The sequence below is a fragment of the Diceros bicornis genome, chromosome 23 (assembly GCF_020826845.1).
Source record: "Diceros bicornis minor isolate mBicDic1 chromosome 23, mDicBic1.mat.cur, whole genome shotgun sequence".
In the NCBI taxonomy this organism is placed as follows: domain Eukaryota; kingdom Metazoa; phylum Chordata; class Mammalia; order Perissodactyla; family Rhinocerotidae; genus Diceros; species Diceros bicornis.
In genome coordinates, this window is record NC_080762.1 from 39306685 (window position 1) to 39378773 (window position 72089).

The window sequence follows — 72089 nt, forward strand, 5'->3', positions numbered from 1 at the left end:
AGTTATTTAGAGGTGGGTTGTTTGTGTCTATGTATTTGTAAATTTCCCCAAATTTCTTGTTATTGATTCACAATTTTATCCCATTTTAGTTGGAAAATACACTTCATATTATTTCAATTATGTTAAGTATATGGAGGCCTTTTTAATGGCCTAAAATATGGTCTATCATAGAGCATGTGTCCTGTGCTTTTGAGAAGAATGTGTATTCTGCTATTGATGACTAGAGTGTTCTATAGATGCCTGTTACTTCTAGTTGTTTCAAATCTTCTATTTTCTCATTGATATTCTTCCCGGTTGATCTATCCATTGTTGAAAGTGGGCTATTTGTGTCTCCAAATAATATTGTTGAATTGTCTCTCTCTTCCTTAAATTGTGTCAGTTTTTGCTTCATGTATTTTGAAACTCTAGTATTAGGGTATGTTTTTATTTTTCTATATTCTTGATGGATCAACACTTTTACCATGAAAAATGTCCTCTTTGTCCTAGTAATATTTTTTTGTTTTATAGACTTTTTTTCCTGATATTAGCGCAGCCACTTCTCCTCTCTGTTTTCTGTTTGCATGGTATATATTTTTCCCATCATTTTACTTTCAAGCTTTTGGTGTCTTTGAAATTAAATGTATGTTTTGTGGACAGAATATTGTTGCATCAATTTTGATTTTTTAAAAATCTATCCTCTCAATCTCCACCTTTTATTTGGAGTGTTTAATTTATTTACATTTAAAGTAGTTATGGATAAGTTAGGATTTATGTCTTTCATTTTGCAATTTGTTTTCTAAAAAACAAATTTATAATTTTTGTTCCTCTATTCCTCCGTTATTGCCTTCCTTGTATTAAATAGATATTTATTAGTGTAGCAATGAATCTCAATGTCATTAATTTTTACTAACTTTTTTCTTAGTTTTTTTTCCTTATTGGTTTCTCTATGGATTACAGTTATCTTAATTTATAAAAATTTACTTAAAATTAATACCAAATTAATTTTGATGGTATGTAGAAAATTGATCCAGTGTAGCTCCATTGCCTTCTCCTCCTTTGGGCTGTTATTTTCATACATATTACTTCTCATGGGTTACACATTGTTTATACATCAACGGAGATTTATAATGATTGCTTTATGCAATTGTCATTCAAATCAGGTAGAAGAGAAAAAGAAATTACAAAGACTATATTTATACCATTGTTTATATTTCCCTAGTGAGCTACCTCTTACCAGTGTTGTTTACTTCTTTATGTGGTTTCCAGTTACTGTCTAATGTCCTTTCATTTTAATAAAGACTCTAGTATTTCTCATAGGGAAGAATTGCTACTGATACATTCTTTCAGTTTTATTTCTCTGAGAATTTCTTATTTTTTCCTTTATTTTTGATGTATAGTGTTACTGGGTATAGAATTCTTAGTCGATGTTCCTCTTTTAAGCACTTTGAATAGGTCATCCCGCTGCCTTCTGGCCTCCATGGTTTATTATGACAAACTGTCTGTAATCTTATTGATGATCCCTTGTACATGATGAACCGTTTTGATCTTGTTGCTTCCCAAACTCTCTCTTTGGCTTTGGTTCTCAGCATTTGGACTATGTTGTATCTTGTTGTGGGTCATTTTGAGTTCATTCTACATTCAGTTTGCTGAGCTACTTGAATGTGCAGATTCATTAAATTTGAGGAAATTTTCAACCATTTTTCTTCAAATATTCTTTCTGGCACTTTTGCTTTCTCCTCTACTTCTGGGACTTTTTTTAAACATATATTGGTAGGCTTAAATGGTATCCCTAAATGGTATCCCCGAGGCTCTGTTCATTTTTCTTCGTTCTTTTTTCTTTCTGTCCTTCAAACTGGATAATCTCAATAAACCTATCTTTGAGTTTGCTGATTCTTTTTCTGCCTGTCCATATCTGCTGTTGAACCCCTTAACGAATCTTTCATTTCATTTATTGTACTTTTTAACTCCAGAATTTCTACTTGCTTCATTTTTATAATTTCTATCTCTTTTTCGCTCTTCTCACAATATGTGAGACACGTTTTCATGCTTTCTTTTAGTTCTTTAGACGTAGTTTCCTTTAGTTCTTTGAACATATTTATAATATGGTTTAGGGTCTTTTTCTAGTAAATCCAACATTTGGGCTTCTTTAAGGGCAGTTTACATAAACTGTTTTCTTCCTGCATATGGTTCATAATTTCTTATTTGTTTCCTGTCTCTTAATTTTTGTTGAAAACTGTTATTGTTGATAATATAATTTGGCGACTCTAGAAATCAGATTCTCCCACCTCCCCAAGATATGTTGTTGTGGTGATGGTGGCAGTGATGGTGGTGGTGGCAGTGGGGTTTTTTTGGGTGACACTTTAAAACTAATTCTGCAAATTTCGTGTTCTTTGTTACGTTGGGCCATTGAAGTCTCTGCTTCCTTAGCTTAGTTGCCAGCTAATGATTGGAAAGATAAATCTTTAAATGTCTCAAATCAATGTTTGCTTTTTTAAAACAATGACTCTGTGTTTTGAGGGGCATGCCCTCAGCAGTCATCCAGACAGTTTAAAACTCTGCCTTATCTTTTGCTTCCTGTTTATACAGATCCTCAAGATTAGGCTGAGGTGAGAGCTTAGGGCTTTATTAGTCCTTTCTTGAGCATGCATACATCTCTGAGTATGCACACAGCCCTACACATGAGTGTGGCCTTCTAAATCCCTGGAAATATGTCCAAACTTTTAATGCTTCCTATGGGCATCTCATGTCTCAGCTTTTCCTTTTATGCTTTTGGTTAGCTTATTGTTTGCCCCAAATGTTAACCACTGCCTTAGGCCATTGGGATGTTAAACAATTGTCATTGATTGTTTTTGACAAGCATTCCAGGAGAAAAGGCTGTCTACATTAAACAAACTCCGAATCAGGTCATATAAAAACATCCTTGTGAGTAGGATTTTCCAGGAAACAACTAATCAGGTCAAATAGTGGCTATACTCTGAGTCTTTGAAGGAGCTCCAACCCTGTTCTGACCCTTCCAGTAGCTGACAGGCTGCTGGTTTCATACCTGATTGAGGCCATTGGTTTTAAGTCTACTGCAGAGATGGGAATAAAGCAAGTTAAATCACCACCAAACTTGCTGTTCTTAGTGAGTTGAAGCTGTTTTTCTTGAATGAGTGCTCCTGATATTTATTCAAGCCTTCCATTAATTTCCAGTCTCCTGAAAAAGTTGATTCTGATAATTTTTGCCACTGTTGTCATTACTTTTATCAAGCAGAATATGTTTGGAGAACTTTATTCAGTCATTTTTGCATAGATATATTTTAGGCTCTTGCCTGCTAACCTACCTGACCCAACTATCTACTTTTTCAACTTGAGCAGCTAGCTGCACATTAGTTTCATAAATTGAATTTTGACTCCTAAACTGCTTAACTGGCTCCTTCTTGTCATTGAGATTTTGGTTTAAATATTGCACACTCAGAGATTTCTTTCCTCAAAAAGTAATATAAAGTAACTCTCTCCCTTGCCACCAATATCCTTATACAAACACACATATTTTCTATCAGCTCACTTATTTTCTTAAAATTAGTGATATCTGAAATGATCTTTTTCATTTATGTGTCTATTTTTTACTGTCTGTATCCAATATTTAGATTGTAATCTTCATGACAGAAAAAAAAAAATCTGTCTTTTTACCACTATATCACCAAAGCCAGACACAGATTAAGCCCTTAACAGGAATGAATGTTGAAATAATAAATATTGGACTTTAAGTTTAACCACTCACTGAAGAAAAGTCTTCTAGAGTTTCTAAATCTTATACGGCTCTAAATGAGTTCAACCTCTTGTTTTTAGATGTAGAATCTGAGAACTTCCCCAAGCTATATGCTAGAACTCTAACTAAAGTCTTCATAATAATTGATTATTTTTCTTCCCCTCCTCAAATAATGTTTCCTTATTTTTTTCTATGAATAAGTGTTTTAATTATTTGCTCTTTTAAATTTTTTTAGTCTTATATTGGTTTAAGAAAAATGTGGAACGCATTGTAAGCAATAGCTGAAATAGGTTTTATTTCCATTAAAATGATTGGATTCAGTCTTCTTTGGCAAAAACCGTAGTGCTACAGTTACATTGTTTCTTCCCTCCTCTTAAAATCTATGAATTTCATAATAATACAAACTAGGCCCATACGTTTGAAGAGATCTACAATGGGTAATCAACCAGGAAATGAGTAAATACTTGATGGTTAGCCTCTATTCTTTCTTTCTACTTACATATCTTGAAATGGTCTCTCCAGGAAACTGTAAGATTTATTCACAGGTAATGTTAATATTCTATCCATTACAATTTATTTTCATTGATGTACCAGTGTACAGTATATAAATACTTCATATTTAGCAGAGAAATATCTGAACTGACCCTAATCACTTGAGCTTATGTTTTCTTATGAGATCTGCAGAGTAGCTACAAAAAATAAAACAAAAAATTTCCTCTTTCACTAGTTTTTTTCTTGCACTATTTAGTATTATAAATAGAACAAATTAACCACATTGACAAGATTTTTTTCCAAAAGCACTTTATGTCTTTATGAAGGTATTTCATTGGAATATGTTATCACATGTTCAGTGAATCTATATTCAAGTCTAGATCTATATAATTGAATGTACTGAAAAAATGCACATGGGGAAAATCTTCTGTTTTTAAATAGCTATTATCTTTTTAACTAAAATGCCTAAAATGTTTTCCAGCTAAAAGGATAAAATATCTCATCATCTCAAACCAAAATTCCGTATTGCAAAACCGTGTATATGTACAAATAGGGAAATACTATTATTGACACATTAAATTAAATTACATATGCCCATGCAATTATCCATATACATGGAGTTTATTCTTTATTAAAAAATATACTTAAATATGTAAAAATCAAATTCCTATTTTAACATTCCAAATAAGACTCTGCTATAACAGACTATGGGGCTGAATCTTAAAATAGGTGGAAATATAGATCACTGAAAAATAGCTTTGTACTAGTTTGAATGACAGTAAACTATGGTAAAAGTAACTAGCATTTATAAATATATTAGAGTATACAGGCATTTAAAAAATGCTTTTTCTGCCTTTATTTCAGCTTCACAACTAACCCATGAGATATTCTTACTGTCTTTATATTATAATTGGGAAAGCTTATGTAAGTTCAGTAACACATTTGAAAATCCCACTTAAAATGTGATAAGAATGACATAAACTTGAATCCTTTGACTCAAAAACATGTGCACCTTCCATCATACCAGGCTACCGCTCACACAATTGTAACATGAAAATATTATTAACTGTTAATATATGAGACACACTTCCTATAGTCATCAAAAAAATATCTGTGTGTGGATAACTATCAAGTAAGTCTCTTGTGTCTTGTAGCTTGTTATGGCTATAAAAATTGTACATATTGGTTGCTGGTACTTTGTGATTTCTAATGTAATATTTACTAAATTACCACAGCAATATGCTGAATATTTTTGTTTGTTCCCATGAAAATTGTTTTATTCCACCGCTTGGTCTCCAAAGAATCTGTACTCCTAAGTCAGATGTTCTCCTGGTGTGTAAAGGGTCAACAAATGAACGTGTCTTCTATCAACTACCAGTTTTCTATCGTACCTACTAAAATCACAAAGTTCCAACTGTTTCTTTCATTTTTTGGATGTTTTCCTGATTAAACAAAGTCCTCAAGTTAATTTCTGACCTTGAACAGAAAAATTATTGGCTAAAAAGAAGTTTGATTAACATGATCATGTTCTCTATCACAAACTCCTCCAAAGTGCATGAAAATTGAGTAGAGTCATGGCCTCTCTTCCTTCAGATTGCCATCAGTCTTTCTTAGAGTCAGAGGAGGGAAAAAGTATCCTCTTTCTATCTCCATGTTAGCTGTGTGAGCTGGGATAAGTGATTCCACATCTATACACACCCATTTCATCCTCTGTAAACTTCCTTTGACTCTGTTGGTCTTCCTTTTAAAATACATTCAACTTTGAAATTCTTTAATATTCTGAATATATGAATATATTGGTCACACTCAGACTGAGACACGAAATGTTTTTCTGGCCAAAAAACGATGTTATTCCTTTTATCGATCATGGTGAATGAGTATAGAGCAATGGCAACTAATACTCTCTTTATTGTTTTGATTTATTTACTAATTCTATAACTTTTATAAGACAATAAATAAAATAATCTAAGTCCCTTTTAGATTTTAAAAATTATTCAACTACTTATGGTTTATATTTACCAACATTTTATAAAAACATATATTTACCCCTGAAAGCATATTAGACACCTCAGCATTAAGTTAAATATAATAGACTGTCAGTGGTTCTTTGTTAGAGTGTCTCTAGGGAAAACAACTAGTAGTACTGTATTTAGTACATCGGTTTAATAAAACTAATAGCATTATATTAAGCCAAGTGTTGGAAGATATATTTTGGTGCTCTTGAGGGTGATGTGAGAGCATCAATATGTGACAAAATGTCACAACACCAAATGACCAGACAGCACATTTGGAAAATATCTGGGCATTTAACAGGCAGATGACAGAAATCACAATGTGTCCAATAAATATACCTCGTTTGGCTTAAATGATGAATCAAAATGAAAGAGTCCTAGAAAACAGGAATGAAAGCAATATGTGGCAAATTGGGCCCATTTTATTAGCGTTCCCTTTAATAAACCAAAACTCTGTTTGTTATAATTAATGCATCTCAATTGTATAGACATGAAGGTAATTACTTTGAATCAAATGATTTGACAGAAAAAAAAAAAAAATCCCTGCCCATCAGAATGTTATTTCACTGTATTTTCTCAAAATTGGCATGCTATTTTTTTTTTTTGCTACTTGTTTATTTAATTCATGGACTTCACAATAAACAACATTTTCCAGAAACAAATATAATCTCTCCATTTTTACAAACAATATAAAGAGCATAGATATCTGAATAAATACAGTCAATTTAGTGTTTCTAAGAACTAAGAATTCAACTACAAAATCAATGTATTTTTCTGACAGGCAAATGGTAAAATCTGAAAAATTTTCTCCCTTAGTCAAAACAACATAACTCCTTTCCGATATAGTAAGTTTCAAATGTTAACATTCTTCAGTGGGAGAGTTGCCAAATTGAAACGGGGGATTAAGCTTAAATAGAATTCCTTCTCTTTCCAATCCATATTGTATATGGCTCCTGTAAGCGGTTTAAATGGTTTAAATTTTATGTCCCTTCTTTCAGGCAAATATGAAATTGCAAAGACTCCATGAAGCTGCTGTCATCTCCCTTATGGGAAGTCAGCAGCAGTCACTACCCGAGCAGTAGGGAAAACAAACTTTACTTCCCTATTTGCCCCATCCCCTTCAATCAAGTCTATCCCGGGAGAAGAAGCAATGATGTTGTTTGTCAAGCCAAACAGCAGGTTGAAAGAAATGTCACTTTTAACTTAGAGACATAGAAGGAGAAAAGAATAGGCCCAGAAATGAAAAAAAAAAATTGACTATATATTCAGAATCAAACTGTGTAAATAACACCCTACCATATTACCAGGTGTGGAAATTGCATGTTATTTCCACGCTATGGAAAGTAATTGGATTATTATAGCATAGCATCATACATATCCACTCTTATGTTTTCTCTTCTCTCATTGATAATTCAACTCCATTTTAAGAAATCTACTGTCATGAAAATATTTAAAAATAATCTCTTAATTATTGCACTGCTGTAATCGATCTTTAATTTCACCACAAATGCAGAGAAAATAAAAGTTATCTTTTAATGGATAAACTAAATATTATTTTGACAGTTATTTTCTTTTCATGTTTACAGTTTACTAATTGCTTTCATTTGAAATCTGTGATAATACCACATATTGCACTACACAGACTATCTTTTAGCACAATCATTTGTTTTCATACTTGGAAATATATATACAATGAGATAGCACAATCATTAGAGGCAACGGAATGAGTCTACCAGATCTTTCAAGTTGCCTAATAACATCTGTTGTAAAACTATAAACGTTTTGAAAAATAATCAGAAACCTTTCTTTGTTCATCCTAGTGGAATGCTCTTTCTATGTTTATATTAAAATGAACTGTGGCATATTATTCAAATTTAAAATAGATTAAATCTAGTTTTGAACAATTTTACTGATTATAATGAAATGCTATTTTTTCAAGGATTTCTGAACTTCTGGCTTCAAGAGTTCCATTTTATTCTTTTTTTCTTTCCCCCGGTACTTGATTGTTTTCCCTCACTTCAATTTTGAAACAAAGAATTGCTAGATACTGGGGAAATACTCTTTATATACAAAGAGCCCATTTAATCACTTGGAAGAGATAATATCCGTGCACAAAGAACTCTAGATAACAGTGAAAGCTTATAGAGAAAAGGAAGCTCCTAGTAATAATCAGAAAAATGACCATGTTGCAAAAGACAATCCAAGCTACTTCTAATCAGTGTAGCTTTAGTTTTTTATTTAACTAAATGGAGCAATGAAGTAGAGTTGTTTACACCTGTAACAGTTCCTTTCCCGGTGTGCGCTAATGTCACATAAATCAAATGGGCTACCAGAAAATAAAATTAAATAACAAGCTTGAATTTTAAAGTACAGTCTCTTCGTTTCAGACACCTAGTCTCAGTCATATAGCTAACCTATCAGCAGAGTTGTAATTTATGCATTTATCCTGTCATTTTGAAAACATTTGTCTCAATGTGATTGTTTTGGTTTGCTGCCTAGCAATATTCTGGAAAAATAAAAATTATACTAAAATTGCAAAAACAAACCTGAAAGCATTACCTTGTTGAACAATATTTCACCATATCAGTAACACAAGTATGACAATGTTTTCATCTTTTTGACCCATATAACCTATGTGTTCACGGAGTAATGAAAGTACTCAATGACTGTGCATAAAAACTTAAAATATGCCTTGCTTGAAACATGTTTCAGTCTTTCAGTAGGAAAATAATAGTTCAGCTCCCTTAACAAGTTGTTTGAGGATGAATAAAAAAGGCTTTTTAAAATTAATAGTAACTAACATTTATTGATAGCTTACCATACGCCTGGCAGCATTATTACTGCTTTTTGTGGATTAACTCTTAAACCACGCAACACTCTTACAGAGCCATTATTATCCCCATTTTTCAGAGGAAACTAGGACACAAAATGTTGAAATAATTTCCCCAAGATCATATAGCTTATAATTGGAATTTCTGGGATTCCATCCAAGGCAGTCTGATTTTAGTATTCTTGCTTTTATCCAGTACACTCTAGTAGTTCTTTTCAATACAATGAAGCTTGGTATTGACTGACAGAAATATTTAGGTTAGTATACTAAATGTCTATGAATAATATAAAAAGGTATATAAATTTAATTTGTGAAATCTGATGATAGGATTCAGAAAGCATATCTGAAAGTAACTGTGTCAAATAACTATTTTTAACTATATCATAAGTTGGTTACAGGGGTCACATTTTGGGGGAAGAAGGGTGGGGCATCTTTTACTGCTTGAAGCTGAATTGGATGTGAAAATCAAATGAAGTTAGATTATATTTAAGAGCAATCAAAGTCAATATTCTTGAATTCTCTTTCCTTAAATTTTACTTTATGTTGCACTTGTTTTTAGACCGAAATACAAAAACGAAATAATAATTTATAATTTAAGTTGGCTTAATTTACAGAAAAAATACAAATTAAAACAGGTAGCAAAGGCATTTTGTTTAATTTCACATACACCTGCTGATGGCGTTTTTAGATGGACAAAAAGATAACGGACAGTTTTATTTTTTGAGTTTTACCTTAATACGTATTTTTCTCCCTTAAATTTTATTGGAATTAAGACTTCTAAGTGGGTATAATAAAGAAGTTAGGTAGATGGGGCCAGCCCTGTGGCTTAGCAGTTGAGTGCGTGCACTCTGCTGCTGGCGGCCTGGGGTTCGGATCCTGGGCGCCCACCAACGCACCGCCTCTCCAGCCATGCTGAGGCCACATCCCACATACAGCAACTAGAAGGGTGTGCAACTATGACGTACAACTATCTACTGGGGCTTTGGGGAAAAAAAGGAGGAGGATTGGCAATAGATGTTAGCTCAGAGCCTGTCTTCCTCAGCAAAAAGAGGAGGATTAGCATGGATGTTAGCTCAGGGCTGATCTTCCTCCCAAAAAAAAAAAAAAAGTTAGGTAGAGACACATGACTGCCCTGCTATTTAAATACAGTATAATATGAATCAATGAAGCCTGGGAAAGATCCAGATATAGGCTCTATCAGATTTAGCATCTTTAATTGAGGGTCCTGAGCATAGAAACTGTAGCTATGATTCAAACAAATGCTTTAAGATACCAAACTGGGAAATAGTGCCCTAATTGCTTTAACCTCAAGAGCAAGTTTCTAAAATTTATCCAAACTAAAAATTTTGGCACTCTAAAGCCATACATTTTACATATGTGAATGCCGTCTGCTAAATCTTCTGAATTTTTGCTACCTAATAACTCTGTCTAGACTTGAAGTTCATTTGGCTGGCTTCCCTAGAACCAAACATAAAGCAAAGAATGTTCATTTTATTTATTTGCCCTGTTAATTAATCAGGAAATAATTTTCAGATATTTATCAGAAAATATGGATTTTGCAGACTTTATTTTCCTCAATATACCGAAACATTCCCGAAATATTTGGAAACATAAGGGTCAACAAAAAAGCAATGTCAACAAAAAAGCAATGTAAAATGGTAAGGGCCAAGCAAATTAAAGCACCATGAACTTGCTATAGTATTTGTTAAAGCACAACAAACAACATTCTCAGTCATTCTTATAATGATAGATTTTTTTCCCATAATAACATTTTATTTATAAATTATGATTAGGGCCAGATTGAATCTCTCTCTGCAACTATGCAACTATAAATATCAAACCTAGAAATGCAAACTTCAATTTGTTGCTTTATTAATGTGCTTTAATTCTGAATCTAAAGGTCTACATTGTAATGCTTTGTCTTTCTGCCATGATTTTCAGTGGTAGTTGTTGCTAATGGAATTATCTCATGCAAGGCAAATAATTTAAATTACAACTATCTCCATCTTTCTATTGCCTAATAGATATTGCTTAAATGGTGAACATTTTGTTCACACCTGTGGGATCTTTGGTGTGATTTGTAAAATTTAACTCTGATTTGTAAAATTTAAGGCCTTCTATCTTATTACTAATTTATTCTGAACCTTCCACACAAGTATTTTTTGCATTTGCACACAATCCACTTCCCTCACTCTCACATTTTCCTTGTCTGGTTTTAAACTCCATAGTATAATGTGTTTGAACTTTATAATGTTTGAACTTGACTAATCTTTGATATAGTCAACTTCCTCTTGTTTTAATATCTAAAGCTGTGGCTGGATGCATTATTGATAAGTGCACTGGGAACTTCTGCTGAAGCTTGTGAAATAGTTATTTGGTGTCTGAGTCATGAAAAAAAGATCCCTATGGAAACTTCATTATGCCTTTTCTTACACATGGCATGTGTTTGATTACTTCTGCCACCTTCTTAATGTTGATTGTCACTTTATTTTCTTTCCCCTTGAAATTGCTAGGTATCATTTAATGCAGAGAATATACCCATCTGTAGTGTAAATTATGCATGTTTTTATTTTAGCTCACTTGCTCTCAAATCCAAATTCTTTTTCTGAACAGCAAGAAGTTAATTTTATATTTACGCATCTTTCCATGTGCTTTGTGCTTAGTTAGATAAAGTTTGAAAAGCAGTATTCACTTTTTTTACTTGTCTTTTTTATTTAAAAAAGAAAAAGAGCTGAAATATTTTCTGCATTTTTTTCCAAAGGAAAAGTAAGTTGCTACATCATCACCTTGGACCAAATGCACAATTGAACTGCTTAAAACAGCCAATATTAACTTATCTCATATTCAAAATGAACAATAGTTTAATGAATGCAGCTTTTATCTCATTTCATTTGCTTTTATCAGAATGATGCCCTTTAAGCTTGTAAGATTTCTTCCAGCCATTTCTGTGGACTGACACAGAAGTATATCCCACTGCTCTGCCTGACAGAGAGGGACTCTCAGTGGTCAGCTTGTTGCTTTGCTGAAGGGACTTATTCTAGCTAAAAAAACTATATTATTCAAAGAGCAGAAGCTAGGAGACATTTCAACTGAATGAGTTTATAGAACATCTGAAATCTAAACCGATACTGACTTTCCACGACATTATAGAACTTCTTAAAGAAACTGAAACCTCAGACATCTTCTGCACCATGAATATACCATGTTCCTATCAGAAAAAAATTCAGTGAGATAAACACAGGCCCTACTCAACTCCACACAACTGTTTTTAACTCCCAAACAGATTTGATACCATTTATTCTACATTTAAAGAAATCTCAGATTGCTTCCCTATGTGATATTTTGTTTCCTATTTGTATAATGTTACTAAATGCACACGACAAAAAAAAAGGTAGTTCAAGTATTTTCCACTTATTTATCTTCATTATGTTTCTACCATAGTCTAATATTATATGTCCCCTTAGCGGTCAAGTTGTTTTCTCTCTTTTATAAAAATTTTATTGAGGTCATAATAGTTTATAACATTGTTAAATTTCAGTTGTACATTGTTATTTGTCAGTCACCATACATATGTGCCCCTTTACCCCTTATGCCCACCCCTCAACCGCCTTCCCTTCTGGTAACCACTAATCTGTTCTCTTTGTCCATGTGTTTGTATATCTTCCACATATGAGTGAAATCATACGGTGTTTGTCTTTCTCTGTCTGGATTATTTCTCTTGACATAATACCCTCAAGGCCCATCTACATTGTTGCAAATAGGATGGTTTTGTCTTTTTTGTGGCTGAGTAGTATCCATGGTATATATGCATACCACATCTTCCTTATCCACTCATCCATTTTTGGGCACTTGGGTTACTTCCACCTCTTGGCTATTGTGAATAATGCTGCAACGAACATAGGGGTGCATAAGTATCTGTGAATTGTTGATTTCGTGTTCTTGGATAAATACCCAGTGGTGGGATAGCTGGGTTGTATGGTATTTCTATTTTTAATTTTTGAGAAATCTCCATGCTGTTTTCCATAGTGGCTGGACCAGTTTGCATTCCCACCAGCAGTGTATGAGGGTTCCTTTTCTCCACATCCTCTCCAACATTTGTTGTTTTTTGTCTTAGTAATCATACCCATTCTAACAGATGTAAGGTGATATCTCATTGTAGTTTTGATTTGCATTTCCCTAATGATTAGTGATACTGAACATCTTTTCATGTGCTCCTTGGCCATCTGTATATCTTTTTTGGAAAAATGTCTGTTCATATCCTCTGCCCATTTTTTTGATCAAGTTGTTTGTTTTTCTGTTGTTGAATTGTATGAGTTCTTTACATATTTTGGAGCTTAACCCCTTGTCAGATATATGATTGATAAATATTTTCTCCAAGTTGATGGGTTGTCTGTTTGTTTTGTTCCTGGTTTCCTTTGCCTTGCAGAAGCTCTTTAGTCTGATGAAGTCCCATTTGTTTATTTTTAATTTTGTTTCCCTTGCCTGAGTAGACATGGTATTCAAAAACATCCTTCTAAGACTTATGTCAAAGACTGTACTGCCTATGTTTTCTTCTAGCAGTTTTATGGTTTCACATCATATCTTCAAGTCTTTAATCCATTTTGAGTTAATTTTTGTGTATGGCGAAAGATATTGGTCTACTTTCATTCTTTTGCATGTGGCTGTCCAGTTTTCCCAACACCATTTATTGAAGAGACTTTGCTTTCTCCATTGTATGTTCTTAGCTCCTTTGTCAAAGACTAGCTGTCTGTAGATGTGTGGTTTTATTTCTGGGCTTTCAATTCTGTTTCATTGATCTGCATGTCTGTTTTTGTACCAGTACCATGCTGTTTTGATTACTGTCGCTTTGTAGTATATTTTGAAATCAGGGCTTGTGATGCCTCCCCCTTCATTCTTTTTTGTCAGGATTACTTTAGCTGTTACAGGTCTTTTTTTTGCCCCATAATGAATTTCAGGATTCTTTGTTCTATTTCCTGGAAGAATGTCATTGGGATTCTGATTGGGATTGCATTGAATATATAGATTGCTTTAAGTTGTATGGACACTTTAACTATGTTTATTCTTCCAATCCATGTACATGGAATATCTTTCCATTTCTTTATGTCATCATAGATTTCTTTCAATAATGTCTTATAATTTTCATTGTATATGTCTTTAACCTCCTTGGTTAAATTTATTCCTGGATATTTTATTCTTTTTGTTGCGATTGTAAATCGGATTGTATTCTTGAGTTCTCTTTCTATTAATTCATTATTAAAGTATAGAAAGGCAACTGATTTTTGTAAGTTGATTTTGTATTCTGCAACTTTGCTGTAGCTGATTATTTCTATTATTTTTCTGATGGATTCTTTAGGGTTTTCTATATATACAATCATATTGTCTGCAAAGAGGGAGAGTCTCACATCTTCATTGCCAATTTGGATACCTTTTACTTCTTTTGCTTGCCTAATTGCTCTGGCCGAAACCTCCAGTACTATGTTGAATAAGAGTGGTGAGAGTGGGCAGCCTTGTCTTGTTTCTGTTCTCAGATGGATGGCTTTCAGTTTTTCCCCATTGAGTATGATGTTGGCTGTGGGTTTTTCATATATAGCCTTTATTACGTTAAGGTACTTTCCTTCCATAACCATCTTTTTGAGAGTTTTTATCCTAAATGGATGTTAGATCTTGTCAAATGATTTCTCTGTGTCTATTGAGATGATCATGTGGTTTTTATTCCTCATTTTGTTAATGTGGTGTATCATATGGATTGGTTTGTGGATGTTGAAACATCCCTGCATCCCTGGTATAAATCCCACTTGATCATGGTATAGGATCCTTTTAATGTATTGCTATATTTGGTTTGCCAATATTTTGTTGAGGATTTTCATCAGTGATATTGGCCTGTAATTTTCCTTCTTTGTATTGCCCTTCTCTGGTTTGGCAATCAGGGCAATGTTGACCTTGTAGAATGTGTTAGAAAGTGTTCCGTCTTCTTCAATTTTTGGAATAGTTTGAGAAGGGTAGGTATTAAATCTTCTTTGAATGTTTGGTAGAATTCTCCAGAGAAACCATCTGGTCCCGGACTTTTATTTTTGGGAGGTTTTTGGTTACTGTTTCAATCTCTTTACTTGTGATTGGTCTATTATAATTCTCTGTTTCTTCTTGACTCAGTTTTGGAAGGTTGTATGAGTCTAAGAATTTATCCATTTCTTCTAGTTGGCAATTTGTTGGAATATGATTTTTAATAGTATTCCAATTTGTTGGCGTGTGATTTTTAATAGTATTCTCTTATAATCCTTTGTATTTCTGTGGTATCCATTGTAGTTTCTCCTCTTTCATTTCTAACTTTATTTATTTGAAACTTCTCACTTTTTTTCTTAGCGAGTCTGGCTAAGGGTTTATCAATTTTGTTTATCTTCTCAAAGAATCAGCTCTTAGTTTCATTGATCCTTTCTTCCGTTTTTTTTTTTTTTTTTGGTTCCAATTTCATTTATTTCTGTCTAATTTTTATTATTTCCCACCTTTTACTGACTTGGTCTTTGTTTGTTCTTGTTTTTCTAGTTCTGTTAGGTGTAGTTTAAGATTGCTTATTTGAGATCTTTTTGTTTGTTAAGGTGGGCCTGTATTGTTATGAATTTCCCTCTTAGGACCATTTTTGCTGCATCCCGCATGAGTTGTTATGGTGTATTTTCATTTTCATTTGTCTCCAGATATTTTTTGATGTCTCCATTAATTTCTTCAATGATCCATTTGTTCTTCAGTAGCATATTGTTTAGTCTCCACGTATTTGTCACTTTCCTAGCTTTTTCTTGTAGTGGATTTCTAGTTCTATAGTGTTATGGTCAGAAAAGATGATTGATATGATTTAAATCTTCTTAAATTTATGGAGACTTGCCTTGTTACCCAACATATGGTCTATCTTTGAGAATGTTCCATGTGCACATGAGAAGAATGTGTATTCTTCTGTTTTAGGATGGAGTGTTCTATATATATCTATTAAATACATCTGGTCTAGTTTTTCATTTAATTCCACTATTTCCTTGTTGACTTTCTTTCTGGTTGATCTATCCATTGATGTAAGTGGGGTGTCAAGGTCCCCTACTATTATGTTGTTGTTGTTAATTTCTCCTTTTAGGTCCGTTAATAGTTGCTTTATGTACTTTGGTACTCCTGTGTTAGGTGCATATATATTTATAAGTGTTATGTCTTCTTGGTGGAATGTCTCTTTTTTCATTATATACTGCCTACCTTTGTCTGTCATTGCCTTTTTTATCTTGAAATCTACTTTGTCTGATATAAGTATGGTAACACCTGCTTTCTTTTGTTTGCCATTAGCTTAGAGTATCATCTCCCATCCCTTCACTCTGAACCTGTGTTTGTCTTTAGAGCTGAGATGTGTTTCCTGGAGGCAGCATATTGTTAGGTCTTGTTTTTTAATCCATCCAGCCACTATCTGTCTTTGGTGAATTCAATCCATTTACATTTAGAGTGATTAGTGATATATGAGGGCTTAATACTGCCATTTTATCACTTGTTTTCTGGTTGTTCTGTATTTCCCTTGTTTCTTGTCCTGTGTATTTCCAACTGCCAATTCAGTTTGGTGGTTCTCTATGATGGTTTTCTCAGTTTTCTCTTTGTTTATGACTCGTGTTTCTGCTCTGATTTTTTGTTTAGTGGTTACTGTGAGGTTTGTATAAAAGATCTTATAGATGAGATGGTCCATTTTCTGATAGTCTCTTATTTCCTTAGTCTAAGCAGGTTCCACCCCTTTTCTCTTCCCCATCTGTCATTGTTGTTACAACTTATTCCATTTTGTGTTGTGAGTTTGTGATTAAAAGAAAGTGATTATAGTTATTTTTAATGTTTTCCTTCCCTTTATCTTTAATGTTATAAGTAAGTGTTTGCTAACCTGTTCTGATAGAAAGCTGCAATTTTCTGATTTTGTCTGTCTATCTCCTTCCTCAAGGCTTTTTACATCCCTTTTTTTTTTTTCAGTTATGAGGGCCTTCTTGATCACATCTTGTACAGGGGGTCTTGTGGCAATGAACTCCCTCAGCTTCTGTTTATCTGGGAGTGTTTTTATTTCTCCATCATATCTGAAGGCTATTTTCACTGGAAAGTGTATTCTTGGCTGAAAGTTTTTGTCTTTCAGAATTTTGAACACACCATTCCACTCTCTCCTAGCCTGTGAGCTTTCAGCTGAGAAATTCACTGAAAGTCTGATGGGGTTCCTTTCTAGGTTGTTTTCTTCTACCTTGCTGCCCTTAATATTGTTTCTTTGTCATTGACTTTTGCCAGTTTTACTAATACACATCTTGGAGATCTTTTTTTGTTTTTTTGTGTGAGGAAGATTAACCCTGAGCTAACATCCACTGCCAATCCTCCTCTTTATGCTGAGGAAGATTGGGCCTGGGCTAACATCTGTGCCCCTCTACCTCTACTTTATATCTGGGATGCCTGCCACAGCATTTCTTGATAAGTGGTGTGTAGGTCCACGCCCAGGACCTGCAAATGCCAGGCCACCAAAGCAGAGCACACGAACTTAACCACTATGCCATTGGGCCAGCCCTGAAAAGATCTTTTTATATTGATATAATTAGGAGTTCTATTAGCTTCATTTGCTTGTAATTCCAGCTCCTTCCCCAGGTTTGGGAAGTTCTCAGCTATTATTTCTTTGAACAAGCTGTCTGCTCCCTTCTCCTTCTCTTCCCCCTCTGGAATACCTATGATCCTTATGTTGCATTTCCTAATTGAGTCAGATATTTCTCAGAGAATATCTTCATTTCTTTTTAGTCTTAGTTCTCTCCTCCTCCATCTGAAGCGTTCCTATACTTCTGTCCTCTAAATTTCTAATTCTGTCCTCCAGATTAGCTGTATTATTTAAGGACTCCAAATTTTTCTTTTCTCATTCATTAACATCTCCAACATTTCAGATTTTTTTTATAGTTTCAATCTCTTTTGTGAAGAATTCCCTCTGCTCATTAATTTTATTCCTGATTTCACTGAACTGTCTTTCTGAGTTTTCTCATAAATCATTGAGTTTTTTTATGATAGCTCTTTTGAATTCTCTGTCATTTAGATTGTAAATTTCTGTGACTTCAGGATTGATTTCTGGGTACTTGTCATTGTCCTTCTGGTCTGTAGTGTTAATATACGTCTTCATACTATTTGATGGGATGGATTTGTGCCATCGCATAGTAGAGGTATCTGGTCGTAGATTCTACCTGCCGCCACTGGAGGGGGACGGGAGCTGTGTATTCTGAGCCTGCCATGATCCCCGGCAGCTGTGCCAGTCCTTTGGAAGCTGTGCTGACAGGGCCTGTCTGCATTCGCCTGTTGGTCACCACTGCTTTAGCCACATAGGTGCACAAGCGCTCTGGCGGGGGTCCCTTGCTCTGGCTGACTGGTCTAGCTGGTGAACCAGGTGGGGGAATGGGCATTGTCTTTTGTGTGCATGATCCTGGGGGTGTTCTTACTCTACACTTGCTATCTGCTCTTCTAGGCTTCTCAGCTTGGTGAAGACACCCCCATGATTGCTCAGCCTCTTCAGTGTAGGGTGTTCCCATGGGCTGGGAGGCAACTCCAAGAGTGAAAGCATTCCTGTGGAGGGCTACCCTTTCCCCCTTCTCCTCTCAGAACCACACTCAGTCCCATGGGCTAGATCACTGCTGTTCGGGGAAGGAGAAGAGATCCCCTTACCTCCTTCCACTGCCTCTTGGGGGTCCAGCACCTCCACCTTCAGACGTATGGCTGCATGGATCTCTCAGATGTCTATCGTGTTGTGTAAATGTCCTTTGTTGGTTTATGAGTGTCCTTTTCATTGTATCTTAGGGGGAAGTGTGTAAGGGAAGAGCTCACTCCACCATGATGCTGACATCACTTCCCTTAACAGTCAATTTTTGCCTTGTTGATATTTGCTGCTATCAGATGATTCTTTAAATCAGGTTCATAATTCTTCATATTCCCATATATTTTAACAATAATCATACCTGGCAATCACATACACATACAAACACACACTCTCACATACCCTAGCTATACCTTCCTGAAATGAATATTTTAAGGATTCAAAATAGATAAGAAACTTTGATGAAAATTAAGTATGATGTCTTTTTTTCCATGAGAAGTCAAAGAATAGTAAACCTGCATCTTCATTAAGCATATCTAGGGCCCTAAAGAATTGATAGCAGTTAAAGGAAATCTCATATCATACTAGTTACCAGTTTTAGTCTTTTAACTCTAAGGGTCTCTTCTCCTATTTCTTGCATCATAAAATTATGGTTCATATTATTGCCTTCAGACATTCATCATCATAACAATACTTTGGAACTATTGAGCAGAAATTATTCTTAACAATTCAAAGCATTTAAAACTGTTATTCTTTCTCAAAAATGTTCCTCTGAGGTATAAAAAGTCAAATATTATTCTGCATCTTTTACTTAATGGAAAAAGTGATTTCATAGGTGGTTTTACAGACATGGTACTCAACCTTATTTTAACAAAGGAAGTGAGAATAGCCTACTTTTATTAAATAGGTAGTGGGAAGAAAGGGTTAACATGCCACCAAGAAAGGGTCATTATAACCATTTCACACTAAAGTCAAGCAAATGAATTAGATGTAAATAAAACTTGACTTTGTGTTCTATTGCCATTTAAATAAAAACCATCAATCTCATTAACTATGCACTTATAGGATAAGGTAGACTTCTAGGTTGCTCATCGAAAGCCAAACTATTATACTGCACACTTATACAGTGATGTATGTCAATTATATCTCAGTAAAACTCACATAAGTTCAATGGAACTTTGAGGAACAGATCAATTGTTTTCTAGTCTCTTGGTGAATAACATATTAATTTGATTAGCCATGTGATTTTTTTTCATCTTAACAAATGACTACTACTAAACAACCCCAAAGGACACTTAGAAAAATTTACCAATATTTCATGAGCTAATGGAACATGGATAATTTCTTTTGCAACCCTATTGGTCTTGGTGAACATAGAAATTGTGATTAAGGACAAAAGCAAACTAGGCACTAAATTTTGTTTGTGCTATGTATACTTTTTTAAATTACTTTATTGAGGTCATATTGGTTTACAACATTGTGCAATTTCAGGTATATATTATTATATATTAGTTTCTCTATAGACTGCATCTTGCTCATCCCCAATAGTCTAGTTTTTATCCTTCACCACATATATGTGCCCCTTTACCCCTTTTGCACTCCCCACTACCCCCTTGTGCTATATACTTTTACGGACAAATTCAATGTTATAAATAAGGCTTTCTTTTAAATATATGCCATGCTATTTTGCAAATAACTGTAACTATATATATAAGTGTATATGTGTTGAACAATTCATTAAACTCTATTTTTTCTTAATGAATGTCTCACATATTTATAAAGCATCTAATAGTCAAACTCACCTTGCTAAAAACTCACATCCTTGAAAATATAAACAGACAAAAATGAAAGTATCTTTTTAAACTCCTTAATTATTCAAATAGACTACTCACTTTGACTCAGAACTTCTAAGATCATCTATCTATCTATCTATCTATCTATTGAGGTAACATCGATTTATAACATTATGTAAATTTCAGGTGTACATCATTATATTTCAACTTCTGTGTAGACTACATTGTGTTCCCCACCAAGAGCCTAGTTGCCATCTGTCACCACACAAATGTGCCCATTTACCCCTTTTGCCCTCCCCCCACCCCCTTCCCATCTGGTAACCACCAATCTGTTCTCTGTATCTGTGTGTTTGTTTATCTTCCACATGAGTGAAATCATAAGGTATTTGTCTTCCATCTGACTTATTTCACTTAGCATAGTACCCTCAAGATCCATCCATGTTGTCACAAATTGCAAGATTTCATCTTTTTTTATGACTGAGTAGTATTCCGCTCTGTATATATATACACCACATCTTCTTTATCCTTTCATCTGTCAATGGGCACTTAGGTTGTTTCCAAGTATTGGCTATTGTGAATAATGCTGCAATGAACATAGGGGTGCATATATCTTTTCTAATAAGTTTTTGTGTTCTTTGGATAAATACCCAGAAGTAGAATAGCTGGATCATATGGTAGTTCTATTTTAAATTTTTTTTTTTTGTGGAAGATTGGCCCTGAGCTAACATCTGTTGCCAATCTTCCTCTTTTTCTTTTTTCTCCCCAAAGCCCCAGTACATAGTTGTATATCCTAGTTGTAAGTCCTTCTAGTTCTTCTATGTGGGTTGCCGCCTCAGCATGGTTTGATGAGCAGTGAGTAGGTCTGTGCCCAGGATCTGAACCGGCAAATTGTGGGCTGCCAAAGCAGAATCAGCAAACTTAACCACTATGCCACCAGGCTGGCCCCTATTTTTAATTTTTTGAGGAATAGCCATACTGCTTTCTAGTGGCTGCACTAGTTTACATTCCCACCAGCAGTATATGAATGTTCCCTTTTCTCCACATCCTCTCCAACACTTGTTATTTCTTGTCTTCTTGATAATAGCCATTCTGATGGGCATGAGATGATATCTTACTATAGTTTTGATTTGCATTTCCTTAATAATTAGTGATGTTGCACATCTTTTCATGTCTCTGTTGGCTATCTGTGTATCTTCTTTGGAAAAATGTCTGCCTAGATCCTCTGCCCATTTTTTAATTGGATTGTTTGTTTTTTTGTTGTTGAGTTATATGAGTTCTTTATATATTTTGGATATTAACCCCTTATTGGATATATGATTTGCAAATATCTTCTACCAATTGGTAGGTTGTCTTTTCATTTTGTTGATGTTTCTTTTGCTGTGCAGAAGTCTTTTAGTTTGATGTTATCCCATTTGTTTATTTTTTTTTCTTTTGTTTCTCTTATCTGAGAAGATATATTCCAAAGATACTGCTAAGAGCAATGTCAAAGAGCCGACTGTCTATGTTTTCTTCTAGGAGTTTTGTAGTTTCAGGTCTTACATTAAAGTCTTTAATCCATTTTGATTTAATTGTTGTGTATGGTGTAAGGTGGTGGTCTACGTTCATTCTTTTGCATGTAGCTGTCCAGTTTTCTCAACACCATTTATTGAAAAGACTTTCCTTTCTCCAGTGTATGTTTTTGTCTCCTTTGTCTAAAATTAGCTTCCCATAAATGTGTGATTTTTTTCTTCTCACTCACCTGTCTCATGCAATACGATACCAAATTCTCCTGTTTTGTCTACCTTGAAGTCTACTATATTCTATCATTTTATTGCTTTTTGCTCCCTTGGTAGTTCAGGCTATTTTGATTTGCTACCTATATCATTTCTTTATTTTCTAAATGTTCATTGCTGCCTCTACACTGTAATTCACTTTCAAGTACAGCTGTCAGATTTAAAGCATGCTTTGATTACTCTCCCTTACTACTAAGTACTTTTTAAATGCTCACTGAAAATAAAGGTCAGTTTCTGTCTATGTAATAAATTTATAATTTGACTTCACCTCATTTTCTTATTTATCTCTCTTAATACACTTTACTTTCCACAATCTTTCATTCAGCCAAATTATACTGTTCACCCTTTCCTAAACACGGCTAGAATTTTCCTTTTATTTCTCCCACCTGAATTCAGTCCAGAGGCATTTATTGGGCCTTGAACTGTGACAGACACTCACAAGACAATTTCTGTGCCAGAAAACAAAACAGATTAGTATTCATCTTCTGCTTTGTGAAGAGTTCTCAAAGCCTAATCGGAGAAAAGACACATAAAAATTATTTCAATAAAATATGAAAAAATAACAGAAATAAGTTAGAAATAGCAAAGAAGTAATCTGCCCACCACCCACACCCCCTTTCATCTAAGAATTTCTTCTCCAAATGTCAAGATTCAGGACAAGTGGTACTACTTCAGTGAAGCATTGTATAGTTTACCAGATCACTCATAGTGCCATCTCCTGCTCAGAATTCCATTACCCATTAACTTCACCTTCCCCGGCCTTTATCACACGCTGCCTTGCATTACAGTGGTTTGAGAGCAGATGGAATGTCCCCTGTTATATTGTAAACATCTTGAGTAGAAGACCTTGCCCACTAGAATGTAAACTCCAAATACATGTCTGCTTGTAGCGGGCATTCAATAAAAATTTTTGTGAATGAATGAAAAGGTCATACAGCATACCTTTGCAATTTTCACAGGACCTAGCAAGTATATGATGTAAAATTAGGCTAAGCTAATATTCATTGAAGAAATTAAGGGTAGAGTGGTGTCTTAGTTAAGTTTATATCCTTTGTAGTGATGTGCTGGTAAGTGCTTAACAGCTAGTAGCAACCCCCTCCCCCCGCCATGAAACACACACAGATTGATTTGTAGCATTTGCCAATTTCTTTGGTGTAAGGATTCCCATTATCACAGATTTCAAACTAATGATGTGATGTCACTAAATTCAGAATTGGGAAGAGAGGAGCACAACAGGCTTTCAAAGCTTGTGCAAGCCAACTGTAGCTAAGATAATGTCTATCACACACAATAAACTCTCAATCATTATTTAACAGCTAAACTAATAAAAGTTCCAAACATATGGCTGAGCTTGACAGGAAACTACTTACTGCATAAATAAAAAGGTAAAACATCATTTTCAAAATTGAAGTAAAAGTTCAGAAGATTCAGATAATTAAACTATAAAATGCAAGCCTCACATCACAAATAAATTTAATGGAACTACATATTAGAAATTTTATACATATATATGACTTGATATTTGCATTTGGAATTAATTTTATGTTATTTTTTTCTTGGTGAATGGCCTGATCAGTCATTTGTCTTTTCAAATCTTGAAATAAGTCATTGTTCCAAAAGCAAACACCAAACAAATGATGTTTCATTGATTATTCCAGGGAAATTCTTCTGATTTCAGATTTGGAAGATCTTGGTAAACAACAGAGCATAGAAAGCTTACTAGAGGGTAATATTGGCTTTGACCTTGACCTTGCAGAGTTTGGTGCTCCCCAATGGACAACAGCTGTAGAAGACTTGATCACACGTATTATGATCACCAACATCCCGAAGGACATATCTTCATGGTAATAAGGATACTTGTACCTTACTTCTCTTACCATATACTGGATTTGATCTGAAAAGTGTGCAGTGCAGTAGTTGGGATTATGTTTGGCAACAGATGAAAAAGCCCAATTATCCAGCTTAAACAAATTGTTTTTTCACATAACACAAACGTCTAGAACTATGCCATTCAAGACAGTTCCATGTTGCAAAAAGGAACTAACTGAGCCTCCTTCCCTCCTCCCACTCTCAAGCTGCTGCCTCACAACAGAGTTCAAGCTGCAGAAAGAAATGAGGAGGTCATCACGCTCATGCCAGCTGAGTTTGTCCCTTTATTTCAAGAGAAAATAACTTTCATGACCCCCTCACTCCAATTCAATTTCTGATTACATCTCATTGGCTGGAACTTTGTCACATGACAACCCTTAGAGGCAAAGGAACCAAGGAAACTGAACACTTTTCTAGCTCTAAATAATTTAGGATTATATTAATAAGGCTAGAGGACACCAGGTCTATTGGACAAGAAACTGTAGTGACATAAGTCAGACTTAACATCATTGCTATAGTATGAATAAAGAAATTATAATCTCATTGACCAAAATATATCCATCATAAAGTAGCTTAACTGAATTCTATTACCTGCTGGGTGATTTATTGAGCAGGACTGACTATCTCTGACATGTAGGCCACACACTGTTTCATCGACTATTAGTAATTCAGCTCATTCTCTATTCATAATACTAGAATAGTTGCTATTGAGAATGCTGGGAATTATAACACTGGTCCTTGCACTGGGCTGGTACTATCAAACTTAATAACTATCTCACACATTCTGGAGTACAAAGCTAAAGATCATAGTCCTTAAACTATGACATGGTCATGTTCACAAGATACTAATTTCTATGTGTCTTTATCACACAAACTTTTACAATTTTTCATGGGTAAGATACACTAGAAATGTCAAAATAATAAATTTTATGGCAGACATTTCGGATCTCCATTTGGTAGTCAAAAACTTCTATGGACCTGAGAGAGAAAGCAAGCAGGCATGCAGAAGGTATTGCGTTGACTCTGAACTAGGATTGAGAACAAACGGGTAGGAGACAAATCTGTTCATCTTGTATCATAATGAACAGATTGGTCCTGAGCTAAAGGAAGAGCTAAAGAGGAAGATTGGTCCTGAGCTAAAATCTGTTGCCAATCTTCCTCTTTTTGCTTGAGGAAGATTGTCCTTGAGCTAACATCTGTGCCTATCTTCCTCTACTTTGTATGTGGGACACCGTCACAGCACAGCTTGACAAGTGGTGTCTAGGTCTGCGCCCAGGATCCTGGCTTGCACACCCCGGGCCGCTGAAGCAGAGCGCATGAACTTAACCACTACACCACCAGGCTTGTCCCATATTGCAGGATGTTTTAGTTCATATTACAGTGTCTGACATTTCATGAATGTGTTGAAGAAGGCTGGGGATAATTCCTAATTGAATATATATTAAAATATAAATTTATTTTAAATTGAGCTACTCTGAATATAAATCCATAGTCTGGAACTTTTCAGAGTGTTTTCCTGTTGTTTATAGGAGGGTAAAGCAAGACGAAAGCAAGGCATTAGACATGAACATGAATTCATCAAATAGAAAATAAAGTACCTGAATCCATTGCATGTACTGACATGGCTGCCCAAATGTAGCATCTAAAATACAGGGCAATTCTAAGAAGTCACAAAGAGTTATGAAATATCTAGGAAATCTCTCTGGGCAAAAAGGCTTTGGAAACCAGAGGTATCCATTCTGCAGTCAATTATATTTCCTGTCATTCTTCCATAGGAAATTGGGCACAATGTAGATTGGTGATCAACATCAAAACGTTTGGATGAAATAGATCCTTGTTTGCCTATTCCATGAGTACTTTTGTATTTTGAGTTCTTATTACTAGACCCAAAGAAAGCTGTGTCAATTTACATACTGTCTTTTTTTAAATAGTAAACCATTCTTCTAGGACTGCTGATGGTAGGCAACTTGTATTGCAGGACCACCAATTATTGCATCAGTAGGTCATCTTGATACAGCCATCACTTTCTCCTTTCACATGCTAACCCCACATCTCACTTAATGAACTGCTTTCCATCCAGTCCACAATCCTCATTCTTGTCTTTTTTTTTTCAGTTTTATTGAGGTATAATTGACAAATAAAATTATGAGATATTTAAGGTATATGTATACATTGTGAAAGGGTTTCTCCCACTGAGGTAATTGACACATCTAAACATATCCATCATCTCACATATTTATCTTTTTTATTTTTTGGTGAGAATATTTAAGTTCTACTCTCTTAGCAAATTTATATTATATAATACAGTATTATCAACTACAGCCACCGTGTTTTACATTAGATCCTCAGACCTTATTCATCTTATAGCTGAAAGTTTGTATCCTTTTACCAAGCTCTCCCTATTTCCACCTACTCCCCAGCCACTACTCTGCTTCTGTGAGTTTGGCTTTTTATCTCCATTCCCCATATAAGTATTCCCGTTATACAGCATTCCCCATATACAGTACCTATCTTTCTCTATCTGGCTTATTTCACTTAGCATAATGCCCTCAATTTGCATCCACATTGTCACAAATGGCAGGATTTCCTTCTTTCTTATGGCCAAGTAATATTCCATTGTATATGTATACTACATCTTCTTTATCCATTCATTTGTTGATGGACGTTTAGGTTGTTTCCACATCTGGGCTACTGTGAATGATGCTGCAATGTACAGAGGAGTGCAGATATCTCTTTGATATCCTTATTCATTGGCCTTTACATTTAACTCTTTCTGCCAGAAAAAATCTGAATCCAGCTATTCAGTTGTTGGTCCTTCTGGTGGCACACCAATAAAAAACGATAACACTGAGATTAAAAAAATCCACAATAGGACACATGAGAAGAGTAAAAGTTTCATTTCATTTCTGACTACTCTTTTCCTTCTATTGCTACAAAATTTGGGCAAAAAAGTAACTCCCTTCAAAAGGGTAGTTCCTCTTACTGATGACTGTATTAAAACTATGTGTTCTAGAAATCGAATTAAGGAGGATTTTAGTACCAACCAATATTTACTCATTGCCTACTTTCTCTTTTAGATCCTGACTTTCTTGTGTGAACACAGAAACATAGGACTGAAAAATGTGCAGGTATGCTAAACTTAGTTCCTTTCGTTTTTTTTCCCCCTTCACTGAGATTTTGCTTACCTCTCAAGCAAGTTTCTCCTTTTTATATGATCCAATTTAATTTATTTAGATTTCATGGCCTATCTGACCTATAATAAACAGACCTTGAGTTTTATGAAGCAAAATGAATAATGAAGAGCTCAACTGCTTTCAATAAATTAGGAGCAAATTGAATTTTTATAATCACTATTATTCTATATTATAGTTTTTTCTAATCATGGCATCCATACAATGATTGTAGCACTTGTTATATGTTTTATGCTATTTTTATAACTATTATACAATATAAAAATAATGTAATTAAAGTATATTTAATTTTAAACTTTTAAAAGATGAATAATTATACTGTGGAAAATATACACGGAAATGTTCTCCTACCACTTTAAAATATAAAGTTAAAACCTCATAAATGATGACCTAAAATCTGCAAATCAGAAAATGAATTAAGTATATTTTTGCATTAAATTTGTTCACTTAGCGAATAAATTTTGTACCAGTTTTTAAAAGAAACTGTATTAGTCATTGAAGTGAGATTGAGAGCCACATTTTTGTAGTAAATATTTTTCTTTTTAGATCTGCCAGTAAAATCTGGAGAAATTCACGTTATTTATTTCATAACTTTTAGAAAGTGCATATGATTTTTTTTTAGTTATTTGAGGCTTTTAGGTCAAAGATGTTATGTTCTGCGGCTTATTATTCAATATCGTGACTTTTTTAGTATTAAAATAATCATGAGATCAGAGGACTGTTAAAATGGAAAGGATTCCAGATAAATATTCTAATTACCTCATACAGCAGATTAGAAAAATGGAAGCCAGAGAGGGTAAATTATTTTTTTAAAAACTCAGAGACATGTATGACAGATTCCATTAAACATGCTTTCTAAAGCACACATAGACATACACATCCAGTACAGACATAAAAACAATACACAGAGTCAAAGTGTTGAAAAGATAATTAGTGGAATTTGGAGAGCAAGTTCTCACAGGGAGCTAAGAGGAAATGGGCCAAGCTGAACTGTAACTAAAAGTTACAAAGAATTTGTAAATAAGATTATCCTTTGAGAATTAAACAGGAAGATCAAGACATAATCATCCTGGACAGGGATAGACAACCTATCTTAGAAAGACAAAGATTCTCTAGGAAGAGCAAGCCTTGAATGAATCGTGGTTGCATGACTTTACATGCCAATGAAATATCGATATCAATGAGTAGGAGGGTAGGTTAAGCACTAAAAATAAAATAAACAGAGTTCAGTTTCAAATCTTTGCTGTCCATCCAAGGACAGCCCAAGGACGTGGGTGCTATAGACTTTTCCTGTCCAGTTGTAACATTGTAGCTTTGTCTAATCCCATCGACTATTCAAATCTTATACCTAATTCTCTGTTTTTCGTGATTCCATATTTACCAAGCCATCTTCTGACCAATCTGTGTTTTCCCATTGAAGTATCTGTAACACAGAATATCCAGCCCAAGGACTTAAGTAGTGTATATATTAACCTGGCCTGTTATATTTCTAGTGTAAATGCATAGCCACCTGATTGGAATTTGACTATCTCTGTAAATTACCCAAGGGGTAAATGTGTTGGCCACTGGACTCCAATGTCCGATACCTCAGCAATGAAAATTTATGCCACAAAACAACATACGTTTAACTGTTTAGCATTGTAGGCTTGATTAATATGAATTGACACCTGTCAATTGCTGACCAATCAAGTTTGGAACCTGCAGAAAACACGACAGATTCTGGATCCCCTCATAAATTCATCATATAAGGAGTCTGTAGTGAAACTGAGCTAGCCACAGTTTCCCGAGTATCAGCCCATCTATGGTAGGGATATCTGTGCTGTCTAAAATATCAGTAAAGTACTTTAACTGGAATTATTCAGTAAAGCAGTTATTGTGATATCCATTTTATATATGAGAAAACTGAGGTGCAGTGAAGTTATGTAACTCTTTTTCAAGCCGACACGATACACAGAGCTGGAATTTGAACCAGGTTTTTCCAGGCAGGAGTTGTAAACTCAATTATCTGCAAAGGTAATACTTGGGTAAAAAAGGTGTAATGAGGGTTGCTCTTATAGCAACATAGGTTGCCAGTTTCCCATGAAAAGGCAAATATCCTGATTTTAAGTGAAATCTCTTGATTTTGAAATGTTGTTATCTAATTCAAAAATAAGTTTGGGCCACTGTGGGCTGAATGGAACACTTGAATAAACACATATTGAGCCCCTTCGGGTTATGGGATACCAATTTGAGGCCTCTGAGCCTAAGTGCTTCTGCCATTGGTAGTCAAATCACGCTTTTCTAAATTCTCAGGAAAAATAATTGCTGGTCTGAAGCAATATTCTCTGATAAGGACCTGGAGTGCTAATGGTCTGTGCTACTCGATGCTGGGCTATGCATGATTCAGAAGCCAGCAGAACAAGTGTGATTGGCTTTTTGTACATTTCTAAGAGGATATCCTACCTCTTTTGAACAAGAGATTTCATTCAGATGTATCTGAAGGCAAAGCTAGAATTTTCCTAAAGAAATTATTACCTGTTATTTCACCACAAAAACAAGTGGTTGAAAATTTTCTGTGAAATTATATAAAATAAACCAAGACTGTGATGATTTGGAATTGAGTAACTTTTAGCACAGAAATTGCCAACAAGCCAGAATCATACATTAGAACAGGGAATTTGTAGCATGGATGATTATATGTAAGTAGACTGCTTTGAAAACTATAAATCATTCTCATTCCTTAGTGGGTGCTCAATAGTCTCAGCATGCCTTTGGTTTGCCTTTCCTAATTCAAAGATAAAGAACCTCTGGATTTGGAGAATCCAACTGAAAACTTCAATTAAATCCAGTAAACAGCATGCTATGGACAATGACATCTTAGCAAGACATAGTTCTGTCTGAGTGTGCTACACTTTACTTATGCATGTTCTTGCTCTCTCTAAAACTTGCAAGAGGGAAAGTTGTTTGTTTCCTTTCATAAGATTGCCTTACGCTCCTTGATATACACTTAAAGGGATCCATCTCCCTACATTAAAAAAAAAGAGAAGTACCGACCCGACGGCCTGGTGGTTAAGTTTGTGCGCGCCACTGTGGCATCCTGGGGTTGCGGATTTGGATCCCAGGCACATACCTACACACTGCTCATCAAGCCATGCTGTGGCGGTGACCCATATACAAAATATAGGAAGATTGGCACAGATGTTAGCTCAGGGCCAATCTTCTTCACCAAAATAAAAAAAAAAGAGAAGAGAATAAGGCCATTATATCATAGTGCCTATAGAAAACATAATTTATCTTTTATATCATCTATATAATATAAGTTAAAAGTTTAAAATAGTTGTTCTAGGTTTTTATTTAAAGGGAGAACATTCTCCAAATAACTATTGGAAATAAAATACTAAAGTATGATAAGAATATGTCAGTCAGTGAGCTCCCTGAGCCAAAATATTATAGACGTAAAAACTACAAATTATGTGTTCATGGTGTTTACAGTTAGACAAACTGGACATGGATCTGATTCTCATACTTTGCATGCAGATTTGTGCTCATGACACGAAAAGAATCATCTAATTTCAGTAAAAAACAGGCAGATGGCTGCATTCTATAACAGTTTTCCCTTCTGCATTCAGAGCAGCAGCGTGGCGAGGAAACCCATAAGGTCAGAGCAAGGGAATAATTCTCAGTTGAGAAAACAATTGCCTGTTGACTGTAGACTGGGCAATTTTTCTTCAGGTTTCCCACCTCTTAAGGGACGTCACATAGGACACAATGTGAGCCCTACTGTGAACAAATGAGATCTCCATCTTTGGATCAACTCCACTGAGGCTTCAAGTAATATCAGAAACTGACCCAATGGTGCCCTAGATATTGCACTTCTAAAAACAAGTCTTGAGATGCAGTGCCTTTTCTTTGATTGTTTAAGAAACAGGGACTTTATGTGTTCAAAGATGGGAACTAAAATCACAAAAACACATTACCACGGAAATGTGTAAAATTCATCTCACAAATACAAATTAAGCAAATCTTGCAAATAGGAGGTCTTTCTATTAATAATTTTCCTAATTAGAACCCCAGTGGTGCTAGTATTTTCTGGTCCAAGGATAATAATTAATTAAACTATTGATATATCTTTCTTTTTAAAATGTAGAGTATGTTATGTCATTAAGTTAATAGCTATTTATTAAGTACCTACTGTGTGCCATTTACCTACAACTGAGCTAAGAACTGCCACTTCCAAAAGGAGCTTTATTTGATATATTCTACTGATGGAATGATATTGCTGGGAGGTATCAACAGGGGCCTCCTCACTAGCCTTCTCCTAAATCACGCCCGATTGATAGCTATCTCTGCTGTCCTTAAAGATCTCCCAGAGAAAAAAATGTTACAAACTCATTAACAAATCCAACAATGGGAAGTTCTCTCTAATAACCAGTGTCATCATGGAGCCAAAATCTGTTCTGTCTAATTAAAATTGTAAATAGCTAGACCATTAACATATTGTCATAATTTAAAGCCCCTAAACTTCACAACATTTCCTCTTTCTTTCTCTTTCCTTTCTTGCTTCAAAGAAAGATGTGTCCCTTCTCAGATCTAACACTAACCCATCACGCTCCAAGTACTGTGGATCTCACTTTACAGGTCTTGCTCCATTATTTTTTTTTTTCTCTTTCTCCTATTTTAGCCAACCGTTTCTCCTAAACATGTAAATATGCGCAAGTTTCTCCCACATAAAAAAACAGCCCCAATTTATTCCTACATCACCCCCTCTGTTTGTTAATTTCTCTTCTTTCCATCCTAGTCAGGTTACTTTGCCTTCTCTTCTGTTCTCTCCTTAACTCTTTGTGAGCTGACAACTTTTCTCACCACTACACAGACATTGCTCTTGTTGAGATGACTGTTAGCCTAACTGCAAAATCTAATTATCACTTAGTATTCTCACATTAGTGGAATGTACAAGATATTTAACATTATTGACCACTGCTAGTACTATTAAAATGCCTGTAATTTAAAGCAGTTTAATATATTCTTCTTTAAATTTTAGATTCTCTTAGATTTTATGACTACAGTCTGTCCTGTTTTTTTCCACTAACGCCTAACACTACCATCTGTGGTTCCTCTTTTTCCACTCACCCCTTAGATATTGGCATTACTCAGAGTCCTGTGCTCTTGTCTCTTCTCTTTGTGTATATTCTTTGTGGAAGATCTCATGCACATTCACAGACTGCACTTCTACTTAGTTGTAGAAAACTGCAGACCCATCTCTAAACCCAGAGCCTTTTCTATAGTTCAAGCTCTAAACGCTTGAACTGGTTACTTAACCAGCTGAATATGTGAACTTCATCCCCAGTTCTAATTGACAGGGTGACCAATCCACTTGTTCATCTACAAAGATATGAGTCACGGTTGTTCTCTCTCTTTCCCTTTACTTTCCACACCCAGTTAGAGACCAGTTCCTGCCCCATGACTTATACATCATCTCCGTTATATAGTCCTTAATCTCCAATCTCAATATCACTGCTTTGTCCCCCAAAGGGATCACTGTTTTCATCTTCTACTAGTTTCATCTTCCCTAGTCTTGCTCCTTTTCATGTCATTACCAAAATTGTTTTCAGAGTAACCCTTCTCAAACACATATACTACCAGATTACTTCTATTTATGAATTACCATCTGTTCTCCAATGTTTATCCTTGGGAGAGTGCAAATTTCGTACTTCGGCACCTTCAATCAGCAATAATCTTATTCCTGCCTGATTCCTTAAACCTATCCCCTGCCACTCACTGCCGACAGTCCTCTACACTCCCCTGCCCCCCAGCCACACACACACATGCACACATCCTATGCCTCAGCTATACCAAATTAAAGTCCCCTGTAGCAAATGCCTCTGGTAACTGTGTCACATCTCTGTCCACCTCTGATTTCAGCCACTGCTGTGGCAGACAGTTCTACGCAAGCTCTCTCATTGCACTATCTCAAGTATACGAAGCATCTTGCAGCATTCTGTTTCAGTCCCTTCTCCCCATGCCACAGAAGCGCTCTTGACCCTGGCACCATCACAGCCAGCGTGGGGGTGTTATCCTCCTGTGGACAATCTTCAAGCAATAGTGGGCAGAAGTGGTGGATAAATATTCCACTCTCCTGACTTTTAGAGGGACATTTTGGAGGTCTTCCCTTTGCGTTTCAGAGGCATTGACAGAATTGAGCCTGTGTTGCCTGCAGATATAACTCAGAATGAAACCTTCTATTGTCTTTACTACTTTTCCTTTCTCACTGTGCCCTTTCCCTCAGTCCTATTACTAGATTCATCCTCCAAGTGAACTGCATGCATTTAAGACATTATCTCAGGTTTTACTTCTGAGGAACCCAAACTAAGCCTTTGCCATACACATCAGCCTTTGTACATGTCATTGCCCTCTTCTAAAATCCTGTCTATAAACAACAGAATATTTAGTCAGCCATAAAAAAGAATGAAATTTTGCCATTTGCGACAACATGGATGGACCTAGAGGGTATCATGTTAAGTGAAATAAGTCAGACTGAGAAAGACAAATACCATATGATTTTGCTTATATTGGAATCTAAAAGACAAAACAAATGAACAAATGAAACAAAACAGAAACAAACTCACAAAGAACAAACTGGTGGTTACCAGAGGGAGAAATATGGGGGGATAGATGAAATAGGTGAAGAGGATTAAGAAGTACAAACTTCCAGTTATAAAACAGAGAAGTCACAGGAATGTAGTGTACAGTATAGGAAATATAGTCAATAATATTATAATAACTTTGTATGGTGACAGATTGTTACTAGATTTGTCATGGTGATCATTTCATAATGTATATAAATGTCAAATTACGCTATACACCTGAAATTAATATAATATTCTACATCAACTATACTTCAATTAAAAAAAAAAAGGATGGGACAGGTCATGTTTAACATATCTGATGTTTAAAATGTTTGTTTATGAAAGGTGAGAAGTTTTACTTTTTAAGAAAATAAATACATTCATTTTTTACAAACAAAAAATAAAATAAAATTTCCTGTCTACACATGATTTACATGGAAAAGTCCCATATCCTCCCACATTACAGTTCATGAGCACTTATTTGGCAAATGTTATCAAATTTTTTAAAATATCACCATTTTTTTCTTGCCGTGGATAACAACTGTTAGTTTATCATCATCTCTCCCATAATAGAACATGAGCAGCTTGAGAGTTCAGGCTAGTTAGTTACCTACTTAGTTACCTATGTGTCCCAGTGCCTAGTATAGTGAGTAGTACCTGGTGATACTGAATTATTTGTATTGAATAGATGACATTTGTTTTTTAATATGATGACAGTTGATTTAAGGAGATGAGGCATTTTTCTGAAATCATTCACTGATGCAATCAAGAATTCAAGTTGAATTTTAAGAAAAAATAATAATAAAATACAGCTAAAATTATTCTTAAAACTTTCTCTGCTAGCATATGTTATATGAAAGGAGCAGTATTTATAAAGATCCCAAGAACTCAGAGGTTGGTGGAGGTAGTGCCAACTGGAGCCAGAGGGAGCAGAAGAGAGTGGCCAAATTGAAGGTCCTAGAGACTAAAGATCTAGGTGGGTCTAATTTCCCTTTAAGTGAGTTGGAAAGCATGTGCAGAAGCTGTGGAATCCAGAGTCATCAGTGAGCACTCACATGTGAGTGAGAAACTGTAAACATAAGAGGAATAAACCACACGCAAAGCAGAGTCAATTATACACTCATGGGAACAGAGACAAAGTTTGGGAGATAATTGAACCTGAGAAGACAACCTGATTATGAAGGATCAAAGCACATAGAAGAAAAAATTAAGAAAAGCTAAAATCTGAATAAAGTTGTCTTAGGAGTGACAGTTATCAGAGCAACATGGAAAAAAAGATGGATGTTGAGCTATCTTGATTTTATTAGAGGCTTAGACTGCTTTGAAGACGTAATCAAGCTCTACCAGCCATATCCTTCCTTCTCTTTCAAAGGGTTATTCTCAATGGGGCTGTGAGGAACATATAAAGTCAGATTTCTGTAAATTAATGTTAAAATATGTGTACTTAAAGATATTTAATTTTTAACACAATTGAGTGAATATACTTCACACTATAGGTTATGCTATTTCAAGGGTATGTCTGGTTCCAAATGAATAACATAGGAACTATAGTTTTTTAAATGTTCCAAACTTACGAAGAAATATGCAAGAAGGAAGTACAGTTTTTTTTAAAAAATCCCAAACTTACATAGAAATATGCAAGTATTAGAGATTAAAGTAGAATCAAAGAGAAATGATTTAACTGTAGAAATGCATTACCTATTGTTCACCCAATGAAGGTTAATATTGATGTATTCAATATTATACTTAACAACTTTTCCTGGGACAAGTTGTCGTGTTACAGTCTCAGTTGGCTAGAAAATGCACACATAAGGTGAATATTAACAGAGATAAATATAAGGTACCACATTTTAGTCTTTAAAAGTTAATTGCACATTCTTATCAAAATATTAGTAAACCAAATCAGGCTATATAAAAAAAAGCATTAAACACCATAACCAAGTAGAAATTATCCAAGGAGTACAAAGTTAATTTGACATCTAAACATAAATTAACATAATATATCATATGTATTAGTTTCCTATTGTTATGTAAGGTAACATTTTCACAGGGCCCAAGGATTAGATCGTGGACATGTAATATGTAGGCTATTATTCAGTCTACCACAGTGCTGTCTTTGGTCCCAAAGGGAGCCATCCCATGTACAAAATACATTCACCGCATCCTAAGATCCCATTACAGTATCAACTCAAGTCTAAAATCTCACCTAAGACATCAGTTCAAAAGTCCCAAATTTAATCATCTAGATGATCTAAATTAGATATGGGTGAGCCTCTGGGCATAATCCATCCTGGGGTCAAATTCCTCTCTACCTGTATACTTGTGAAACTGGAAGAAAAATTAACCACTCCCAAAATACAGTGCTGGGATTGGTATAGGAAAACAGTTATAGATCTCCTCATTCAAAAAGGGAGAAAATGAGAGGACAAAGGGAGTCACCTGTCTCCATAAAATTCTAAATCCAACCAGACAAACTCGCTTAGGTTCAAGGGCTGTAAACAATCCTCTGTGGTTTGCCAAAAGCAGCAAGAAGAAACCAGGCTACACCTTCAACACTCTGCTTGGAAATCTTCTCAGCGGAATATTCAAGTTCCTGGCTTTCAAGTTCTGCTTTCCACATAGCTTGTAAGACAAAATTCCGCTAAGCTTCCTGCCATTATATAACGAGGATCCCCATTCTTCCAGTTCCAAAAGCATGTTCCTCGTTTCCTTTTGAGCCCTCACCAGAGCACCTGTAACACTTGTTTTCTGCCAACAGTTTATTTATGACTATTTAAGTATTCTCTAAGACAATGAAGATTTTTCTGCTGTGATCCTCACTTCCTTCTGAGTTCTCACTAGTGGTACCTTTAACACCCAGTTTATTCAAGGCAATCTGGGATTTTTCTATCACGTTCTATCATGAGTCTTCCAGTCTCTGCCCACTGACCAATTCCAAAGCCAATTCCACGTTTTTAGGTACCAAGATCTGTATTAGTTTCCTATTACAGTTGAAGATAATATATTTTTAGGTTTCAGGGATTAGGATGTGGGCGCCTGAACATATTTTGGGGGCCTTTATTCAGCCTATCACATTGCAGTAATAGAATAAAGAAAAACTACGTGGTCCACTTGACAGAATCCAACACCCAGTCATAATAAAAACCCTCAAAAAAACTTGAAATAGAAAGGAATGTCCTCAACCCAATAAAATGCATCTGCAAAAAGCCCACAGCTAACATCATACTTGATGGTGAAAGCTTAAATGCTTTCTCCCCATGATCGGAAATAGGGCAAGAATGTCTGCTCTCACCACTTCTATTAGACAATGTTCTAGAGGATCTAGCCAGTGCAACAAGGCAAAAAAAATTTTTTTAACTTAATATCATATAGAGATTAGAAAGGAAGAAGTAAAACTGTATTTAAAGATGGCATGATCCTATATATAGAAAAACCCAAGGAATACACATACACATACGGTTAGAACTAAAAAATGTGTTAGTAAGGTTGCATAATACAAGACCAATATATAAAACTCAACTGCATTTCAATATACTAAAAAGAAACAATCCAAAAATGAAGTTATGAAAGTAATTCTATTCACAATAGCATAAAAAATAAAATACTTAGGGATAAATTTAACAGAAGAAATATAAGACTTGTAAAAAGAAAATTACAAAACGTTGCTGAAAGAAATAAAAGGAGATCTAAACAAATGGAGAGACATTGATAATGCTGTCTTCTGCTCCCTGCACGGGAAGCTTTCTTGCCCCACCCTGGCTCAACACCCACCCCATTGTGGGCAGCCACTGCTACCCTCTCATACACACATGGATGCTCTCCTCCCGGCACTTGGATCCAACAACCCATGCTACTTTGCCATTCTGTCTGCATGAGAAAACCTACCTTGATCAGCCCAACCTAATTGATTGTAGACTGAATCATTCAGGAAGGAGGAAAGAAAGGTGGGGAGGAAGAGATGGAGGGAGAGAAAAAGAGAGGGAGGAAGGATTAGATATTTTTGCCTTCAAAAGTGTGACTCTGTGTCTCCATATACAGTTTACAGCCACAAGGTATAAACATCCTATACCCCATGTGAGTCATAGTAAGCTGAAATATTGTATTTAATGCCAAGCACTGCAGTTAAAGAGCAAGAAGCAGAGGACAATAGCATGGAGGAAGGTCCTGGGATTATTTAGCCTGGACATGTATTAAGTAAAGACAAAACAGTCTTCAAATATTTGAAAGAATATCACGTGGGAAGAAGGATAGTACAAGTTTTTTTAATAGATTTCAGAAAGGAAAAGTAGTCTCAATGAAAGGACGTTAGAACTAAAATTGGAGATGACTAAGATTTTCCTTCTTCGGGTCCTCAGTCAGAGACCAGATAATCATCTTCTATGTTGTTCAAATACCCCTTGTTCTCAGCTGGCAGGTCATTTTAAGTCTCCTCTAAGGTTAATTCTAGAGCTCATATGTTAAGAATATATCACCTGAATCATCTAGACTAAGCTTGGCACATTTGTAACTTCTAGAGGGAGCAAAACTTCCTTAGTAGATGTTGGATGCTGTTTCTACAAATGTATTGGATGCTCCACTGATACCCATGAGTAGCTCCTGAAATCCTTTCCTCTGCAGTCAACAAAGTCATGAACTTGATGCCACATGGTGATGTTAAGCTGTAGGCCAATTTACGTGACCTACATGTATGTTCAATCCACATTGAAACGGACAGTGTCCTTTAGTTGGTGATACAAAATTTCAAATCAGTTCCTTGATAGCAGCAATGGGAAGCAGAGAGATGCCAAACATTTGCCACAGGTCTTTCCTCTTCTTGACAAATGAAAACACATGCCCAGTTAGAAAAATTCCAAACACTATAAAAAAATATCTTTACAATGTTTCAGCTTTAAAAACACATTTAAAATATATGAAAATTTCAAGCACCTGCCTTTTCATTCATTAACTAACAGGATAAATCAATAATAGAAGCCAATAACATGATGCAGAATGAATGAACTCAATTTAGTAAGCCGGTTGTAACTGAGAAGTCTGTCATGCCATATTCACTAACATGTCCAGTCTTTATATTAAAAAATCTTATTCTTGGAGCAGAGCCTTACTTTTACTTTATAACACAGTTTGGATAAATATAAAATAGCAGCCAAGTACATTTATATAAATCAGACAGACCTCAGGTTTTCACCATATGCACTGAGAAAGAAACAGGTTTACCAATTTAGTCTGGTAAAGGGGTAGTGCTTGAACCCTTTGAGAGGAAGCAAGCAATATTAAAGGCACTGGGCGTCAAGGCAGGCTAGTATTTGAGTCATTAAATGAGGACTTTTTTTCTTAAGGTTCATAATTTAAATGAGTCGGCAACCTGATTAGGTAGCATTAAAAATGAGCTTTTAGCTGCTAATAAGCTTCCCCTTGGTTACACAGCCTGTTGTTTTCCCGAGGAAAAGAGAAGAAGGAGATGCATGAGCCACTGTTTGCAACGTATGAATAAGATGACAAATGGGAAGAGGGCGTGGATGTTGATGAAGAAGGTTTGATTAGCAATTGGCAGCATGAAAACTTCTGAATTATTTTGCAAATTTAAAGAAAGGTTACACATGCAGTTGGTGAGCAGAATTATAGACACAAAAATAGAACTATCTGAAGAAGCAGACATTTTGTTTTCATGCATGTGATTTGGGTATTTTTGCATCTCTTTATCTTTAATCAAAACTCAAGCTAGGATCTTGATACAAGGCAAGTGGAATTTACTTCTATGGTGCTTGGCCACCAAGCAAATGTTGCTAGCATCTCCCTAGGCCATACCAGTCTGGGATAACAGTGGAATGACAATAAGTAACAGAATGCAAATGACAAGGGCAAAGCTTCACCAGACTGTGAGAACACACGAGATCACATTTACATTAATCCCCCAAATCTCTACACACGGAGCCTCCACCTGTTTTGTTAGCACAGGGAATTCCAGGCTATTCCAAGTGTTCTTCTTTCCCAAATATTTGCAACACCCCAAATATTGCATGTCACTTTGGGATGTCTCGACAATAAAGATGAAAAATTCCAACTAAATTGGCTAAAACAGGAAGAGAAAACATTCTTTAGTAACAAGAAGACCAGAGGTAGAGGAGTTTCATCCCGGGATCATGAGAAGCATCAAGGACCCAGGTTCTTTCCATTGCTCACCCTGCCATTGACAGAAGGCCTCCTTGGTGCACTAGTTTCCTAGGGCTGCCATAACAAAGTACCACAGGCTAGATGGCTTAAAAATAAATGGAAATTTATCCTCTCACTGTTTTGGAGGCTAAAAGTCCAAAATCAAGATGTCAACAGAGCCATGTTCCCTCTAGAGAAGAATCCTTCCTTGCCTCTTCCTACCCTATTGCCAGAAATTCTTGATGTTGCTTGGCTTGCAGCTGTATTATTCCAATCCATGCTTCATCCATCACATGGCATTCTCTCTGTGTGTCTGCATTTCCCTCTTCTTATAGGGACACCAGCCATTGGATTAGATCCTGCTGTCATCAAATATGACCTTCTCTTAATGTAATTACATCTGCAAAGAACTTGCTTCCAAATAAATTCATGTTCACAGGTTCTGAGTGGATATAAATTTTGGGGAGGACACCATCCAACCCAGTACAATTGGTCTATCACCAGCTTCCTCATGTTCACGAAATGGCTGCTGCTGCAGATGTCGCCTTCTCAACACAACCAGACCAGAGTCATAAAAAGAATTGTTTTTACTTATTTTTTCATTTTCAGAAGGAAGAATGGGTTTTCCCTTCCTGGAAGACATTCTTTTATGTCTCATTCATAAGAAATGGTTGCCCTTTCTAAACCATTAATTAGCTGTGAGAAAAAATAATTTTGATGGATGGTGTATACTAAGCATTTTTCCATTCTCGGGTTATGAAGAGATTAGTCTTCACCGAAGCACATGATTACCCATTTCTGAACAAAATAGTGTTTTTTAGCAAAAGAAAGACACGTGACAAAGGAAGAGTTGGAAAATGACTGTTAAGTTGGAAATAAAAAGAGTCTGACGTATTCAGCCTCCTTTGCACATGTAAGAGACTCAATCCTGGTGATGCTTGTCATTAAAAAAAAAAATCAATAAATCAAGTGCATATTTCAAATTTAGATAATACAATATCAATTCTTTATTAGTCCCAAGAAATTGCCAATTCATCTAAAATCCTTACATTGGCTTGTCTCAATTGTTTCAAGCAGTGGGCCCACTGGAAGGTACTCCAGAGAACAGCCACTATAGACGCTCCTGCCTCCACCTTTGCCACTGATGAAATACGAAGAAACAATACTACCGGTTTTTGCCTTTATTCTATAAAGATTTCACAGTCTGAGACTGACTAGTTCCAGTTAATCATTCCCATAGGCCACACTATAGCTCCCTACATTCATGGAAAGGATGGTATTACAGGCTAATTTGTCCCCCCATCCCCCCAATTTACACGTTGAAGTCTTAACCTCCAGTACATTAGAATGAAGCTGTATTTAAAGATAGGGTGTTTGAAGAGGTAAAATGAGGACATATGGATGGGTCCTAATCCAATATGACTGTTATCCTTATAAGAAGAGATAGGGACACAGACATGCATGTACACAGAGAAAAAACTATGTGAGGACACAATGAGAAGGTAGCCGTTTGCAAGCCAAGGAGAGAAGCCTTGCTAGAAACCGAACATGTTAACACCTTGATCTCGGGCTTCTAGCCTCCGGAACTGTAAGGAAATAAATTTCTGTTGTTTAAGCCCCCCAGTCTGTGGTATTTTGTTATGGCAGCCAGAGCAGACTAATACAGATAATTTCAGGAGCTGAGTGACTGAAGATTCATGCCTTCCATGTGCAGTTAAGGGATAACTCACAGGAAGGTCACCGAAATTCTACAGTTTTCAGATTTTTAGTGAATCTTATATTTAACACACATATACACCCACACACAAAACCATTCTTTCAAAAATGAGCCCTGACACCAGAAAAGCTGATTCAGAACAGTTCTGAATATCTGTCTTATATCACTCACCTAAGTGGCAGCCCACTTTGAATTCCCTCCCAGTTAGTTTAATGACTCCTCGGTGCTGGGATTACCTGGGCCATTTTCCTCATGAATACACTGCTGACCAGTGCTCACTGAATGCTGTGCTGGCGACAGGCATCCTGATGGCATGGTGCGTAGTTGTTAAGCACACAAGCTGTGGAGTCAGATTTCCTGGGTTTGAATCTCTGCTCTATGCATCAATTTGGGTGGGTTACTTAAGGCTTCTGTCTCCACCATGTCATCTATAAAATAAGGATAATAAAAGGGCCTACCTCGAGGGCTTGTTGGGATCAAATGAGGTAATATGTGTAAAGACATAGGAAGTGTCTAGTACACGGAAGCTAGAAATAATAGTGGCAATGCCCTGGCCAGTTGAAGATGCTCTGCACTGTAGAGTGGAGGCAGCAGGTTGGAAGGATAGAATGACCTTCTCTGTCCCTTCCTCACCTTGATCCCAAAGCAGCATTGTCCATGCCCTGAGCCTTCACAATTATATCTCTCATTATTTTCTTCCATACACCTCTCTCTCTCTCTCTATCTCTATTTCTCTGTTTATCTCTCTAGCTCAAAACCAATTCCTGGCACACAGCGATGAGAGGAGGCAGATTACAGATGTCTGTTTATTTAGACTTCCAATTGGTTCAACAGAAAGTTACTAACCACTCACAACAAGCAATGAGCAATGCACTGTGGTGGATTTACAGTGAGAAAACAGACATGTTCCCTGTCACCACAGAGCTTACAATCTGGCAGGTGATGTGGACAATTACAGTATTTTCAAATGGGTTGAAAACTACAAAGAAATACAGAGTTCTATGGGTACACAGGAGGAGGAATAACCTACTCCCTGACCTGAGATTTTTCTGTCAATTAACTAAGCTATGATGGGGAGGGAGGGCTGGGGAGTATTCCAGGCAGAGGTAAAGTAAGAGCGAAGGTCTTGAGACTATATAGGGGAAGATCCTTTTGAGAAAATGAAACATGACTGGTGTGACTGAAGCATGGAGCCTGGGTGCCAAATAAAGTACAATAAGTTTGCAGAATTCAACAAGTCCCTGATCCAGCAGGACCCTATAGCTCATGTTAAGTATTTTCATCTTTATCTAAAGGAAAATTAAGGGTATTGTGCAATAGGGCAACATAATCACATAAGAGTTTTTAAATATCACTGGCTACCATATAGGTAATGGGTTGCAGGACTGATGTGAGGGAGGCAACACTGCAGGAAGGCCAGTTATGAGCCTGTAAGAATGGTTGAGGTGTCAGATGATTAGGACAGCTGTAGAGGAGAGAATGGATGGATTTGAGATAAATCAGCATATTTTGGTGATCGAATAACATCTAGATTTAAGGTTTGAGCATTGTTTGGGTGGTGTTGCCATTTCCCAAGGAAAACAGGACAAACAAAAGAATGGAGAATAATTAAAGATGATGAGTACAGTTGGGCTTATGCGATTATCAAGGTTCTTGGTGGATGGCCAGATGGAACAATGCAGAAAACAGTTGTATATGTAAGTCTGGAGCGGAGCTGAGAAGAGTGTTTTGAACTAGAAGTCAGAATTTGGGAGTATGTGGCATGAGAGAGACAGCTACCACCTGTGAAAATGTAGTCTAGGTTTAAATTTAGTAGTTCTAAATTTAGTACAATCTTAAATAGTTGCTGTGAAGATTAAGTTAAATCCCAAAATGCACTTCGCTTAATGTTGGATGTACAATTAAATACCGTTCAATAATGGGTTGTTGTTATTTACATTTATATTCATACAAACTTATGAGGTTAGTACTAATATTATTCCCATTTTGCAGATTAAGAAATTGAAGCATAGAGAGGTTAACTTATTTGCCACAGTCACCCAATTAGTAAGATTTGGAGCTAGGATTTAGTCCTGTGTCCAGGTCTGTCTAAATCCAGAGCCTGTATGCTGAGCCCCCTCCTTTTTCTTTTGCTTACAAACAATTCAAATCAATTTATTATCATCACCATATTTCTTTGAATATCAAGTTCTCCTTGAAAAGAGTCAAGCTAATACATAAATAATCAGGTCACTCAGAAAATGCCATCCTCTAAGATTTGCCATTGGAAAATTATACTAAATAGGTAAAGAGTTAAAAAAAAAAAAAGTGTGAGTTTCTCATTAACCAAGTCACCAGTATGTAAAAATCCATGTGTTTTTAGCAAAATATGACAACTTTTATTACCCTAAAAGCCAGACACAGTATCAAATATCATTGGTTTGAAAAGTATCCTTGATTTAAAATGGAAGAATCAGCTCTTGAAACAAAGAGAGAAATGAGTTACATCTTTGTAATATTCATTTTGAGGCTCATCGAGGGAGCTCGTGAAGGGCTCCTGTGTCTTATGCATTTTCATTCACGCCCAGTGGAACTCAGCTCTGCATTGTCATTTGCAACGTGCTTGTTTGAGTTATCTGAAGCTGAATTATGAGAGCAACTCCATCCTTTAAGTGTTATTGCTCTTTCTGTCTGGCTCTTCGCTTCTCTTCCCAACCTCTGCTAAGGCACTTCAGTGGCTATAATGAAGTGAATCCAAATTACTAGTTTGAGACTAGCAAGAGACCTGACATGCACACAAAATATTCTGTTAACATTTCACTGAACTAATCATCCTAAAGGATTTACTCTGTCTTTTATAAGCTCTTACTCATCTTTGATATTTTTTCTCTTAATGTATCTTGGTGGTTTAGCTCAAGGAAGTTTTAAAATGTCAACCTGAATCTTTCAGTAAAGTTGTCACAAAAAATATTTTTGATGAATATATTTAGTCGATGATTTTAAACTTATAAAAAATACAATAACAAGATTTATCAGACAAGTCTTAACAGTACCTTATGTTTATATACACACAAAAAATATACATAGTGTGCTTGCTGTGACTAATTACTAAATTCTGACTAACGTGCATAGCAGGAAAAATGATGCATTAGGTTTCAATGTATTCTTCTATGGTAAAGAATGTCACATCAGTTCACATGAGATTTCCTTAAGATATTAGATAATAGAAATTATGTTTAAATTTTTTAAAGAACTTTAAGGATTATGGAAGAGGGACAAACTGAGGAGATGTGTTAGTATTTTACAGGATCAAATATGTCATTGTCCTTGTCAGCCAAGGAGATCAGCCCATAGCGTTTATAATGATAAAGGCTAGATCATATGGCATGATTTGGTCTGTGAAGCAGATGGTCTTGCCCAAAATGCAGTCTTGAAGGAATATTCCCATCTAAGCAGTAGGCAATGTGTGTTTCCACCACGCAGGCATATTCCAAAGACAAAAACAAGAGAGCAAGCCTCTGAACTAAGCAAGCATAATTCCTTCTTTCAAACTGACCGTTCATTTCGTGAAGGGAAAGGAAAGAGGAAGCAAAGTGGGATCGGTAGAATTACTCAGATAGTGGTCTCTCCACCTGAAAACACGAGGAAAAGCAAATAAATGTGCCTCTTCACAAGGAGTTTAGGTAGGATTTACAGAGCAGATTATCACAATCTTCTGTATCTTTTGGTAAATAGGCATTTGTCCTCAGTCAAAATGAAGAATATTTTGAATTGAGACCTCACTCAAGTTGGAGTCCTACTGAAAAAATGACTCAACTGTTAGGAAGCCCTGAAGAGCTGTTAAATTTCACGCTCTGATAAGAATTACAACTTCCTTATTGCTCAACATGCCAGTCCTTGTTCATCAACAGGCGTCCATCCTGCTATTACCAATGGAATTAGATCTCCACGGTTGCCTCTAGCTGTCTCCATCCAGACCCTGGAAATCTATTCATAAAACAAAACGTGTCATCCAATTTGCTTCTAAGCACCGACCGACTCCACATTCTTTTGGCTACAAGTGTTTGCTTTCTGGGATCTAGGAAGAGGAGCAAGCTATACTGCTACTAGTAAAATTGAGGTCACATGATATGTTTTACACAAATTTCAGGGAAGTATTGGCTAGAAAATGTTGGCCGCATGGGTCATCTTCCAAATATATTCTGCCCACTGTGATTATTATAACAAAAATATTCAAACTCAAATCAGTAATTATATTTCTCACTTTTAGAACGTTCCCATTGTGGTCACCTGGAAGCTTTATATCTCTAATATATAAGTGTCTTCTGGTGTCAGAGTAGCCACTTCATGGTTGAAATATGAAATTAGTTAAAGTGGTAAATGTTTAACGTGTGCCCATGTGTAACAGGGATTCAGTATTAGGATAGCAATTTATCTGGAGTTCTAATAATTATATACCTCAATAGTAATCCCAAAGAAATTTTGTTCAACAACAAAGATAAAACTATTCACTTCATCATTTTGATTTGATGGTATTTAACACACCTCCCAACCAGAAAGAGAATCATACAAACTTGTTATATATATGTGTGTGTGTGTGTGTGTGTGTGTGTATGGTTGTATGCTTTAACATCATATTTTATGTATTAATACTTAACTGAAGGAGATGTTCTTTCTATCTTTCCATCCTCTTTGCTTTGTGTACAGTGCCTCCTGCCTTTCCCACTCCCCAATGCCCCAGCACATATGTATCTCACTGGAAATTAAGACTATGAAGGTCCTTATCTAAAAATTTAACAGAGCCCTAATAAGTGGCAATTGACTCTTTTCACTAGATAAGGGGTAGCAAATAAGGCATACGTGAGTTAAAGATGAACTCTAACTCACTTTAGTTTGCTCTAAATTTTCAGTAAAGGTTAATACCGCTATGCAACTTTGTGTTGTGATATTGTGAAGGAAAACAAAGGATGGGCCATAAAAGGGAATGAACCATGCTCTAATATCACTATCATCCTTCACTGAAGCCCAGAAGATATGGCGCAGTCTCACCAAGATGAGAGTAGAATTCTTCAGTCCTTCATAAATGTGAGTATAAACTCATGGTGGTTGGGGAGGAACATACAATTTAAAGGAGAGACCTTGAGCCGAAAAATGCAAAAACCAATGTAAGACAACTCTCTTTTCCCATATAAATTAGAGAAAATAACACTTTAAAGAGAAGAGAAAACCAGCACTTAACTATAGAAATATTATTATGATACAAATATTTAATATACACGACATATTCGTCGTACAATAGCTATTAAGAGTGGACAGTTCTAGGGGTTTGAAACAGTTTGGCAAATGAAACAGACAAAGCCTGTCAATACACAGAGAACAAAACAAAGAGAAAAGGCCCAATCTATTGATTATTGTGTGAAATTTGTCTGAAACAGAAGTAGAACCATGTCATCAGAACTCAATAACTTCCTGGCTCATCTGAAGTGAAATAAAGGATGTCAAAAAGAGTGAAGATGTTATCATTTTCACAGAAGAGCCTTCTCTGGGAAACTTGAATGGGAGAAAAGTCTTTCCACGGAGAGTGGGAACATAGATCCCTGGCAGCACACAACAATCCTGGTTTTCATCTGTTTTCCAATGTCATCATCAGCAACACCACTTCTACTCTCAGTTGAGTCTTGGTTTGAATGGCAAATGATATGGTTACTTTAAATGTAACTCTACACCCGTGACAAGACTAAAAACTGTCTTAATGTCTTGGACAAACTTTGAGGTCCAAGGGTCCAGATTTGGCCACTGCTTCAGGTAAAGATGGAACCTTCTTTGGCCCAAGGGACAATCTGGCTCCAATAAAGTCAATAGTCAGCTTCCCCATCATGTACATCTGTCAGAAGTCCAAGATTGATTCCTGAATTTGTCCCATGGAGCAGGAAAGTTGTCTTGCCCTAGCCAAATTTGAGCCTTAATTGGCATAAACCCAGGTTCAGAATGCTATCTGGCAGCAGTGACTAAGTGACTGGAAAAAAGTATATCTCAAATTTAGACAAATTTCTGTCAGTCAGACTCTGGAAAACCAGAACATTGTCATTTGGAAACAATAGGGTCTAAGTTAAGGAGAGAACAGTAGGTTTATTTATTGTCTCACTTGTTTGCTTTTTCATACAACAAATATTTATTTTTTAAATATTACCACACATTGGGGCATGCTGTTCCTCAAATATAACAGTGTCAGCACAGTTTTTGACTTTACCATGGTGTTGATTCCTCACTGGGAAGTTGGGAAGTTAAAGGATTTTGTTGGAGGAAAGAGTAGAGAAGTGCAGTTCTAGGAATTATGTAGTTTGGAACTTTAAATAGGAAATATTTTGGTCTTATCCCTAATATTTTTGAGGTCTAGGTTATCCAAATTCCATATATACACATAGAAAAGACTTCATCAAATTTCATATATGCACACAGAGACAGACTAGGAAAAGAGAGTTTGATAGAAACTACACAAGTGTTTCTAGTGAAACTACAGAGAAGGTAAGAGATATTTTATTACTATCTTCTTTAAGAACCAGGGTCTTGAAGTTTCAAAAATATAAAGGAAGAGTTCACCAAACTTGTGATCTTATTTTTCATCATGTAAACACTACTTTAATTTCTCCACTGATGAAACAGTATCAACCTTCCCATTAGAGAGTATTTTTTTAGAAAACACTTTGAATATGCACTTGGTGAGTGGTTGTTATATGCAGACAATAAACAAAACCCTGGCGTTCACAGAAGCACGTGGGATTCTGAAAACCCTTTTCTGAGCATATCTTGGGACTAGTGCCCATTATGTACAGCATGTTTGACTTCACATGCATCAGCATATTCACTTTACAGCCCCCTTTGTAAACACAAACTCCACTCTGCAAACTTTCAACTCACATTTTTATTTGTGCATCACACACATCAAAGAACAAAAGATCTGTGGGGAAATTATGCACCACCACATAACTCCTTTTGTCAGAGCACAGAGCCCAAAGAGGACTCCTTAGAGTCTTTTGTTCAAAGCTTTGCTCCTAAAATGAGTTATACCTCCCACTTCCTCTTCATCTTTTATTGTCACCTACTTTGTAGTTCATCTCCTTGTTTGTTCTTTTCTAAATTCTGCCATAAAAAAAGGGCAAAAAAAAAATCTATTAGAAACTGTAGAAAGACTATGACGGGACAATATAAATAATTAATAATAAGGGAAATAATGAAAAAATATTGCACTATTACTGATTTATGCAGTTAATCTGTCAACATGAATAAATCTCCTGAAATGTAGTCAATCTGTCTGTACATGAGGTAAGGACCAAATTTGGCTAGGGAACAAGGTAATATGAAAAGCATAAGCTTAAAGCAATCAGAACTGATGGAAGGGGCTAATGAGAAAATTGATCTGTTTGCATGGTAGGGAAAATGGAAATAATTTCTTGCACATTACCCAAATCAAGCCTTCATAATTAGATGTGACACAAATACAGGTATAACATCATTGCACAGGACATTAGGTTGTACTACAAAGTAATTTAAGTTGGAAATGTAAGTTCTGTTAAGAAATAAGTTCACCAACCTAATAAGCCCAGGAACATTTTCATGACAAAGAAAGAGAGAATCAATAACACTTTTTCTAATTTAAATATTCAGTGTAGCCTGGGAGAACAAAATGGAGAAAAAAAATACTGAAATCTAATTGTATGGCTCCAATTGAGTAAATGTGAATAGTAAACAAGCAGAATACAGATTAAAAATTAAATAGCCCTTTTTTTTTTCTTTTTACCTCAAATTAGTTGTGTTATTGTACATTCATTGGGTACTGGTGAAACAAGGAGAACCATCTAGACAATTCTAGAATTTAAATTAATTGTATATTTATTCTTTTGCAGTTTTATTTAACATTTAAAAAAATACATGAACAAGTCAAAGGCATATGATGTTTGGGAAAATAATGAGGAATACAAAAAGAGTGTATACTGAGATATTAAAACCTGGACCACAGAGAAAATGTAAATATATTTTATTTTGTATTTATTTGCAAGGAATAGAAATAATGTGTGGTTTGGTTTGATTTATATCAACTGGCAATTTAGAATGCTCAAAAGAGAAGTTTGTTCAGTGGTCTTTCAGACGCTTTCACTGTATGTGCCAGCCAATTATCAATTTACTGCCTCTCAGATGTAAGTTCATTTTTCAGTGTCTGGTTTGAGATAATGATCTGGGCTCTTGCAGGATTTTGCCTTGCAGTGAACACAGTGTTCAACTTTGTCAGTAGACGGCGCTGGAGGGGCATCGCAGGAAGAAGAAGGAGGGGTTATCTTCCTGGTCCCAAAGTGCTACTTTTGCTTTTCCTTGCACCTGCTGTATAGAACGTAGTGGTGGGGGAGATGGCGGACATTCTCCCCAACTCCAAGTTCAGAGTGGCAGTCCCTCTATGACCTTGCAGCCCTCCTGATGCGGGCTGCACAATCCAGGACTTCTGCCTGCATTGCCTAGACGCCATCTGCATTCCCACGCACTAACCTCAGCTTGACAGCCTCAGAGGATTGTTTCCCTCGGTCTACCGAACGTGAGCTCCAAGCCTCCTGCAGGACTCGCTGACCCACCACCCTTGTCTCGCCTGAGCTCTGGAATGTTTCTTGCGTGCCCAGTGAATATGGACCAGATGTAGCCCCAACAACCCAGCAAAATTGTCTTCCACCTGTTGGGCTGCAACTCTAACTTCTTCAATGAGATGGGAACCCCATTCTTGGGGATAGGGCCTCCCTTCCGAATTTGTTCTTTCTGAGGCATTCTCTCTCTCTCTCCTGGGGTAGCCTTCAGAGTTCTCTTCACATTTTTATAGGGAACCTAGTGTGTCAGGAGTCTCCAAGACCATCCCTAATTTCCATGATTCACTAGAAGGATTCACAGGAATCAGCATATAGTTGTACTCAGGGTTATGATTTATTACAAGAAAAGAATACACAGAAAAATCAGCAAAAGGAAAAGGTGCATGGAACCAGGAGCAAGGTTACAAGAATCTCTACCCAGTGGGGTCACAGACTCATTTAATTCCTCCAACATCAAATAGAAACAACACATGTGAAGTACTGTCTACCGGGGAGCTCGTTAGAAACTCAGTGGCCAGTGATTTTATTCGAGTCTGGTCACATAGGCACCCTCTGCCTAGTAAATGCCAAAATTGTAGATTCCCAGAGGGAAAGATGGCGTTCAGCATAAAACATATTGTTTGCGTAAACAGCTTAGGTACCGTGAACCCTTCTTATCAAGGATGGTGAAAATCCTTCCAAAACGCAAGTCAAAGTCCAACCTTGGAGCAGGCCTTTCAAGGAAATAGTCTGTGCCTGTTATGTTAACTTTTGTTCTGCATACCCAGCATAGTTTAATGTTCTTTATATTAAACTTCCTTTGTTGAAATTACTGTGTGATTTCTGTCTCTTAATTGGACTTAGACTGATATGGTATATAAGCCACTTTTGGGAACATAGTAGACTTTTTCAATGTTACACTAATTTCTAATCTCTTCAGAAAATATTTAGAAAATTACTCCTGCAGAATACTAAATATCATCAGAAGTTAGCCTCATGACATCAAACAACAACTCAATTTAGACAATTTAGGGAAAGAAATCCGGACAGCTGGTAGCTAGGTTTATGTCTATACCCAAAAGTCACTTTAGACTAAAGCAAGTAAAAAAAGGAACAAGTGTGAAGTCTGTAAAACATGTTCTTGTTTTTATGTGGAAAACTTTTCTTTCAACTATTTTGCTCTATTTTGAATATTCAAATTATTTTAAAATATTCATTAAGGAAAAGGATTGGCTACTTTAAAATTCTATGAGCTTAAACATGGGAAATGGGAAAATGCTAAAACTGGAGATAGCAGAAGCAAAATATATTTTACACATGTCCTAAAAAGCAGGTGGAGAATTGAAAACGCAGAGCGATCACGCAGGGAACTCATTCTGGGTGCTTTCTGATAAGGCAAAACTGCCATCAAACCAGGGCAGGACCCAGACTGCTGCGTTAGCCTTTGAGTTTTATTTATTTGGTGGCATCAAAAGCTAAAAAGCAAAACTGAGTTGAAAAGGGCCATTTTTGTCTGTGGATTTCAAATTCCTTGAATTCTTGGAAAGCAAAACAGAAGAATCCCTGAGTAAAGGCTTTCTGGTAAGTACCTATGAAAAGCTATGATTCCTATACATAACAAGATAAAGAGAGACTGGTATAAGCCTCTCTGGTGTTGCAGAGTAGATAAAAGGTAGAGGCCATCTGTCATGAAAATTCCACTGAGAAAGTAGGTTCTGTTTGGACTTGGCTGGCAGAGAATCAAATAATTTCAGAGGGTAAATAGACTATACTTAAAAGCCAGCCAACCTAACCCTATAATTTTACAGATAAGAAACCAAACACAGGAGAGTAAGTCATATGCCAAAGAAGTACAGCTATTTAAAGGCATTTGCTAGTTAGTAGGAAGCTGGTAGGAACAGAGGTAGTAGCTATAATACACATAAATTCAATGATCTTGTCATAGACCACTTGATCACATCAGAGAACAGACATGTGTGACTCCTAGCACAAGAGAGCTGACTAAGACTGCAATGTGATAGCCATCAAGAGACCTTATGTTAAAGTCATTCAATACTTTTTTTTAATTGAAATATAATTTGTATACGATATCCTATTAGTTTCAGGTGTACATCATAGTGATGTGATATTTATATACATTATGAAATGATCACCACAAGTCTAGTTACCATCTGTCTCCATATCATTATTCCAGTATTATTGACTATATTCCCTATGCTGTACATTACATCCCCATGACTTATTTATTTTATAACTGGAAGTTTGTACCTCTTAATCCCCTTCACCTATTTCACCCACCCCTCAATCCCTCCCTTCTCTGGTAACCACTGGTTTGTTTCCCGTATCTATGCGTCTGTTTCTGTTTTGTTTTGTTTGTTCGTTTGTTTTGCTTTTTAGATTCCACATGTAAGTGAAAGCATACGGTATTTCCTTTCTCTGTCTGACTTATTTCACTTAGCATAAAACCCTCTAGGTCCATCCATGTTGTTATTGAATACTTGAAGCATCAGGGAAGGGGCATCATTTTGGATTTTAGACTTTGTAATCTTTCTTTATCTGGTATATATTCTATAAAAGTTTTTAGAGATAACTTTAATTGTTATCCTTCCTGATGGTTTACAAAGTGTATCTTCTTTAGGTAAACAGCACAACAGATTTGAGAGTTTTTCCTGAGTATTTCAATTTGTCACATGAGATCTAATGCGTATATTAAATGCTTAGCACCAGTACTTTGGACTAACATTCAGCAAGTGTTAGTACTCGTATCTTATCCCATAATATTTTACACCTTCTGACAGTCTATATCATAGCCATCTTTGGTATCTTATAGTAGTAATTTAATTATTGTTTAAAGGTTTAATTCAGCTGCTAAATTACAGACATGATGAACGTGGTCTTGAGGTATTATAGATTTCTTTTCTGAGTTGTTCTCTACTCTCATTTTGCATTTAGTGACATTTCATCCAAGGAAGATTCTTTTCTCCCACATCCCTGCTTACCTTAAATGTCTTCATGAATGGGGAATTGAGATATTATTCACATTGTTAGCCAATTCTGAGTGTAAGAAAGCATATCCTTATAATTAGGCATATATATTTCCATGTAACTTTCTCACATTTGATCTAGCTTTTCCCCATGAGATGGGGGAGAAACAAACAAACAAACAAAAACAACAAAGGCAATCCTTCAAGTGTAGAAAACAGGTATTGTGACCAGGGTAGGGCCTTTCCTCTCTGGACTAAACTTTTTCATTTCATTAAACCTTCTTTGGCGGTATTTTTTCACGCAGTACTCCTGGGCTTCTTCCTTAGAGTACTCTCATATATTCTCAATGTCCCCCCCAAAATGAGAATGCAACAACTGAGCTCAGTGAATTTCATCAATGCAGGATACAATAGCATGTTTCTTGTTTTGACTAGTATACTGCTATTAATGAGTTAATAAATTACTTTAATGTTTTAAACAATGTTTTCACAGTTGCTGAAACTCCTGAGGTGTATTTTCACACAAAAAGCCATAGAACCAGGGCCCCTTTTTTATTGTACTTGTGCAACTAATTTTATGAACATGACTGCATTTCTTAACTTTTATTTCTGTAGATTGTACTTCTTAGATTTTGATGCTTTTTTAAACCCCAATTCCATCATGTGTTAGCTCATCTTTTTTTAATAGATTTAATAAGAAAGCTATTAATATGTTCATTCAAAACAGTGAATGAAAGTTAAAGACCCATGACATTGGTATCAGAATACACTGTGCACCTTGCTGGTACCAAATCCATTTATGTGATGTATACTCCTGGAAATTTAGGGAAGAGCCTTATAAGTACAATCTCCTATTACACTAAAAACTATTCTATTGAATTGCTTTATGGGCACCTTTTAGCATGTTTTCTTAACCAACTACAAACCCTTGACTAAATTCAGCATGCATTTCTCTGGATTTTACACAAAATTAACAAAGAAGACTTTAAAAATGTCATGGAGAAATTAAAATCCTAGATATTGTGTTTATAGTTGTTACTTTATATACAATCCTTGGAAAATGGAAATGAGGCTAGTTTAGAGTTATTTTTTACAGGTATCCCATGTTTTTCTTTATTCTTGATCCTCTCAAAGGTATACATGAGAGAAATAAAATAATCTGAGAGTAACTCTCATTGGAAATCCCCGTAAATACATGCTAGGGAGTCACTGAGGAGAAATGGGGAAAGATGGGATTTATTTGATTTTTCACAAATGGAATCCACTACTGAAAATTAAAGTGCTGTAATGTTTCCAAAAATTGAGAATTATTCAATCAAGAATGAAATTTGGACACTACTCTTGGAAATACTGAAACCAGGAGTTATTTGTTGCCAAAACCTCTCAAGTTCTATGGAAATAGCACATCCAGTGACAGAGGAACAGATTTGATAACAATATAATAGCAAAAAACAGTGGAAATATAGTTAATTAAGAGTGGCAGGTGAAGGGAGGGCATAAGATCCTATTGTTGAGGCAGAAAGCCTCATTCGTTTTGGTGGAGCCAGGATTCAGACCCCGGCATTTGGACCCCAGAGTCTGTGTTCTCACATCACCATACTCCTTGCTTGTAACTAGTATCTCAATGTAGAGACAGAAGGTGGTGATCTGTTTGGAAAAGAGCTGTATGAGGAATCCAGAGATTAGAGTTAGAAAAGGGGTGCTTACGGCCGGCCTGATGGCTCAAGCGGTTGGATGCACGGGCTCCGCTGCGGCGGCCCGGGGTTCGCCCGTTCGGATCCCAGGCGCGCACCAACGCACTGCTTGGCAGGCCATGCTGTGGCGGCGTCCCATATAAAGTGGAGGAAGATGGGCACGGATGTTAGCCGACGGCAAGTCTTCCTAAGCAAAAAGAGGAGGGTTGGCAGATGTTAGCTCAGGGCCGATCTTCCTGACAAAAAAAAAAAGAAAAGGGGCACTTAAAAAATGACCTATATCATTAACACATTAAGCACTCATTATCGATCATTATCATTTAATCATTATCAATTACTTATTATCAGACTGGTACAGGTAGATTCTTCTAACCACATCTAAATGAAAGAATAAATAACCCAATAACTTCTGAGGATCTGCTATTAATACCAGAAATGCCAAATAAATTGTATCCCTGTTTAACACGTGTTTGACATATTTTGTTTTATTGTATACATTACAGGTATAATAAGAAATAAGATTATGCTTATTAAGACTTTATAACCCCTGGGAGTCTGTTTTCTGACAACATGATTGGATAATGCAAGAACCTGCAGTTGGGGGTACTAGGTCCTGACCATCTGGGGTCTGTAAATCATGTGGTAGATTCTGGCTGCACTCACTCTGCATTTAATTATTAAATAAATTTTATATTATCATCCATAGTGCTGCCTTAGTTGTTTCCAAGTAATCCAGTTTGTTGTGCTGCAAAGCATCAAGTTAATCTATCAGAATACACTTAGACATAACCGTTAAGTTCTAGGAAAACCCAACCAATATGGTAGTAACTTAGACCAACATTAATTGAATAATGATATAAATTTGATTATTAAAATGTATCAGGGACTATGCTAAATCCGTATATGCTTTGTTTCATTTCATCCTCAGAACACCCTTATGAACTACATAATTATTACCCGTTTTTCAGGAGATGCACTAATGCTTAGAATTGTTAAGTAACTTGATTGAAGTTACATAGTTAGTGTTTGACTAACCTAAAGTCTCTTACTCCAGTCTTCCCAGTTTCAATCAATCTGCTAGTCTTATATCCTGTAAGTTAGAAAACGTTAGAGAATTAGTATAGAGCAGGTCTCTTAATACAAGTCAAGTAAACATCTCGTGTACTTTCTTAATAATTTATTCTAGTTTCCTTTCTCGGATTCTTCTAGGATTTTACAATAAATAATATCAGACTCAATAATCTTAGGTTGAGAAAACAGCTGTCTAATGGAACTTTCTATGATGATGGAAATATTAAGTTGTGTGGTGTTCAAAATTATACCCAGTAGACTTTGTAGCTATTGTGCACTTGAAATGGGGCTAGTACTACTGAAGAACTAAATTTTAAATGTTATTTAATGGTAATTAATTTAAATTTAATTAGATGCATATGGCTATTGGTTACCATATTGAACAGTGCAGTTCTAGAACATAAATTTTCCACTTTTCAAAATAGAGTCATTTCATTATCTAAAATTGGAATTATAGATCTTGTTTTTCTAATAGCAAAATCATTTCTTAAAATAAATGTTATGCAGAACCCCAATGTATAAATTAAAGAGTCAAAATGCCATAATTTGACAGTAATTGCTAAAAATCTTGGGGGGCTGGCCCAGTGGCATAGTGGTTCAGTTCTCATGCTCTGCTTCAGTGGCCGAGGGTTCGCAGGTTCCGATCTTGGGTGCAAACCGACTCACCGCATCAAGCCATGCTGTGGAGGCATCCCACATACAAAATAGAGGCAGATGGGCACAGATGTTAGCTCAGGGCCAACCTTCCTCAGCAAAAAGAGGAAGATTGGCAACGGATGTTAGCTCATGGCCACGCTTCCTCAGAAAAAAAAAAAAATATATATATATATTGTAGAACTCCTTCAACCTTTTATGATTTCTTAAAAGATTTGTAAGATTGGTTTTATAATTAACTCATTTTAAAAAATACTTCTCAGGAGCTTATCAATGTGCTATTAACAATGGTATTAACATTAATAAAACACAAATCTTGATGTTGTGTAACTTACAATTTGGTTGAAAGATTTTTTTTAAATCCAATATTGCAAATATAGAAATAGAGTGCTTTAAATGCTGTAGATGACACAAGTATGGAGTGCAGTGGGGGGAGTACACAATGGAAGGAGAAGGAAAGCTTCACAGAAAACAAAATATGTAGGCTAAATCTTGAAGAGTAGCATGAATCAGAAGGACAAGGGATGTGGATACAGGAAGCACATTCTGAAAATACAAATTCTTTCAGTATTCTAAGTAGTAATTATTTGAAGACATGAATCTGTTTTCACTCTCCATGGGCCAGGTAAAATTTTATCTTATTTGTTGAGTTTTATTCTTTATCATAATCATTTCTTCTTTTTCCAATTGAAAAATAAATGTCTGAAAAAAATGAGAAACTAAATAGAATTTGAACACTTTTGCTGTCTCTGTTATTTAGATTCTTCAGGACACATTTTTCAAACTTGAAAGGAAGATCAACTTTTATCCCCTTGCTTTTCAACATACCTGGCAAAATGGAAAACAGAGATGTGTTCCATTGGGAATATCATGAAAATTTTATGTAGAATTATATGCTCCTGAATATCATGAGCTAAAAAAGGTCATTAAAACAACAATAATTTATTTGTGTGGGAATTTACAATTTTTAATGACTTGCATTTTTATCTAATTCATTATATAAGGTTGTAATGGACAAATAATTGTTTTTTGTCAAATAATGATTTCACATGTTGTTTGAAAACGTGAAAAAACAAGTGACCCCTGCTTATTGCAGAAATTTTTGCTGTTTTAGAAGTTTGTGTTACTAATTACAAGAGGCAGGTAATCTCAAGAAAGATTAGACATCTAGAGAATAAAAGACAGTTTTAACAAATAACACCTGATTCCTAAACAACCGATTCTTTTAATTCTTAAACAATTGAGCTTGAAGAAAGAGTAATGAATAATAAGAAAGAAGGATTGAAAAGAAAAAAATAAATTAACAGCAAATGAGCAATAAGGCACAGAATATTTTTAAAATAATAAGAAAATCTCAAGAGTCAAGAATAGCTAGTTGTAGAAGTATAGGGACTCAGACTAACCCAATTAAAGATCTTTTGTCAATAATGCTCAGAATTACATTCTGCAAAACATTAAAACTAAATACCATAGGTAAGAACTTTTATAAATAAAGAGGAAAGATGAGAATTGCATCCTCAGAGGAAAAAGAGTATATAAACAGTTATAATTATTAAGTGGGAAAAAATCTCCTTTAAAAATCAACATCTGCTGAAATTCTTATATAATAACTGTACTTATCATGTTCTTTTCTCAAATATTGTTGTATTAATGCTGACATTGTCTATATATTTTCCTGCAAGTTGACATAAATATATGGGCTACAGACTGTAGGGAACTCAAAGAGTATTATTTCTTGATGTTCATTGGTGTCTAGCTGATTTATTTTTGAACACTCTGCTATGTCTATCCTGATGGCATGTGCTATAATGATCAATGTGAATGAGATGTCTTTCCTGACCGAGCCAATATAAAAAGCATGAAAGTGAAACATTGCAGAAGGGTAAAGTCATTTTTACTTCTGTTTGGGAAAAAACATACTTTACTGCCTTTGACCTTTTAGTGTTTTCTTGTGGTTAGCCATCACATCATCCAATTCTATAAAAAACAATCATTTCCAAAGTGGCATAAAATAAACTGAGATGTCGGGTAGACGATGAAAGCATTCAGTAACACCCAACATACAGCAGAAAAGACAAATTTGCAAATCATCTACTACAATGTATTTTTGCTTAAAGCTTTCATTATATCAAGATTTTAAATATATTTTAAGGTGCTTTCTAATAATTCCCGTGGTAGGATTTCTGATGTTCTGTTATTGTCATGCATTCTTTTTGTATTTTCATCCAGGACTAAATATCCAGCTAGATAAAAGTAATTAAATGCAAAATGGGGTCCAGTTTAATTAAGATGATTATGAAATTGTGGAATTCAAAGAACAGTAATGTTTATTTAGTTTCAAATTATTTTTAATTTATTTAACTGTGTTATTGTACATAAGTCTCACATAATCCTTATTTATAAAGGGGAAACTGAGTTGATTAAGATGCTTGCTCAAGGTCAAATACTGATAAATGATTTAGTAAGGTCTTTCTGATTCCTGAATCCTGTCTATCCTATATATAATATTTATATACATATATACACACACGTACACATACACATATATTTCCTTCTAAATATTTAAATCAATAACTCTCAATGTAAAACCCCTGTGGTCATCTAATCCACCCTCCTTGGTTTTGGTTCAGGAAACTGAAGGACAAAGAGATTATGTGAGAAGTCCAAGGTCAATGAGTGAGTTGGTCTGAGCTCGACACATCTGCCGATCTTTCTTGAGAGGACTTTCCATTACATCGTGCTGTTTCTGTATATTACCATAGTTTTTTGCCTCTTCAACTTAACATGTTTGTGTGTTGTTACTGAGGTGTGAAAATACAAATTTTCTGCCACTTGGCTAGCATTAATAATGACTCCAGATAGTTATGGTTCAGTGGTTCTCAACCTTAGTTGTGCTCCAAAATCAATCACTATGTATAATTATTGTAATACAAATGGTTAAACATCATCCTTGGATTTTCTGATTTAGTTGATCTAGGTTGAGGCTGGAGAATCTGTATTTTAACGATGTGCTACAGGTATCGTCACGAACACAATAGCAACAGCAGTAATCAGAGCTAACACATAACCACTTAACGAAGCTTTAAAAGTGTCAAGCACTGTCTAAGCCCTTTAAACATATTAACTCATTTAATCCTAAGAACAACCTCATCATTCGGGTACTATATGCACGCAATTTTCAGATAAGGAAACTGAGACGGAGTTTGGGTGATTGTCGCAAGGTCACGGAGCCAGCGAGTGCAGAAGCTGGGATTAACCATCCATGTCCTGCAGCTCTGTGCTCTTAAGTGGTTTTACATTCTTTACTCAATCTCACTGCATCTCTTCATCAGGGGAGGAAAAAAACCTTTTAGGTAGATGGAATCTTAATGTTATGTTTATTTGCATATTAAAGAAAAAACAACCTTTGAGAAGTTAAATTTCTTTTTCTAGTCACAAAACTAGTACGTGAAAGACCTGATATGCTGCTCCAGATCCAGCATTCTTTCTCGAGAAACATTATATTTCAGTCATAGCAATTTTGTTTTTCTCTAATTGTGATATTTAATGGGGGCTGTGTTATTCATAATTATTAGTTGAAAGCAACAGAAGCAATCTTTGGTTCTATGATGCAAAAAGAGTTGAGCAGAAATATATTGGAAAGCTCACAATTGATTAAAAGGTGTCTCAACTGCTCAAGTTCCAGGAACAGCATCCCAAAACTCTCCACAAACTGGCCTGAGGTGAAAACAGCTCGTACAGTTGCTGCCTCTATGATGCTTGGCTGCCAAGAACTCGACTTGACTGCAACCAAACTCTGCCAGCACTGACATCAGTTCTGGGACCAGAAGTCAAAATTGTAACCACTATCACTCCCGGAAATCCACTGTCAACTAAATGAACCCTACACAGGGTGTTCCTTACTACCCAAGTGGATGGCTGCCAAATCAAGTTTCACTTGGGCAAGTGAAATTGTTGGAATCCTGAATTGTGGTCCGGTGTTGCACCACAAAGCAGAGTGAGAACGTGAATTCCCTGGCTTCTACCTCGGGGAGGTGGGGCTCCTAAAGCAAGCAAAACATAGCAAGGTTATTCAAAAGGTGACAGGAAGCCAGAAAAATATGGGGAGTCAGAAAGGGATTAGGGAAGAATGACTTTCATGCAGACAGACATTTGAAACCTAAAATCGTGGACTATTAGTTAGATAAAGAATATACAACTAGGAGGCTCCTTTAAAAAATACATTTTGGGGCCAGCCCCATGGAGTAGCAGTTGAGTGCACGTGCTCTGCTGCTGGCGGCCCGGGTTCGGATCCCAGGCAGGCACCGATGCACCGCTTGACAGAGAGAGAGTTGTTTTCCGATTTTGCATCTTGGATTGGAATGCTTTTGATAGTTTACGGTATATTGAAAAAATAATAGATTCTGGGAGAAAGACCTTGATTTCCAAACTACTCCCATTCATTGCTATCACTGTAGTCCTGGGTAAATTTTTGCTACCATTCAAAAAGCCATGTCTCTACCAGGGAAATAGAAATAGTACTTACTTCACAGGGTTAAATGAGGATTAAATGAGAAAGTGCAAGTGATATACCTGACACCAAAATATTAGTCCAATTTCTCCATCCCTTTTGGAAAATTTTGCATTATACTGGAAACACTTTGAAATCAATACTATTAATAAAGAAATAAATATATGCAATTATTCTATCATGACCTTCCAAAGCAGACTTGACTACTACACCCTTTATGACCACAGCACTAAAGAAAAGACATCTATCATAACTCCTGCTTCCATTGCTCTTTTTTTTTTTTTAAGTATCTATTAATCTTCTTTGCTAGATCCTATATCCCTTGAAGGCAGGGAGAAACTGTGAGACACAGACAGATGATTGCCTACCAAATCATACATTTTTCCTTTCCTAGTCATTAATAGGATCCTGATTTTATTCATTGAGATGATGAGGCCTGCTGGAAGCCTACAGAGTACAGACCCTATTAAAGCCACTATGTCGTGTGACTAAGTGCTGAGAAGTGTTTTGTGGAACTGCAGGAAACGTGTGTTAAAAGGTTAGGGTACTTTTTTGTTTTTATAAATTCCTTCTAAAATTTTTTTGAGGAAGATTGACCCTGCACTAACACCTGTTGCCATCTTCCTCTTTTTCATTTTTCTTCCCAAAGCCCCAGCACATACTTGTGCATCATAGTTGTAGAGTTGTAGTTCTTCTATGTGAGATGCCACCTCAGCGTGGCTTGATGAGCCATAAGTAGGTCTGCGCCCAGGATCCAAACCGGCAAACCCCAGGCCACCGAAGCAGGGTGTGCGGACTTAACCACTACGCCACTGGGCTAGCCCCCGTTAGGGTACTTTTCAATTTTATTTCTCCTTCTGCCTTCCTGCCCCTTGGACAAAGGATGTAACAGCTGAAGCTCCAGCAGCCATCTTGGTCCAAGAGGTAACCTTGAAAATGAAACTCACATGGGACAAGGAAGAGAAACAGAAGGAACCAGGGACCATGATGACTTTGGATAGCTGCAGTATCAGCACTACACTGCCTCTCTCTGCACTTAGACATGAGAGAATAAACATTTGTGTCTTGTAAACACTATAAATCGAATCTCCAAACTCAATATGTAAGTGATCCTCGCTGTCTCCTGTTGAAATGTGCATTCCCAGTACTTATCACAATGCCTGACAGATAGTGGGTATTTAATAAAGGTTGGATTACTGAATTCATCTATAGCTTTAAGCCAAATATAAGTGACTCCTGACTTGTCTATTACTTCATTTGAATAGTTACTATAATTAAAAATTTCCCATCTAAAAAGAGAATAAATCGAATAGTCTTCTGAAGATGAGAAAAATATCAGATTTTTATTTACCTTTTCTAAATATAATTGTACTCAAATGAAAAGTAAGTGAATTAAAACTGACTTGTCTATATCTGCTTATTTTTCTATAGCTTTTTTGGAAAGCATGTGAAGTATTCTTTTTAGATAACTTTTGCTAGTATGCAACAGACCAAAAAGAAATTTCAGAAGAGGAGTTTGCTCAATCGTGTGCATTCACTATTTGGGGTGGAAAATTTGGGTCTAGCATGAGCATTGTTTGGAAAAGAAGCTCTAAAAGAAATATGAGTTATAGATATAAAAATTTAATATATGAGTACACATAATCTATTTACCTTTTCTATTCTCCCTCTTAAAAAAAAAAAAAATCCTGAGTATGTCCTTTGAAGGGTTCCCTTACATTATTGAGACAGGGATGGGAAGGGAGTGGGACATAGGGTATAGTTGGAGAACTGACTTTAGATACAAAGGAGGGACGTCTGATATAAAAGAGGGAATAGAGAGTTTGACAGCCAGTGGAGGTAGACACGTGGCAATAGGAATAGGGTAGGAAAAGGGTGAGGGACTTCTGGCGTGATGGCTGTTTTCTATGGAGGGATATGTTCAGCAGAGCAAGTGTGTGGTTTTGTGTTGTTCAAATCTTACATCTCTTTCTGAAATGTTTGTCCATTTGATCTATCTTACTGATAGAAGTTTGCTAAAATTTCAATCTATGATAGACATAAATTTTCTTTTTCATCTGTCAATATTTGCTTCATATATTTTGAAACTATTTTGTAGCACCAGAGCTCTACCTTCTTTTTGGCTCCATCTATTAGAAACTTTTCATATATTTTATACAGTCGACCTATGTTTAGATACCCAATATTCATTCTTACATTGCAGACTTTTGTTGAGATCATTTTCCTGAACGTTAAAGTTTATCATAGGCTGGATCCAGTTTACCTGCCTTCCCAGATTTGGTTGGCCCATTTGCCCTCTGGGCCTCAGCATTTTGTTATATTGAAAGACCCTGTCACTCATTGGCTGGTTTCACCTAATCTCTTCAGACCTCTGGCTGTCTGAACCTTCCTGGGGTGAGGGCCCAGCTGCAGGACAGCCTTCTGATCACCCTGCTTCTGTGGTGACTCAGGAGGCTAATACCTAGTCTGACTTGACATGACCCATGGAGGCTATGAATATTCCCTCCACTCTGAGATCACTTATTCTGCTTTCTTCTCATGTTTGGCTTCTGGAAACTTTTCTTACTTTATTACTATATATATGCACATACATAAACATATATACTTCATTAGTATATATGTACGTACACACACATATAACACACATATACATGTGTAGGTATATGTGTGCGTGTGTAGATATATATATGATATTTTCTACGAGGACAGTTTTTTCATGATAGCAAATGTGGATGATATGGCTTTAAAGAGAAATTATTTTTCTTATACTTTTCAATTTTCTTATTTTGAAAATAAACTTATCTCATTTCAATGAGCAGAAATGCCAATGAAATTATTTCCAAAAGGAGAAACAAAAATATGGAATTATCAAATCATATCCAAAATAACATCTGTTTCCTAATACACTTTGAATTTGAAATAATTATATTTGGCTCAAGAAAATATTGCCCCTTCTTATAGTATAAAATAAGAGCTTTTTGGTGGTGAAACGGATCTGTGAACAACTTCCATTTTTCAGATGTGAATTTAAAAATATTAATTTAGAAATAAAATATTTTAAAAATCAAATGGTTGTATAGCTAAACATACTTTTTTCTAATATTAAGTAAATGTCCTCTAATTTCATTGTTTCTTTATATATAAGTACCTTATAAGTTATCTATATTTTGTGTTTTAATAAACTAATTTGAGAATATTCTGCCATAATTCTTCAAATAAATGATAAATATAATTTAGTATAGGTAAATGAGGTCAGAGATTATGAAGAGAAAATTAATAACTTATATGCAGATGACACTTCATAACATGGCTTATCTGGGGAATATCTTAGATTCGAAGTTTTCATTGCTCTAGAGGTCTGTAACAGCATTAAAATACATTTCTTGATTATAAAGTAATTACATTTTTTCATCACCATGGAATCACTTTACTAAAAATGTAGAAATGAAAGAGAATTGAAATGCTTATAACATGTACCTAAGTACTTCTGAAATATCAGAAGGCAATCACTGACTCCAAATAATCAAGTGAAAAAAAACCAACAAAATTTATGAATAATATAAGTAAATATAATTATTGGGATGATGGCTTTTATAAAAATAATTGTGTGAGAATACATATTTTATAATAATAAAAAGATAATATGTACTGAAATATTTCAAAGGCATGTTTCATTAATGAATTGGAGAGCTCTAATGTGGGGACCAGGTATCCGCATGCACCAAAGCAATGTGGTGATTCCCAGGTGAACCAATGTTGAGATCCACTGGTTTAGAGTATATAGGGTATGCAGGGCTATACCTCGAATTTAGTACTTAGAATTTTATATTTCTATCAATGGGTGGCCATTGGAAGGTTTAAAACAGAAGACGGATATCTGCTTTAAAATGACCTCTGTGTCTATAGTATGGAAGCAAGGAGAATAGAGGGGCATGGAGATGAGTAGATGTAGGAATAGCAATTAAAAACCATCTCAAACTCCCTGGTGCAGAGGAGTTCCAAATAATTTACACAGATACTCTGCCCTCAAAGAGGTGGAGCTTAACCGGTTACCCCTTAAGTGCAGGCTGTACGGAGTGCCTTCCTAGATTAGAGTATAGGAGGAGAAAAAAAATTAAGTAAATGTGCAGTGGAGAAACTCAACAAACACTACCTAACCCAGGTGATTAAGGTTAACATTGACAGTGGTAAGTTATGTTAATAACATGCACCCCTTGATAGGATATGATGAGAATGGCATTTTACTTCCATGGTCTTCCTCCCAAAAACCCACAACCTGTGTTGAAACATGAGAAAAATTCTTCGAAACTGTCAAAGTTATCAAAAACGTAGGAAAGTCTGAGAAATTGTCACAGCCAGTGATTACAAAGAGTGAGGGAGGTTTAGAAGAACTGATTAAGGAGTAGAATGAGGAATGCTAGGGGCAGTGAAGGAGAATCTGGGTGCTGGATGGAAACCATGACTTTCAGTTAATATCAAATGGAATTACTCCTTGATCTTTTCTCACAGTGCTCAGCAGCTTGGGGGAGCTAGGAACTGCAATGATAGAGCCAGTATATTCAGTTTAAAGATGATGGGGCAAGGCGGTTAAAATTAAAGAACTCATTTACTAAGGAAAATGCATGAGAAATGCATAAATTGACAATATAAATACTGAATGAACACTAAGGTGAAAAGCGGGCGTATGAGGAAGTCGATTAATGGATCAAGCTAGATAACAAGCCAGGATTAAAAATATCTAATGAATTTGCCGTGGCAAGACAGACAGGGAAATGAGAAGAATCATTTTACCAAAATGGTAAAAAAAATATAATAAAAATAGCATAGAAATCAATAAAACAGAAAAGAAGGCAGGTTTGACTGAAGTAATTTTGTGTTCTAACAAGCACATAGTTTGGTAAATGATAACAGCAGATTGATAGTGGCTTTCACATTTAGAGTGAGGAATTTAATTCAGCAATGTAACCAGAATGTCTTGTGCCTCTGGGTGAAAAGTCTCTGACAGGCCCCAGCTGGCTTCAAGATGGCTCTCTGTTTCGGGACTTGGAATCTGCCTATGCCCACCTCTAGGACCTAGGTTATTAAAAACCTGACCTCAAGGGTGAGTAATTCTTGGTTTGCTCCCAGCTTCTCCAATCTGCTGTAAGGTCTCTGTTCCAAAGTCTCTCTTTTGGCCTTTCCTCAGTACAGTAAGAATCCTCTTCTTTTTCTCCCAAAATTTAGCAACAAGGAGAATTCTGGTAAAGATTAAGTGTGTTCAATAAATTTGTGTATAATTGCTTAAACAATGTTATAGCTTACCTTGTGTCCTTGTTCTCCCCTCTCAACCCTTATTATACGGCTGCAAAGGTTTCTGGTATCTGCATATGTGGGCAGAGACCTTCTTTTTTCCCTAGGAACTTGTGGTTTAGTACTTCATTCAAATTAAGGCAACTCTTGACATTGCCATGTGCTCTTTCAAGTTCAAGAGTGATTCTCAGTGGTTGCACATTGAAAAGACCTGAGGAACTTTCAAAAATTGATGCCTAGGCAGCATCCCTCTTGATTTAGATTTAATTAAATTGGGATGGGCACAGGCATTGATTTTTTTTTTTTTTAATTTAACAACGATCACCCAAGAGTTTATAATGTACAACTAGAATTGAGAACCACTGAGTTAGACCTTCCAGTAGAGAAAGAGAGGCATTAAGGCTTCTATACTGTCTTTTAATTCCCATTGATTCTCTACCTTCAAGGTTTTCTTTGACCTTACCTCCCCACTCCTTATCTCCAGTAACATTTCAGCAGTATTTCTACCTAAGATTCAAGTATTTATTTTCTATCCTTCGTTGTGCAGTCCCACAACTTTCTCTCTCTTCTGTGAGCCTGTGGGCTAAATCTGGTGCCCATTGGCTTGAGCTCAGACCTGTGAAGATGAGGACCAGGCAGGGATGCCTGCCAGGTATCTTGAGTGCATCAGAATAGTTTCCATATCTCTTTCTCCATTGAGGGAAGATGTCATTGTATTAAGAATTTACATAGCATTATCAGGATGGTGTTTTTTAAACTTTCTCAATCTACTGAAATACATAATGTGATATATATCTAGTTTCTCATTATAAACATTCCATTTAGAATAGTGCATCTCCTCAATTTTGATCTCAAGAGTAGTTGACATAATTTACCTTTGACTTTTAAGTTGTATGTCAAGAACCATGAAGACTCTTGTCAGGTGATTCTCCAATTGCTTGCATCATGAGTCTAACAACTTGGCCACCATGGTGAGTTGCACTGCTGGCTTTCCTGGGTGATGATTTAATTAAAGGAGCAGCTAGATACTGCACCTGAGATTCCAGAGTCCTGATGATAGATCTGAAAATCTCACATGAGTATTACTAGATCTCCTTGGGTCAGCTGTGCTGTCACCCAAGCCCTGCCTGAAGACCAGTTTCTGCCATGGCATGAGGAAGGAGGGGACCATAAATAAGACTAAGTCTAAAATGTGTGAAGAATAATGTGGAGTTTTACTTATAGTTTTTTGATGAGGCAGGAAAGAGAGACCTCAAATTGAGTGTGGAAGGAGGTGCAATACATAATATGTCCTATAACAAAACTTTCTAAATTAAGCTTTAAACGTTTCTAACAGTGGTGATATATCTAGGGATGCGCCAGCTCATAGGAAAATGTCCAACTGGTTTGCCACTTTGCTGGCACTAAGCAAATGTCCAGTGCCACTTTGCTTAAGGGTGGATTTTCCCTTCCTGGTGCTGACCCACCATCAGGTCTCCAATTTCCCACCATCTATTCAGAGCTCTTTGGAAAGTGAGTTGTCCACAGGCAAAGGAGGAGTCTGATGGAGGAAGGTGAGGGGAGAAAAAGACGATGAGGTTTTAAGGCTCTGGATGATGAATGGGTAATCTCTTATCAGGCATTTTAATCCCCTTTCTGCTTCTCCAGTCTGCATCAATTACAGCAGTGGTGACCTCTGGGGAAACATTAAAAGATTTTCCTCAGGATTGACCTTTCTCGAAAGGAGGGGAATGAAGAATTATGTGTTTATAACATAATATTTGTCTCTGTCATGATTAGATATGCCACACAAAACCTTTGAAATTTCTTAAGTTGGCAAATGGCGTGAAGAAAATGATATTTGGGGAGGACAACATCTTTATAGCATTATGAAGAGGTCATGGATTGACCGCAACTGCCCGCAGGAGAAGTTGTTACAAAACTATAACTGCAGATGAAGTGCAAGTTGACTAAATGAAATTACTAAGTTAGGGTTTGAGTAAATGTTAGAGAGAATTTGACTTTGAGAGAGAGTTCATAGAGAAAAAAAATCTTACAAAAACAAACAAATAAAAGAACTTCCAGATTTAAAATTATATCTGTATGGAGACAAGGAAGAGAGGAGTCAAAATAACTTCAATGTTTCTAGACTGTACGGTGGTACCATATGGTGAATTTGATCATCACAAGGCGATCCTGGCCTCTGTTTCTCTGAGAGCGTTGACAGCTCCGTCCCTCGGTTGGCACTCAGCTTCTGTGTCCACAATACCCACAAGCCTTTTCTCTTCACCTAACGATATTCCATCTGGTGCACTAAAAGTGGATGTCATACAAATATATATGCTTCAAAACGCTCCAAAGATAACCCACCAAGAGAAGGCTAGGGGACTGTTTTCCTCTCTTATTTTACTTTTAAGCTCAATTAAGAAGGACTTTTTATCCCCCTCTGTGTCGTCGCCTTTTATCTTCTCTTCTTCTCAGGTTCACTGTTGTATTTTTCTCCTTCATGCTAAGATAGTGGTACAGAATACTGATGAGAAAATGCTTATTTTAAGGCCGCTCATTTCTTTGAGCACAGCAAACCTGATCTGCATTTTTACAGATGTTCCTCTGGTCTGACCTCAGCCTTCTGAGGGTTATGGGGAGTCCCAAAGCAAAAGGAAAAAAACAGAAATTTCACACTCCAAGTTCTCCCGGATTGGCAAAGGAGGAGTTAGAGAGCAAACTAGTCTACATCAAAAGCAATCGCCGGAGGCTATAGGATTTTTATATTATTCTTAAATTAGTTTCTCTATATAACAGTAGGTCCAATTTTCAAGACAATCACGTTCAATGAACACTTTTTGTGGGGGGGAGAAGAAGGAAAAGTGGATGATGTGTAGGAGCAGGATTGGGCCCTATTTTGCTTTGAGAAATGTTCAGATGACTAATGTGAAAATACATTAAAATAATAGTGGCTTGTCTTAGTATGAGAAACTCTGCAGTTCTTTTGAAATTGAAATTACAAGCACGGTTGAAATTCTTTCTTTAATGGACCTCTATTATTTTTCAGAATCTGAATCAAATTGATGCATAAGGGTAGTTTTATAACACTCTCACATTGGAAACCTCCAAAATAGTATATAGATTTTTTTCACTGGTTTGATAAGATTTGCAAATATCTATCACTTTTGTCTAATTTAAGATAAATTTACAATTGAAAAGAGAATGGATAATTTTCCAAAGAAATTAGCATTTGCCTAGCTGTTATGATTCAAACATTTCAACAGTAAAGGCCATTTTACTGTTTGAAATCTTTCTGGTGTTTGCAAGAAATGAGAGAAGCAGCATAAATAGTAGGTTTGTGTTGACTCTACTGTGGGGAACCCAATGGAAGAAATTCAGCGAGGCAGCCTGCATTCATCTAAGGAGGTGAAATCAGACAACAAAGTGAGATCCAGTTATAGGTAAAAGCTAAGTAGGCGAACACTGATGTGGCAGGAATTAACATCAGTAACTCACATGTCTATATGTTTACTGTTATAGGAGCTCTCCTATTAAAATATACGGTCTGGATCTGAAGGACAGTGGGTCACTATTTTTTTAATTCCTTATAGTACCTAACATATTATTATGTGCAGCTTGAAACACTCAAACATAAATAAGTAATTGAATAAACTGTATCCACACATTCTTTATTGGATATGTTCATATCCACCCATCATGCTCAGCACACTGCGTGCGCACGCACACACACACATTTGGGGATGAAGTTAACCATGAATGGGGAGAAGGAAGATATGACAGAACATAGAGCACTGGTATCTGGAAATCCAGCCAAGTAATTTGGGACAAAAACAGTCCCTGAGCCACTAAATGAAGTTTTGGTCTACTTCACAACTGTCCCCAGAGTCATTTATATTTTGGGTGCTCATATATGGAATATTATAATAATGTAAGCTGCCTATATATTTCCAAGTGATAGTAAGAAGAAATACATATACATTTATATATATGTGAATTATGTAAACTTTCTTTTTGTTTATTCACTCATTCATTCAACAGGTATTATAGTCATACCAATTATGAGGCACTGAAGAAACAAAAATGAATAATATGTACTCCCTCACCTCAAAATGTTTTAATTCTTCTGAGAGATGTAGAAAAGTAAACAGATATTTGCAATGCAGACTTAATCCAGTCTTGAAGGATTAATTTTTTTTCAAATGTGTCTACATATAGCCTTATAATTTTTTATAATGTGCTTCTAATCATTTTTAATTGAGCTTTGAGCTTGCAGGTGTCAATTTAAATGATGAATGCTGGAGAGTATCTATCAAGGGGAAAATTACCCTGAAAATATTTTGCCAGGCTGTTATGGACATTTTGCGATAACCCTGAAGTCTTGCGTATCCCTGATAGTATTCCAACACAGAATAGAACAATAGATGCTCATACCTGGGAGGAAATTCAGAGATTAGTTAATTCAATTCATTTATTTCACAGAAGAGAAAACTTAGATTCAGAGTTTATATTTGCTGACCAAGATTACAGAACTCCTTAATGACACAGCTAACAGTAGAGTGTCATTCTTGACACACGATGTTAAATATAATTTATATCTCACAATCATTTCTAAAAGACTGAATGATTATAAATACATATAAAAATGAAGGAATTCACAGAATTAAATTAAAAGCATGAATCATAGTTCATTTATACAAGTTGATTCTACTTTTATTAAATACCTAAACATCAATACTATTCTTTTTTTGTGTGTCTAGGTTAATCAAACCAGAAACAATTAAATGGGCTAAAATATATTATAAAAGATTAATTCTGAACATGTTGATGTTTTCTCTTATAAACTTTGTATTTATATTTCTGGTAACATAAGCTTACAATGAAACAAGGACACAAATGGTCACTAACGGTGACTTAGTGACACTAGGAAAAATTAACACATTACATAGATAATAGTTGGAAAAAAATCACCTGAAAATTAATTTTACTCAGCAATATGTAGTGTTTATTAGGTGCCAGACATGATACTAAGCACTTTAAAAATATTATCTCATTAAACCCACAATAAAATTGGATCCCAACGTAGGTCTAAAACAATATAGAAAAGAGTCTGCAAATATAATCAATCTGTACCTTAAATAACAATGTTACTCTGACTAAAAATATAAGTTGGGAATAGAAGGATAGGAGAGAGGAGGGTAAAGCTGTTAAAATGTAGAGAAGAGTTGACCTCCCTCCTCTCTCCACCCACAAAATGTATATATTGTTCTCACTGAATCTTATTTCATGCACAGGTTTGGAGCAGCAGAGTGTTCCTGTCTGGTGGGTGGAAATGGCTCTACAGGGCTGGTATATAATTATTTATTAGCTATCCCATTATCCCATTTGTTCCCTTTATGCATTAAGATTACCAAATTCACTTTCCTAAGCTCTGATGTCATATTCACCCTGCAAATAGATACAGAGAGAATGATCTCTTCAATAAATGCAAATATTGTCGAATAAATAGTGTGTATAATTTAAGACACCTGACGCATTCATCTTTTCGTTCT

The 72089-nt window shown here is 35.9% G+C and overlaps 1 long non-coding RNA gene across 1 annotated transcript; it reads left to right on the forward strand.

The window, feature by feature from the left end:
* The first annotated feature begins 27175 nt into the window (after nucleotides 1-27175).
* LOC131420522 (uncharacterized) lies at nucleotides 27176-51176 on the forward strand. Its single transcript, XR_009223555.1, has 3 exons — nucleotides 27176-27233; nucleotides 46658-46832; nucleotides 49995-51176. It is a non-coding gene; the product is annotated as an uncharacterized LOC131420522 (long non-coding RNA).
* The last annotated feature ends 20913 nt before the right edge of the window (nucleotides 51177-72089 follow it).